The 70136-nt window shown below is 40.9% G+C and overlaps 6 protein-coding genes across 13 annotated transcripts in view; 2 read left to right on the top strand and 4 right to left on the bottom strand.

Annotated features, from left to right (window-relative positions):
- Window positions 1-1760: 1760 nt before the first annotated feature.
- Window positions 1761-4039, bottom strand: LOC121627675 (OX-2 membrane glycoprotein-like). The gene is made up of 7 exons (XM_041966702.1): window positions 4003-4039; window positions 3293-3631; window positions 2677-2985; window positions 2556-2597; window positions 2365-2458; window positions 2231-2281; window positions 1761-2040 (listed from the first exon to the last, which is right to left on the bottom strand). The coding sequence occupies exons 1-7, from the start codon at window positions 4037-4039 to the stop codon at window positions 1923-1925; spliced, it is 990 nt and encodes a 329-aa protein (XP_041822636.1). The 3' UTR covers window positions 1761-1922.
- Window positions 4040-4520: 481 nt separating this feature from the next.
- Window positions 4521-9227, bottom strand: LOC121627457 (OX-2 membrane glycoprotein-like). 2 transcript variants are annotated; one of them, XM_041966378.1, is made up of 7 exons: window positions 9054-9226; window positions 8470-8583; window positions 7941-8030; window positions 6904-7155; window positions 6408-6737; window positions 5571-5664; window positions 4521-5411 (listed from the first exon to the last, which is right to left on the bottom strand). In XM_041966378.1, exons 2-7 carry the CDS (start codon window positions 8540-8542, stop codon window positions 5378-5380), a joined length of 873 nt encoding a protein of 290 aa, XP_041822312.1. In that variant the 5' UTR covers window positions 8543-8583; window positions 9054-9226; the 3' UTR covers window positions 4521-5377. The 2 variants fall into 2 exon arrangements, with proteins under 2 accessions (XP_041822312.1, XP_041822313.1); XM_041966379.1 differs by having other exon boundaries at window positions 8470-9227.
- A 3568-nt stretch (window positions 9228-12795) lies between these two features.
- On the bottom strand, window positions 12796-18953 carry LOC121627436. 4 transcript variants are annotated; one of them, XM_041966347.1, is made up of 5 exons: window positions 18738-18946; window positions 14357-14665; window positions 13936-14056; window positions 13519-13555; window positions 12796-13441 (listed from the first exon to the last, which is right to left on the bottom strand). In XM_041966347.1, exons 1-5 carry the CDS (start codon window positions 18799-18801, stop codon window positions 13295-13297), a joined length of 678 nt encoding a protein of 225 aa, XP_041822281.1. In that variant the 5' UTR covers window positions 18802-18946; the 3' UTR covers window positions 12796-13294. The 4 variants fall into 4 exon arrangements, 3 of the variants coding, with proteins under 3 accessions (XP_041822281.1, XP_041822280.1, XP_041822279.1); XM_041966346.1 differs by lacking the exon at window positions 18738-18946 and adding an exon at window positions 14826-15146; XM_041966345.1 differs by lacking the exons at window positions 12796-13441; window positions 13519-13555; window positions 13936-14056; window positions 14357-14665 and adding exons at window positions 15528-16060; window positions 16392-16449; window positions 16589-16712; window positions 18269-18577 and having other exon boundaries at window positions 18738-18953.
- Window positions 18954-23410: 4457 nt separating this feature from the next.
- On the bottom strand, window positions 23411-24861 carry LOC121627539. Its single transcript, XM_041966488.1, has 5 exons — window positions 24709-24861; window positions 24280-24588; window positions 24045-24165; window positions 23887-23923; window positions 23411-23785 (listed from the first exon to the last, which is right to left on the bottom strand). The coding sequence occupies exons 1-5, from the start codon at window positions 24770-24772 to the stop codon at window positions 23702-23704; spliced, it is 615 nt and encodes a 204-aa protein (XP_041822422.1). The 5' UTR covers window positions 24773-24861; the 3' UTR covers window positions 23411-23701.
- Window positions 24862-32973: 8112 nt separating this feature from the next.
- gemin8 (gem (nuclear organelle) associated protein 8) lies at window positions 32974-35261 on the top strand. 3 transcript variants are annotated; one of them, XM_041966380.1, is made up of 4 exons: window positions 32974-33029; window positions 33276-33347; window positions 33539-33887; window positions 34102-35261. In XM_041966380.1, exons 2-4 carry the CDS (start codon window positions 33345-33347, stop codon window positions 34359-34361), a joined length of 612 nt encoding a protein of 203 aa, XP_041822314.1. In that variant the 5' UTR covers window positions 32974-33029; window positions 33276-33344; the 3' UTR covers window positions 34362-35261. The 3 variants fall into 3 exon arrangements, with proteins under 3 accessions (XP_041822314.1, XP_041822315.1, XP_041822316.1); XM_041966381.1 differs by having other exon boundaries at window positions 32976-33025; XM_041966382.1 differs by having other exon boundaries at window positions 33006-33025; window positions 33279-33347.
- A 1305-nt stretch (window positions 35262-36566) lies between these two features.
- The window catches only part of LOC121627226 (neuronal membrane glycoprotein M6-b-like), a 42938-nt gene continuing 9368 nt past the window's right edge, over window positions 36567-70136 (top strand). Inside the window, exon 1 of one of the 2 annotated variants that reach the window (XM_041966011.1) lies at window positions 36567-36677. In XM_041966011.1, coding sequence (XP_041821945.1) covers window positions 36674-36677 — 4 coding nt within the window. In that variant the 5' untranslated portion in view covers window positions 36567-36673. Of the gene's footprint in view, window positions 36678-51276; window positions 51404-70136 lie in introns of those variants that run through there. The other variant, XM_041966010.1, reaches the window with a different exon arrangement.

Genomic DNA, 70136 nt, shown 5'->3' on the forward strand with positions numbered 1-70136 from the left:
TGAGTTCGTGTTTTGTTTGGACCTCACGCTGCCAGCGATTGTTTCAGTTATTGCCTGTTGTTGCAAAATAAACTTTTGTTAACCTTCTCCGTTTCCGCTCCTGGGTCTCTCTCTGCACCCGCCGTCACAGTAGAGCTGCCAAAATTATTCAATTATGAAATTATATTATTCTCAGCTGTCTCCCCTTCAACCATTTAGGAGTGTAACAACACATCAGTATATTAATTCAATGATCAACAATCCAATATCAAAATATCGATCCATATCATCACCTAGATACACCTTTTTTTTTGTTTTTAATTGGCCTGAATACAAATATAATAGAACACTGAACCAACAAAACATTCTTGGTTCATCACAACAACAAAGTTCACTGATAATCCAGGAGGATAAATCAGGAGCGAAAATTATTTGAAAACAAGTGTTCAACAACACTGCTGTGTCTGCTTCCTCCACATGCAAACGTAGGCCACTTTTCAGCCGATGATACAGTCTTAGTCTCAGTCCACTGAGAAAACTGAAAGAGTCTTGAACATTTCAAAGCAAAAACGAAAAAAATTTCATTGCTACATTGTACAGATGAGGACAAATACCAGCTTCTATCACTCTTCTTCAAGCTTATTCACTCCAGAAGCTTGTTTTTTAGGAACTGTGCCTTTGACAACAACCTCTGTCCATCCAGATGCAGCAGAACCTTCTGCAGGACTTCAGAGGTGCATTTGAGCTGTGGTGGGTAGTTCAGGTTCAAACAGTATATCAGTCCAAATTACAGAGCACAAGCAATCGCCCAAACCACTGAGGACCTCCACACCTTCAATCAGGATGCCGATGTCCTGAGTCATCTGCGAGCTCTGCACCCTCAGACCTGCATTTCATCTGAAGAGCTCATTCACATCACGTTGTCCATGGTCACACAGTTTATTCTGCACTCGGTGTCCGTGTGCAGCTAACTGACGGCGGCCAAAGCCGACCATTATTGCTGAAAGAGCATCTGATGCAGCATCACAAAACACTGAATCAACGCGACAGCCAAATTGAATAGATACGAAGAAATCACTCGAGCAGTTTGTAAACATTTGAATACCCCAAGACGACTGCTGGTCTACTGCTAACACACACTTCTGCTGCTTCAGTAAGCAGAAACAGGTTAGGCTGTCAGCTGCAGACTCATTCCATTATCAAACCATTGACAACATGATCAAAAGGAGCTGCTTGGATAGAATTTCTTGTTTTCAGGACAGAGATACAAACGCGTGTCATTTGAGAGATTATTATTGTTGACACAGTATTTTGTCAGTGCATTTCAAAAACAAGCAAAACCACATTTTCCTGTTTTCACTGAAAGAAGAAATGAATCCTTGTTCCCTAAACATCACACAGGAACACAGCTTGGACTCTTCAGTCAGTGAAGTTATTTTCTTTTGATTTCATTTGAGTGTTTTAACAGAGCAATAATCTAAAATTCTGAATTTCAGTCTCCCTGTAATTGCTTCTTTGACATAATTTAGCTCATTACATCACATCACAAAAACTCTTTAAAATACTTCACAGTGTGGAGTCACATGAAAGCAAACAGGGTTGAAATCAACAATTTAGAGTCAGTGCATATAGTTGAAGTGCAGTATAATGTTGGGCTCACAATTAAAAAAATGCAAATATATAAAACATGAAAATGGTATAAAAAGGCTAGAAAACACACATATCTATTTATTTTCCATTACGTGTGGTGGAGTATCCCCTCCCCCTCCATTAGCCGGCTGATGTGCCCTTGAGCAAGGCACTTAACCCCCCAATATGCTCCCCGGCGCTTGATTGCAGCCCACTGCTCCTGTGTGTGGTTCACTGCATGTTGCATGTGTGTGTGTCACCTTTTATTTTTGCACACTGTTGGGATGTTTCACCTCCAAAGCATTGATGCAGTTCTATAGTCTCCTTGATGTTGAGGGTGATGGATTTGGGAGATCACTTGCTTGGATCTTCACAGGAGATGCCCGTAGTCTGATCGGATCGCGCTCCTGCTGAACTGAAGATGCTTCGGTCCTTGAGATAAAAACAAAACATTGCATTTTCATTCACAGTGTTTTGTTACTTCATTAATTATGGATGAAAAGGCAGACAATGAGCACACAGTGATCCAAAATCAAGAGGAAAGTGAGATGCATCAGAAATCTATACACAGCAAAGAGAAGACGGATCAAATACATCTGTGAGTGAAGAATGAGAGTCTTACTCATGAGCGCCTCTGACTGTAGTTTGTGGCATCTCATTCATCTCAACGTCCCTGTGTGACAGATTGGAGGAAAAAACACTTAAAACTGGACAACACATCAACTCTGATCCACAGACACTGGCTGAAAGAAGTACCTGTTTGGAGTTTTTGGTTGAAGTAGGAAAAAGGTGAACGCAGCAATAAGAGCACAGGCTCCGAACAGGGACAACATAATGATCCAAGTGTGAGCTTTAAGAAAAAGAGGAAAAATAGTTGATATGATGCACTCAGCAGTTCTACAATGCAACAGATCAAATGGGAGTTCAAAGACTGAGCATGAGCTTACAGCGATCACTGTCATCAGGCTCAGATTCCTCATCAAAACCGTCTGGAAAAAGAAACCTACGCATCAGAATCAAAAAGTGACCGTGAATGTATAAATCTGTGGCTTTGGAAGTGTCTCTCACCATCAGCAGACGACCGTTTGACCTCAGGCAACATCACAGACGTCTCTATCTGAGGACCAGAGAGCACTCGCACTGCACATCCAACCTGTGTGCTGCTGTCATTTGAGGCCGACAGCACAGCTGTAGTGGTGACAGTGACTGTACCGTTGCTGTTGGTGACGCTGACGGAGCTGTAGCCTGAGAGGTGGAGGTCTTTCTGCAGGACTCTTAATGTCACAGTGGGAGCAGGTCGACCTGTGGCCGAGCAGGACACAAGTGCCTCTTCACTAGAGTTTGACTGTCTCACATGTAGAATGGGTTCATGCAGCTCTGCCAGGAAGAAAGAATGAAAATATCACATTAACTAAATGATATTTTATTCTATATTAACTTGAACTGTAATGACATTTACACGTGGCCCATGGTGAGCAAATGTTGGTCACTTTGATGCATTTTGTGCCATAAAATGAAGAATAAACACAACATGCAATTTAACTCTGATCACACCAAGTGGACAAGTGAACATGTTTTGCATGAAGCTGCAGATGAATTATGTCAAACAGGTTCAAGATCAAGATCAGCTGGAATATTTCAAAGTATTCTGGAAAAGTCTCTCATCCTGCGCTCAGGTTCTTACCATAGAGGTGGAGGCAGGTTGTACCTTTGAGGGCACCTTCAGGGTAGCTGTTGAACAAGCAGTGATAGCAGCCTTCATCCAGCTCCGTCACCTTCCTGATCACTATGGAGCTGTTCTGCAGTCCAGCAGCTTCAAACTCCACTTTATCTCTAAAGTCAGGATTCACTTGCTGACCAAACTCTGTGGTGTAAGAACAAAGATTCTCCATCCCAGTGGGCGACTGTTTCTGCCATGAGACCTGAAGAACATCTTTAGATTGAGTCAGCCGACAGCTGAAATGAGCTTCTTCTCCTTCAGCTGCCATCACAGTCTGCTGTGTCTGGATCAGAGCTGTCAGACCTGCAGGACATGAGGACTCACATTGTGGATGATATTTCATAAACACACAAGTTCAACTCAGTGATGAGGTCTGACATGTTGAGGGATTTTTTTTTCCTTTTTGCAAAATATATTCATTTAAATGAACTATAATCAATGCAATTTTTTAAGCGCCAAAAACACAAGTGCAATAAACAAAGAGCACACAGGAGTCACACAGCTGTGCTTTCATTTCAAGACAAATAAATCACACAGGTTTATATAAACTTCATGCATCATCTGCGTCTCACCTTCATGAAAGAGTCCAAATGCACAAATTACCGATATCAATACACCGCGCGTCATCCTCGCTGCACTGGATAAACCGCCTAAATTCAAAAGTGAAAGCTTACCTGCACGTCGGTTGCGTGTAGTTAACTTCCAGGTCATCTGATCGCAGTGGGCGTCTTAAAAACACCTCTTCACCAACCAGTCATTCGAAAGAACATACGGACCTCATTATTAAGTCATTAAAAATACTTTTTAAAATATGCATATTCAGCTGTTTAAAATTAGATATAAACAGCGCGTGACGCCTACTGCTGCCCCCCATGCCACCGTCATGGTATATCCGACCAACCAGGGAGAAGCATCGTGTCTCTGTTCTTCTTCATTCAGCGCTTCAGATATGAATTCAACTCATTTTGTTTCTGTGTCTGTATCTCCAGATATTTTAAGGTTCCGACCCCTTGACTTCACCCTGAGCCTGTGTGTTTGAACTTTAGTGACCTTCTCTTGTTTTAATAATGTTTGTTCATCAGCCAGTTTTAACTGTCTTCTGCTGGGGGGAGCCTTAATTCTTCTATATTCTTCTTCTATAATCCAGAGCATCAAAAACACTGTACATGAGTGAAATCTTAACCATTAAAACGCCACGTTTTAATTCAGTAAACAAAATAAATAAATACATGAGAAAAGATCGGAGAATAAATTAATGAAAACATATCACCGAAAAGATTAGATCATTAGATCTTGTGGAGAAGGTCCAGGGACATTTAATGAACATACAGTAAATGTATATGTAAGGTAGAATGTACATTGAACAATAAATAACATGACATATAACACACATTCACTGAACATTAAAGTGCCAAACTGTAAGAAAAGTTACCACAAAAATACAATAATTTGTGTCATTTGAACTTTATCGACACACATGTTTGCCGGCATCCTCACTTTGGAATTAAATAATTATCTGATTCATACGCAGCATTATGGATGCCGAGATTGAACTTTCTTTTGCATTCCTTGACCACACACGCTGTACCACTTTTCTGTTGGTCCACTAGATGGCACTATAGTCCCCTGTAGGTGACATCACTGCCTATTTCCTGGTTTTCTAATCCCTTTTGTTGCCAGAACACATCAAGTTGTTCTGCTGGTTATCCGCCTGCGTTGCATTCACTGTTACTCTGAATAAGAGTGCAGTTAACTGTTTAAAGGTCCCACATGTGACCCATCCTGCCCTTGGTCAACTTTTACTCGTTTCACCTCACAGTTGTAAGCAACTCTTGCTTTAAGCTCCACTAAGAAAGTTAAAGTGCTGAGTTTTAAAGTTTCGGTTGAATGAAATTAGACAGGTAGCTCTCAAGACAGTGTGTCTGTGTTGTGAAGACGACCTGTGGAAGATGGATCACGGACAGAATCTTAGCTTAGCTTAATTCACTGATACATTGCTGAAGTTTTTTTTTGTAATGCTTGCATGCTTGAATATTCACAGGTTTCTCATTAAACATCTTCATGTCTTCTGATGCCCTTTAACCTGCCAGGACGAGACAAGAGCAGAGTTTTTTAAGCTGCGGGCAGACATTCACATCTCACACAGATATTGTGTCACAGAGCAGATATTTACACATAAGGAGAATTAAGCTCTGCATATTTACTGTTCAGAAAATGTCTCACATTGTGTCAAACATCTCACCTCTTACGCTTCATTGCAGCAGCGACAGCGATGAAGAGGATAAACACGACAGCACTGACGACCAGTGCGACGCCTGAAGCAGACAGTCTCTTCCCTGGAGAAAAACAGCACGGGGTCAGTCTGTACAGACATAAGGCAAATGACATTCATCTAAAAAGAGGAAGGTGGGGAATTACACTTGCAGTTTTAAATGCAGACACCTGACTTTCCTGATCTGACAGATGATCTGACACCGCCCCCCCAGAGAGGTCACCTTCATCAAAATAACTCATTGTTCTGTGACATAAGGGTTTTTCAGGGACAGGAAACCTACTGAGAAGTGAAACTGAAAGCATCAGAATATAGTGAGTCACTGCTCAGCTGGTTTACAGGCAGGGCTGACACACTCATCACTGCTGGCTGATTCACTGAGGATGATTAGCAAACACTGAGTTAGCATTGGAGTGCAAGACGGTGCTCCAAAATCAAATGTACCCATTCTGAACTTGTTTTGATCCCAGCATCACGCTGTTTAAAGGGTGTGGTGGGTGTGTGGAATCCCCTCCAGTCTGTGAGGTTATGGCTAGCAAGGATGCTAATTGTTAGGAATTAGTTTTGATTGACACTGGGACTTCCTGAAATGGTTGTCAGTTAAACAGGAGCTCCTGACTCACTCCTCTTGTTCACTTCCTGTCAGTACGCATAATCTGGGAAGGTTCTCATTGCTGGGAATTCTCTGGGAGTTTTCCAGTACTCTAGAATTATTCTGGCATAGGGACTTCCTGGGCCAGTGTGAGACACATCCTATACCTCTACAACTACATGACGACACACACTCTGATAGAAAATGATGCATACCCTCCTCTTCCTTCTCCTTGCCATGCCAAAAAAAAGGGATCCTCTCCCGCCTTTGTCCCGTCATTCCACTGTTCAGCACACAATCCACATGTCCGCTCCAGCCCGGAGGTATTTCCAGAGTGATGTTGCGGCTGCTGGTAAACGTGTGGTCGCTGTTGGATACTGTAGCAGTCTGCGGTTGGTTTAAGGGCAGGGCGCCAGGTGAGTAGACCCACTCAATGGTTGGAGCTGGTTTACCTGTCGCAGAGCAGCTAAACACGACCTCTTTGCCGTCCTCGTCCTCGTGTTCACTGCTGAGAGCCTCCACACCTGTTTTCACCTGGGATATTCCTTGATAGAGAATAAAACCTTGTCATTTTGAGGGCTGCAGCCATTATGCGAGCTGATCTGGCTCAGACTATTGAATGCTTTCTTTACAAAATGATCATATCTAAAAGGAAAACAACACAATTTTGGGCTTTAATAAGCTGGAAATACCAACTTAGCTGTGATTTACCCTGCACTGTGAGGCAAGTCTGCTTCCTTTTGGACCCGTCAGGATACACATTGAAAGAGCAAATGTAACAGCTGTCATCTTCCCACGTTATATTCTTCAGAGTGATGGATGTTGAGCTCAGAGATGCTTCTGTGAAGATCACTTTCCCCTGATACGGCTCATTAACTTGCTGCCCAAACCGCTTGCTATAGGTCGCCAAATTCTCAATGGATTCATCCTTGAAGAGCCTCTGCCATGTGACCTGGAGCACACCTGTTGGGAAACAATCAATATTCACAGTCAACACCAGAGGGAGCCAAATTACAAATTTGAGGTACTTGTACTTTGCTTTATCTTCTTTTCACGCCACTTTCTGGGCAATCCGAGGGAAATATTGTACGATTTACTTCACTACTTTCATCGGACAACTTTGGTGACTTTACAATGAAGCTTTTTGCACATAAAACATATGAAGAGCTTATAAAGTACAGTATTTTATTGTAATTTAAATGACCCGGCAGTTGACACAAGGAGCCAACAGAACAATTAGCCAATTAATCATTAATCGATTTGCACTTCTTGAAATTACTTTCTTGATTTTAATTTATTTTTTAGTCATTTTGAAGTTCGTGCTACAATGTGAAGGTGTCACTTCGGCTCATAATTAATCATTGTGACGGCATTTCTCACTGTTTTCAGGATTTTGACAAACCAAACTGAATTCAGTTGAATTGAATTGGACTCAATTGATTAATGGGGAAAGTAATCATAATCCAAAATGAAAATTATCATTAGTTGCAGTCCCACACAAAATAGGTAAAGATCAGACTGCAACACTAAAAAGCTGCTTTTACATGAATAATAATAATCTAGTGATATAAGATCCAGCAGTGTAACAGTCACAGGGGACATTTTTCTGCACTGAATACTTTGACTTAAGTATCATTTTCATCTCTTCTAAAAGTGTATTTGTACTGTGCAGTCTCAGCACATTTTATTAAGTAAATGATCTGAATACTTGCTCCACCAGCATTTGCAAAACAAAGCTATTCCCTCACCTGTCGGGTTGGCTAACGTGCACCTGTAGTGCGCGTCCCCGCCGTAGTCACCTGTCGAATTACCATAACCGGTGATCTGCGAGGACGAGGCTGAAAAACAAAACAGCTGAGTTTCAGTAAATGTACTTAAAGTAAAAACAGATTTGTTTTGCTGTTCAATAATGCGTGATGCAGAGCTACAACGATGGATACGCTTTGACTGTGAATAACATAAAGAGCATATTTATGGATTTTCTATGAAATACCATTTCCAATCAAGCCCTTTGAATGTAGCCTATTTTAAATAGCGCTATATAATAATGCAGCCTATAAATTACATATAGATTCAATCCTTTAAGTCTTTATTGATCCCCAGAGGAGTTATACAAGCAACAGTACAACAACAGAAAAGAAGAAGAGAAAATATATATGACAAGAGCAGTTACAGTCCAAACTACAAGACCTGAGTGACTATTATGGCTTCCTGCAATCAAAAAAAACATTCACAGTGAATATACAGGGATCGCCCTCTCCTGTCAGTGTCACTTACCTTTAAAGAGCAAACCAGTTAATATCAGGATGTGCAACATTTTCTTCCACTGCTGTCCAAGGAGCTCTTTCATTTTTTGCCTCTGAGCTGCCTTTTAAACAGGGCTAAATGAAACTGAAAGAAAGAGAAAGTAGAGGGATGACAGAGTGGGTGGTTTCTGGCAGCTGCTTGGGGATGCGTGCATTGCCACAGCAAATATGAAATGTGGGAATCTGAGAGAGAATCAATGCTTTTCAGCAAAAGAGGTCATTTGAGGAATCAACAAAGGAAACGTCTCCTGCACTTATATTTACAGGATATGGAAACAGATTGCAAGGTAAAATAAATTCTTACTGAATATTCATAACAGCACTAATACTGCAAATTTCTCTTTGGAGATGAATAAAGTATCTATCTATCTAATATTTCGTTACTGGAATCAGTTAGTGAGACCACGGGAGATAAGTGTACTCAATGGTTATCACACAAATCCTACAAATACAGAGAAGCAAAAGTTGGCAGTGACTCATACTGCTGTTCTCTAACTGTTAATCATACAACCACTGATGCTTCTTCTTCAAAGGTCCAGTAAATTGTCTACTTACTGTACAAGTGAACTGTTTTACATCAACTCCAGGAATCACATGCACTAAAAAATTCCCAAAAGCAGAAGTCAAAGGGACTCATAATACCTCTTAGTGTTATGAGGTTTGACTGCGACACCATTTCCCCGCAGACTGCATAACACTCTCTTGGTGGTGAGTTTGATAAGAAATGTGATACGCGACATTCGTTGCTCGAGGCAACTGAATGTGACGCCCGGAGGCATGCCGGGAAAGTCCACCAACCCGATGAGATGAGAGTGCAGCATGGATGGACTGATTATAAGACAAAAATTAGCAGAAACAAGCTTAACATGAGTCATGCAAATACCACACTGTGTGTAACCTTATTTCCTCATTTCCAAATTCACATCCCAGTCAGCTCTTGAAAGTTATTCTATCCCATAATGGGTATCTTACCATTTCCACTGCTAATCGGCCACTCTGCCTGTCCCTCAGCTACACCACACTGGTTTGAGAGTAGCTTCTGGTCAGTAATTGCAAATGTTCCACGTTAAAAATTAGGTTTTAAAAGCATATTTTAGTGTGTGGTAAACATCAAACTTGCTGCCTGATGTTAACCCTTTTGTTTCTTATCTTATCTTACCCCCTTTAGTTTCATGCTCAGGACTCCTCATGACTTACTGCACATGTCCGTCCACTCATATGTAAGGAATGTTTGTAACTAAATCAGGAAACTGAATCTTATCTGCAGGAACTGTATCAGTGAAACATCGTTGCTGTCATTGTTTGCAGTGACATTTTTTATTGGATGCATCACAGCACGGCACAGCAGGAAATGACGAGAGAGGGATCACATGCTAACCCGTGGTTTGTTGTACAACATACAATTACTCTCATATGATTAAGTCTGCGAAATTTTGTTTACAAAACAGCATGGAGGGGAAGTTGCTGTATAATTCCTCTTAACAATACAGGAAAGAACCTAACTGCTCTGTGGAACAACATAACATCTGCTCAACACACTGAGGCCGGTCTAATCCATGGAGGCACAGCCTGGGAAAGTGTTGACAGCAGCTTGAAGTGATTCATAACACTGCAGAAACGTTTAGAAGAAGTGGGAAAGGCTTGGTCAAAGGTTTAATTGCACATTATGAAGCACGCAGGTGTGTTAAAAATTGATTACCTTATTAACACATGACGTGGCAGCAATCAGCAGTCTGCAGCAATAGCAATCACACCTTGGAACCATTACAGATTTTTCAGGGAAGTACCTGCACTATCTAACACCTGACACGTGTAATTTAAAACTAAAACGCGACGCTAAAAGCATAGCTCACAGCTTGTAGTTTATTAATATTACCATGTACCAGCATTAAACCCACAGCCATATGTTCTAGAATAGACCAGAAACTAAATCTATTTCAGTCGTAAGGAGCACTTATCTGATTTCTCTGTGCACCAGCTGTAGATAGTCACAGCCTGGCAGTCAGTCGCTAAACAGCGACAGCTTCTTTTGCCGGATTAGAGAGTCCAGTTGTGTCTGGAGGACAGAACTGAGGGTTCAAATGACGTTCTCTTGGCACCGGCCACACACTAGTTCCTCTAGTCTTAGCAATAGCCACTAGTTCACAACCAAACTGCACTTACTTCTATCACATCAGCATGCTGCTGCGTTTAGCATGTTGCTACATCTGACAGCACGCAGCTCATTTGCAAGTAAAAGTTGAAGCTAAACATACGCTGTGCGATCCGAGCACTTTTCTGACCCGATTTATGAGCCCCATGACTTATTTTAGAGTCAGACTAAATTTCACCTCAGTTGGGCATTGTTTTCAGGTCCTGATCAAGCGCCCCCGCCCCGGCGGCCTTCTGGTTGGCTCTTGCACAGTTGCTACTTTCTATTTTACAGGTAGTGCGAGCTCTCAGATCGTGGCCTGACTGTACCGTGTAAGCACATATATATCATGAGCTTTGGTTTTACTGTTCCAACCAACCTAGATACCTCTTCGCTGAGTGTACAACAATGGCTATGAAGTTATCCTCAGGTTAATGATTATGAACAGAATATCAAACAATACAAATCAATGATTAGAACAATGAAACAAAAAACGCTCCGGAGGGAGGATCAGAAATAAACAAAAAAGGCTATAAAACTTTATAAACAAAAATCGCTCCCAAAGGAGGAAGAACACAAAAGGCTATGAAAAGGCAAACTCAACAAAGGAAAAAACCTCACTCGGAAATCTATCAAAACAAAATTCACTCCTAAAACATGGATGATTGCAATTACTAAACCTCAAAAGTTAACCAACAAGAAGAACGCTCTTAACAAGGATTACAAAACGGCTACGATAGAACACAAACAATAGAACAAAAACTGGACTAGGTCAGTGCAGCATTTTAATGATGCAGCTGTTCACAATTGTGCTAATTTTAACTTCCTTACATACTGTCTTTTTAAATACTCTAAAATCTGAATCCGAAAAGTAATCACCAGCTGTAACTGCCAGAAACGTTGTGGAGTAAAAAGTGCAATATTAACCCTGAAAGAAAGAAAGAAAGAAAGAAAGAAAGAAAGAAAACCTTTCTGTTATAATGTCAAGTATTTCCAACAACAAAAGAGTATTTAAAACTCCAGCAGTTGGTTTCTGCTCATTAGACGTGTTCAGTAAACTGAGAAGTGAATTAAAAATAAAGAAGCTTTTTGCTGAGTGAATGTTTGATGAAGAAATCAAGCTATGAATATGAGAACATGCTTCACTGAATCTAAGCTACATTAAAATGAGGCATTGTCGCTCCGTCTTCTTTCGTCGATAACAAACGAAACTAAAAACTAGTGTTATTGAGATATTTGGGTCAAATGTTTTATTATTTTCAAATTGGACAGAAATCAGAATGATTTACTCCTTTTTAAAGTCGTGCTCTTTGCATTGCTGTCAGTTGTGCAGTCACCTTGATCCAGTGAAAACATGCAATTGTGTTTTTAAATAAATGTAACCGAATGCAGACCCAGTCACATGCAGATGATGAATTTGCTGAGTCATTTCCCTTAAATATCCCGTAATGGTGCTGAGGAAATCTTTTCCCTTGACCCTTAATAATTTCTACTGCAAAGGGTCTGCCCCAAACGCTGACCTGTCATGCGTAATCAGAAACCCAAAAAACAAATACTCGTAAATGTGCTTTCAGAGAGTGAAAGAGAGGAGTACAGTGGTCACCAAAGAGATGTCTTTGAATTACTTAGTCGTACTTCCTCTGTAAATAAAAAGAAGTGTTTGTAGGGGAACGCCAGAGAGAAAAACAAAACAAGGATTTAAAGTCAGTCTCAGTGTTTTTAGACTGAAAATGAAAGAAAATCTTCGTCATTCTTTGCAACAAATGAAATCAACATCACACTCTGCACACTCTCACACAATTTATATGTACGCTTGATATAATCTCTTTAATTCATATAAATCAGCGTTAATTGGTTATTTACACAAATTTCTTACCTAGAATTATGTTTATTTTTATTAGGATAAATCCAAGGGCAAAACAACTGTTACATAATCAGACTGACTAATCTGGATAATATGAAAACCAAAGAACTCTGCAAAACATTTTGAAATAAAAGCATCACTCACCTGCTGCAATGATAACTATTGATGGTACTGATTACAATTTCCAAAGGCTTGACTTTTTCACTGGTGTCCAATTCGTATGTGTTCACATACTTGGCTAAAAAAGCTGACTGTGATAAAACCTGCATTAGAATTCGGGATCTCTCTTATTTTTATTTTAAAAAAAGGCCAAATCAGAGTTTTGAGCCAAAGCCTGAATATGCAAAGTGCTCTTTGTTCGCTATTCTAATTGGAATTTATGTTTATTTTACATTTAGAATCTGAGTTACAGAGATTTTAGGTCGATATTAAACAGAGGATGTTTGTTTTAGGTTAGATGAGAAAATCAGAAACCTTCAAAAAACACAAAGCAACAACTTTGAGTGTTTATTGTTTGTCAAATAATTAGTTGATTCTGATTGTCATTCTATGATCATTTAATAACAGTGCAATGCTCTTGCTATGCTTAACTTTAGACATTAAACTTACACAAAGGATACACAGCAATTTAAGTTTATTTAATTTAATTTCTAGAGTGAAATACACTGATGGGAAAAATCCTGAGAATACACAAGTCACGAGGCATAATAGTGCCACCTTGTGGACAACATGCCCTGTTTCACTTGTTATTGAACAGAAAAACATGCATCAGGTGGGGAGAGATACAGCATGACTGGAGCTCTACAAAACATGTCCTGTTCGTGTGTCCTCTTTGGTTATTATGTTTGCATTCTGAGGATTAGTATTCACGACATGCACTCTGGCGGTTGAGTAAAGTCCATTCTCTCTCTGTATGAATGTGCTGTACGGCTCAATGTCTTGTGGATCCTGAAGAAAAGATGCATTATTTTAAAAAAAAATGAACCACGTAAATGAAGAAGATGAAACATTTTTCTGTACTGTACCGAGTTTGGACGTCCCCTCTGTGGTTTCAGCTCTCTTCTGTTGGTACAGAGAACAGTGCATTAGCAATGAATGTCAGCCTGTATTCACTCTGCACTAGAGACAAGACAGGAAATGAAAGACAGTGGTGTCCATCGTTGCTTAATGTGAAACTTGAAGACCTGATAAACATAACTGCAGTTTTAAGTCATTTAAAAATCTGATAAAAGAGTCATAGGTGATGGACAACATTTGAGCAGTAAATTAGCTGAAAATGTATTTGTTTGAATATTGTTTAATGGAGAAAATGACAGCAGTTAATCAACCAGACCGACTCTCGGTGGTGAAGATGCTGCATGTTAATGAAGTCAAGGTAATATTTGTTCAGCACATAGGTGTGAGGTCCAGCATGACCTATGAATGTTACGGCAGTCTCTCACCTGTGATGTATTCTTCTGTAGATAAACCCAAGAATAACTCCAGTTATAATGATGACTATTGTCACACCAATCGCAGCATTTGAAAATGCATTTTTTTCAGGACTGGTGGTGTTGTCACCCTCTAAAACATTGAAAACAAAAAACGATTGTCTGAAAAACGATTGCTCTATTTGCAAACCCAAAGACGCGACTGCATCCTGTGTAATATGTAATATTGAATTATTGAAATCTGCAAATCGTAGCTAAAAAGAAAATAAAGCAAAGACACAAACCAACTTTTGTTGGTCTAATTACTGCATGTTTTGATTAACCTGTGAGCTAAAGACACAGGCATCATACGCTATGTTAACTGTACAATACAACGCTAGCACAGGGGAAAATAAAGCCAGAGTATGAAGAGAAATACATAAAATGTGTTTACCTTCCACAGTGATACTCAGAGACAGAAAATCTGTTCCATCAGGATGTGAACACTCACAGGTTAAGTTCCCACTGTCCTCTGGTGTTAAACTGCTCAGCTGAAGAAACACAGTCTGGTTGACTTTTGTAAGTGTGAACCTGGACTCACACTCATTCTTAAAGTCATCTCCATGACGATACATCAGACGACACTCTTCTCTGCTTCTCTCTGTGCTGACCTTACAAACTATAAGTGTGATGATAGCATCTGTTGAATTGGTGCACAGTGGAGTGACAGCTGATTTGCTCCCAGCTTTTTTCACAAGAGTCTCTGCAATCAAAAATCAATCAAATCACATTTTTAATTCCACTAGAATGAAAATAGAAAACAACAGAAAATGTTTATCTGCCCTCTTTAAACCAAAGACAGGAACATCAGAGAAAAATGACTTGTATACATTCTACATTATGAACAGTAGCTTCTGTCTTACCTTGTTTGCACAAACACACAGTTAGTGGCAGAAGCAGAACAAAGCACAATTTCCATTTTGCCATACTGGTCAAGAAGCAACTGCTGCTGACAGTGTTCAGTCTCCTGTACTGAAGAGAGGACAGAGAGACCCCGGTGCACTGTTCTCTGGCTACATAAACCTCAAACTCTCACAGAGGTTTGTTCGAGCTGGTGGGCTGGAGTTCTTCAACAAGGAAGTGCTGCTACATGAGCTTCCGCTTTCATATTTCAAGTCCCTCTAAAAGCTAAGACAGCAAGCAGATGAATGAACTGAAAGAAAACATTCAGGCTGGGGACAGTTTGATCATGACAACTGTCATGTTTGGAGGTAAGAAAGACTTCTCATGCTTGTGTCTCCACTAATGCATCAGAGCATCAAACATCAGGTCTACAGTTGTGTTTTCAGACGACAGTTTGCATTGGTCAAACCAACGTGAACTATTTCCTGCATCGGTGCTACAACTTGTGTGATTAGTGAGAGATGTGCATCACGTAACCTGCTAAAACTGACATGTTTGTTTTTGTGGTCATCACATACTGAGAGGTCTGAGCTCGAGCTGCAAATAGAAGGCATGCTTCCTACCTGATCTTTGCAACTCACTGCACTTTTTGTCCCTCACCTCCTTCACAAGGAAATCAGTAGCGTATTCACGCAGCACTGTTAAAATGTGACACATTTGAAAGTGACAAAATCAATTGCTTTAATTCACAGTTATACAGTTCCAGTGAAAGGATTTTATTTTGAAATCCAATAATTAACGACTTGACAGTGTTCAAAACATGGCCAAAAGATCAAAACTCTTCTGTTTAAATAGTTTTAAGGTAATTATCTTGAAATAATTGTGAGAGTCAGAAAGGCCTCAACTTTGGCGACACTTGTGGAGTCTGCGAGAGTGCTCTCTATGATTCTAGTATGGAAAATAATACATGATGAAGGCCGTCTGGGCTGATGATGGCGATGGAGGCAGAACTGAAGGAACATGAGTAGCCTACGATCTCAGTATCACAAACATCCACATGCCACACTGTTACATTGTATCCTGATTCTTAAATGTTTTCATACGCTGTGCAGCTTGCATCAGACTCTCCTTCACCTATTTCCAGATTATCCAAGCGGACAGTCACTTTCTTGCTGGCTGAATTTGTGACAGTTTGGTAGAGATCACTTTCTGGATGCTGAAGGCTTGTGTAGGGGTCATCTGGATCATCTTGGTCCTGTTGAAAAAATAACAACCTTTATGCATCACTCCTGAGTCCCTCTTCACTGTCTGCAGTTAAATCAAACCCACTGACACACTCCACAGATCCTCAAAATCTTCACTTCCTTCACACTGACCCTCATGCAAAGGAAGAACTCTGCATGTCTCCACACAGTGCAAAGCACGAGGATCACTGAGGCTGGACTGAACATGGAACTGGTACAGGAATGTATTTTAGAACATATAGGCCTATAATCAAAATGCATATTTATGAATGTATGATTACACACATTAAACTGGCTACCTTCCGCGTTTAAAGGTGTATCACACAGAAATACATTACTCACCAAAGAGCCAGGAGCTTCACAAACAGATAATCCAGATGTTGCTGACCTTGAACAACCTCTTTAAATAAGGAATATCACAGTTAGTAGTGAAGCTTCTCTTCATCTTCGAGAAAACTGTAATAATAATAACAATAATAAATAGTGTAATCAGGAATCTTCTAAAAAACATAGTTATTACAATTTGTATAGTTCCTCACCCATTACTTTTTGTCCTGTAGATTAGTCCCACAATAACTCCAATAATAATGATGGTGGTAGGTACAGCAATCAAAAACGTGGTCATTTTGTTGTTGTGATGTAACATTGCCCTACTGACATCGTCTGCAAATCAAAAACATGATTTATTCCAAACATAATTTTAAAAAATTGTGTAGTTTACAGCAGTGGTCCCCAACCTTTTCTGTACCATGGCCCAGTTTAATGTCTGACAATATTTTCACGGCCCAGTCTAAAGGTGTAGCAGATAAAAAAACAATATAAAATGATAAGATCGGCATTAAAAACTGTGGTATTTTCTCTTTAATAATAATAATAACAATAATAATGAACGTAAATCCACTTTTTGATCATGTCAAGAGGACCTGGCTGCAGACTGGCACTGTCAGGCACCATCTGTTTTTCAAATTATGTGAAAAAACAAAATAATGGAAATTATTTTTTCTTTCTGTGCGGCCCAGTACCAAATGACCCACGGCCCACTAGTGGGCTGCGGCCCACGGGTTGGGGATCGATGGTTTACAGCACCTGTCAAAGTTAGGACACACCCTCTCATTCAGTGATTGTTATTTTTTTCTACCTTGTACATTAATATTTAAGTCATCACAACTATGACATGGCGACCTTTGGCTTTGATGACAGCTTTGCACACTCTTAACATTCTCTCAACCAGTCCTCACATAGCCTGGAGGTGTGGTTTGGTCATCATCCTGCTGAAAAGCAAATGATGGTCCCACAAAGTGTTGTGTTTCTTGGTCCCAGCAGTTCTCTTTCTTTCTTTCTTCTTGGTCTCATTCAGTGGTGGTTTCTTTGCAGCAGTTCGACCACGAAGGCCTGATTCATGCAGTCTCCTTCCAACAGCTGATGTTGAGATGTGTCTGCTGCCTGAACTCTGAAGGATTTATGTGGGCTTTGGATTAATTGGTGATAAATGAGGCTGCTAACTGCAGTTCTACGAGAGCCAGTTTCATCTGAGTCTTTGATGGTTTTTTGGGACTGCACTTCAAGATACTTAGTTCTTGAAATCCTCCAGATTGACTGACCTTCATGTCTTAAAGCAGTCATGGAGTGTTTGTTTCTCCTTTCCTGGCTGAACAGTTCTTGCCATAATATGAATATGAATACAGTAGTCAAATAGAGCTAGTTACTGTATATCAAGACCGCATTGGCACAACACAACTAATGGTCTCAAGCACATTCAAGAAAGAAAGAAATTCCCCAAATTACATTTTGACAAGCTACCGTTTTAACCGAGAACCATGTAGGTGACCCTCATGAAGCTGGTTAAAATAATGCCACCAGTGTGCAAAGCTGCCATCAAAGCAAATGGTGGCTGTATTGAAGAATAAAAAATAAACAGATCTTGCTTTAACATGAAAAAGGTTAGAAAAACCATTCAACGAGAAGGTGAGTCCCATTATCTCATCTGACTTATGAGATATGTCTGTTACATCTACAGATATTAAGATATGAATGGATTTACATAAAAAACAGATCTGAATAGACTTAAAATACCCAAATAAACTTAAAAACATTACTACTCTGAACTATTCATTTTATAAGTGTAGACATCACACTGCTGCTGAAATTCTTCTCAGCTCAGTATGAGAGAAACATTGAAGTGTGAATCACAAAAGAAAGAGAATAATTAAAACACGTACCTTCCACAGTGATACTCAGAGACAGAATATCTGTTCCATCAGGATGTGAACACTCACAGGTGTAGTTCCCACTGTCCTCTGGTGTTAAACTGCTCAGCTGAAGAAACACAGTCTGGTTGACTTTTGTAAGTGTGAACCTGGACTCACACTCATTCTTAAAGTCATCTCCATGACGATACATCAGACGACACTCTTCTCTGCTTCTCTCCTTGCTGACCTTACAAACTATAAGTGTGATGATAGTATCTATTGAATTGGTGCACAGTGGAGTGACAGCTGATTTGCTCCCAGCTTTTTTCACAAGAGTCTCTGCAATCAAAAATCAATCAAATCACATTTTTAATTCCACTAGAATGAAAATAGAAAACAACAGAAAATGTTTATCTGCCCTCTTTAAACCAAAGACAGGAACATCAGAGAAAAATGACTTGTATACATTCTACATTATGAACAGTAGCTTCTGTCTTACCTTGTTTGCACAAACACACAGTTAGTGGCAGAAGCAGAACAAAGCACAATTTCCATTTTGCCATACTGGTCAAGAAGCAACTGCTGCTGACAGTGTTCAGTCTCCTGTACTGAAGAGAGGACAGAGAGACCCCGGTGCACTGTTCTCTGGCTACATAAACCTCAAACTCTCACAGAGGTTTGTTCGAGCTGGTGGGCTGGAGTTCTTCAACAAGGAAGTGCTGCTACATGAGCTTCCGCTTTCATATTTCAAGTCCCTCTAAAAGCTAAGACAGCAAGCAGATGAATGAACTGAAAGAAAACATTCAGGCTGGGGACAGTTTAATGACTTTGGATCAACTTGAGGTGTCTTGTATGATAAAATTCACATTGTCATATTTTGGAAGTAAGAAAAACTTGCCTGTGTTACAGGTCATCAAACATCAGGTCTACAGTTGTGTGCCACTACCTGGAGCATCTCTGGGTCAGTTGAACGTGGCGGTGCTGTTTGGATTGTGTAGGAGCAGTGTGAACTGGCACTAGGGGGGGGTGACTCTGGGACGCCGGAGTTCACCGCCTAACCTCCTGGAGGTGTCGTTGGACTAAGTAGGCGAAACACTGTTGAAAGGAGGTTTCCACCTGATGACCCCCAGAGACGTGTTAGGAATCACTGCTCTTTGGCAGGTATAGAGGCAGATTAGAGCTCCAAGGTTCTTCACTGAGAATGAATCCTCTTTTTGAGCACAAGTATCTTGTGTTTAAATTAACTCAGACGACAGTTTGCATTGGTCAAACCAACGTTAACTATGTCCTGCATTGGTGCTACAGTTTGTATGATTAGTGAGAGATGTGCGTCACATAACCTGCTAAAATTAGACGTTGGCTTTTGTGGTTATCACATACTGAGAGGCCTGAGCTCAAGCTGCTCTTTCATAAGGAAATCAGCAACATATTCACACAGTAGTGTTATAATGTGACACAACTGTAATAAAAATACATCTCACTTGATCTGTTGCTCAAATGAAGACACAAACTGTCGCCGGGTTCACTGTCTGAATGTGTCGAGCAACAGCAAGGAATGAATACTTTGCACAACGTAAGTATTTCATTAAAGCATCCATCAACAAACTCTCAGTCACGACTTAAAGGACAAATAAATCAAAATAATCACCAGGATGGTGATTTGGATCAGATTCAAACTTAGACATTCAGTAAAAAACAAACTACAAGAGAGCGCTGATGGTTAAGTGCTCTAGAAACTAAAAATAAAAGATATAGTTAGGACACTGTCACAGATTTTATGAGGCTTAGCCATAAATTCTGATGTAGAAATACGACATACACTGTCCATCTAATACTGATCTTGGCATTATGGAGGATGTACAAAAATAAGACGTACCCTTGCAAAGGTGTTTGATGCTTGGTTGCTGTTTTGAAGCAGGATCCCCAACAAAAGTCAAATACTTAACCATGACTTTCATGGTCTTATTTGTGTATGCTCAATAACTGAAAATCTGTGTGTTTCAGGGTAAAATGTAACATGAATAAACCATTTTATTTGATTAACTCCATCTCGGTATTTAAAGCACGCAGATCACAGAAGAGCTTGAATTACTTTAAATGACTTTTGGCGAGCCTATTGTGCATTAGACTGAGCAAATCAAAGCTACACCTAATTCCCTTTGTAGTTTGGTGCTGGTGAATTAACTTCTTCTTGAGTCCAGCAAGTGAAGGGCTAACAAGCATATAGCACATATCACATGCTATATCATAACACGTGGTGTTCCAAAGTGACTATATTTAGCAAAATTTTGAGCCAGACAGAGAGGAAAAAATATTTTGCATGAGTGCATTTCTGCAGAATGTGTTACAGAAAAATGATGCATTAACAGTGCAGTTTATGTTCCCAGTAATATAAGTATTACAGGCATTTGGATAGTTACTTGCACAATGACCGATCATAGAGTCAATTAATAGTTTATAGAAGCAATGATTCACAGCTCTGATTCTAGTATGACTGTGATGAGCGACATTTTGCCTCTGTTGAGATTTTGGAACTGGATTCTGTTGACGACTCGTGAAAAGGTAAAAAAATTAAAATTTAACTGAGCACCTTCTGAAAATCTTGTCTCTGCTGATCTCCAGTGGTTTTACCACACACAGTATCTGTGTCACAGGTGTGAATCTTTCAACCTCAGAGGGCAGCAAAAAACAGCTTTTCAGCCTGGTGCTCAGTCGCCCTTTAAGTTGACTGTAGAAAATGATTTCCACTAAAACATGCATCATTTTTAATCAGAGGAAATCACACTGTGGGATGCATCAGACAGCTACATAGAAAGTGGGGGCAAAAGGCCACGACACAAGATATGAAGACTTTGCACCACAGCTAAACAAGAAGTACAGTAATTCAAGACAAAAAGATCAATACTGATCAATAGATAATGAGAAGAGTCAACAACGAAACACAGGGAGCACATTTTGAGATTATTCTTTTCCATTACCAGCATTATTATCATGTATTTGTTTATCCACTTTCATTTGTATTAATGCATGTTCACCTTTCACTAATGGTGTATGTAATTCAGATTGTATCGTCATGTGACCTGCTGGTCGGGCAGGTCAAAGAAAAAACAGGTGAGAGACAGACCTGTGGTTAATCCTGTATGAACTTCAATATGTATATGGATGGTGTGTGTGATGGGGGTTCAGGAGTGAATGGTGGTGATGAATGTGTGTATTTTGTACGTTATCTTCTATCCTTTTTAATTGCAACACTTGCAAATCTTTTTTTTTGCACGAATGGTTTTCTTTTTCATCCTTTCTTTGTTATTTACCTCGGTTATATGTCACTATGGTGGCTCACATCTTTAAAAATAACAGGTAATTCTTACTTTTTTGTGCTGCATGATGGCGGTGACCTCCGCCAGTTATGGTCATCGCATCAATGGATGTTGAAGTCACAGCCATGTTGCCTCTTTTGCTCCTAAAAAAGTTCACAAACAGACCAGTTTCAACAGGCAGCACAATCTCAAAGTTTAGGGAAATCCTTTTTAATGCTAAAACTAGGTTATCCAAATAAGCCACCATCATATCATACAGTCATGTTATCCTTGTTTTTAATTCAAATGTTCCTCTTGGCATCATCTTAAGGAGATCTTCTGCTAGAAATCACTGGCTGGATGCTGAAGGATTTTGTTAATATCAGTCAGTCAGTCTATCTGTCAGTTGAAGGTGTGAGGTGTTGCCACTTGTTTTGACTTCACAAAAGGCTTTCTCTACTGTTGCAAAGCCCACCTGAGAGCCATTGTGGTGGCCCAGTGGCTAAGACATGTACCACGTTACACAGTCCTTTTTCCATCTCATCATTTCCTGTCTACATGTGACCTATTTTTTAAAATAAAATAAAACAGTCTCAGCTCAGTGCCTTTTTAAAGATAAAAATAATGCATGCCTCAGCAAAGAGCAGGAGGTTTCACGGATAGATAACCCAGATGTTCCTGATCTTCTATCATCCCTGAAAATAAGAAGATGCCAGAGTTAGATGTGGAACATGAAATACAGATAAACATTTAATGATTCTCTGTGAGCCTGCAGGAGCTGAGAGACCTTATGTTCATTACATTTAAATAAATAAATATCTGCATAGTTTGCATAGCAGGGAAAATCAGACCTGCCATACAAACCAACCTCAATTTGGTTTTATCTTAATTTAGCAGCTTTGTTGTCAGAACTGTCATTGTGGTTTAAATAAGTGTTACCAGAAGTTTTATTTAGTTATTTATATCGATTTTTGTTTTGTTTTATTGTTATTATTATTATTTATTTTATTTTTATTTATGTATATATATTTTTATTTATTCTGCCTCTTCAGAAAATCGTTAAAATTGTTTACAACACATTTTTTGCGTACACATGCATGGATGTACGTGTATTGGGTGTATGTATTATCAATATATTATTATTATTATTATCATTATTACTACTACATTATTATTAATAACTTGCTATAATTTATCTATTCTTTGTCTTCCGAGAATGTTGTTGTTAAGGGGGGGAGTCAGTAGTTGAAAATGTTTGTCTATTTGTCTGTTTGTTGTCTATATTGTATAAAAAATCAATAAAGTGTTGAAAAAAAAAAAGTGTTACCAGAAGTTTCTTTTGGTTTACCGTCAATTAGCTGACACAGACATTAAGAAATGTTGTCTCCTCCAGTAAATAATCCTCCAAACTGTTGCCTATAAACCTTATTCCTAACAGAGAGCAACTAAACGTTAAAAAGCTTTTGTGTGTGTCATGTAAACCAGTGATGGCAGTCACCAATAGGGCTTGATATAGTGGTTCAGCTGATGAAGCTGGATAAAGGGCATCTGCTGGGTAGTGCCTCTTCAAAGCCTGCTGTGTGCAGGACTGAGAAGGAGGTCGTGGGGCATCTGCAACATAATGGCAGCAGAAAAAGCCTCAGGGTAGATAGGACAGGAAGTTCACGCAGGAAGCTGAGATACAGTCAGTCAAGCTGACTGTACATTACCTGAATTCATACAGAACAGTGAAACCTTGACAGTAATTTGCCTAAAGGGCACAAACAGGGGATGTTTGTTTTCAATAAAAACTATATGTAAATCTTTAATTATTATGACTTCACAGGTATTTGACAAACTGAAAATGTGACATAAAAAACAGGAGTCAACATTGTTTTAACCATTAATTTATTAGATCATTTATTCTGGTCATTGTTGTCAGACAGTATAATGCACCCTTTCAAAATATTAAGCTTACAAAAGGAATAAAATCTACATAAAAAAATTAAGCTCGGATTCAAAATTAAATGCACTTAAAGGAGTGAAACAGTTGGCAAGGCAAAATAGTCAGCTTATGGACAGCAGGCTGTTTTACTTGCTGTTCAGTTGGAAAACATGCATCAGGTCAGATACTGTACCATTAAAACTGTACAAATTTGTGTCATCTCGGGCGGGCACATTTGAATTATTAGTATCGTTGGTACTTGGCAGTTGAATAAAGCACATTTTCCCTCTGTATAAAGGTGATGTATGGCTCAGGGTTTTGTGGTTCCTGCAAAAGGACAGAATATGTTTTTAAGTACAAAAAGTGGTGGGTTTGTTTTTCATTAAACAAACAACATCAAGAAGTGGGTACATGTTGGTCGACAGTACCATGTTTGGATGACTGGCCAGTGGTTTTAGTTGTCTTCTGTTCAGTAAATGGACAAATAAAATGATTAATTTCCTCTTACGTAATAACAAAAATTGTAGGTTTAAGCTATTATATTTTACTGAAGAATATTTCTTTCCTTGTCATGTTATTCTCTTACCCATGGTGAGTTTTTCTGTAGATAACTGCCAGAATCACTCCAGTTACAATGATGAATACAATCACACCAATTGCAACATCAGTGAAACACATTTCTGCTGAACTGCTGGCATCTTCATCCTCTTAAACAGTGAAAGAAAACAATCTTTGTCACTCTATGCAAAAGCAATAACTCTCTGATAGTGTCATGAAATATTGTATAACTGCCATGTTGGCAGAAGTGATAAATCATTTACCTTTCACTGTGATATTCAGGTGGAGAAGGTCTGTTCCATCAGATTGTGCACACTCACAGGTGTAGTTCCCACTGTCCTCTGGTGTTAAACTGCTCAGGTGGAGGAAAACAGTCTGATTCTCTGTCAGAAGTGTGAATCTGGAGTCACACTCATGCTTAAAGCCCTGTCCACGTCGATACAGGAGACGGCACTCCTCTCCCCTGCTTCTCTCTGTGCTGATCTTACACACTGTAAGCACGATGATACTCAATGTTTCATTGGTGCAAACTGGAGTGGCATCCGGTTTGCTTCCAATTGTTTTCACCATCTCTGCAATCGATTAATTACAATTAAAAACCCATACAGTGTGAAATAGCCGAGTTAGCTGTATTCATGCATGACCAGTAACAACACAATAGTAGAAGTACAATAATAGTTTCTGTACCATACCTCTGCTGTAGACATAAAAAGTTAGCGTCAGAAGCAGAGCAAACCGTAGTTTCCATCTACCCATACTGGCCAAGACATCTAAGCAACAATGCACTGCTGGCGGTGTCCAGTATACTGCACTGAAGGGAGGAGGACTCTCTCTGCACTGTTCTTCATCTGCCTAAACCTCAGATTCTCAGTTCTCACAGGGGTACGAGCTGGTGTGAAGCCGCTCAAAGAGGAAGTTATGCTACAGCAGCTTCTACATTCATGTTAAGACAGTCTCGATGAAACAGGCAGCAAACAACACAATTACAGCCCTTTACTCTGATGCAAGATGTCAAGTGAAGCAAAGAGAAGATAATCAAAGGATGATGAAGCGACTATGATCAAGCCTTTGCTATGTCATTAATGCACTCCAGCTCCAAGTCAAAGACCATCAGAGCAGGTACAAGGGTTGTAGTGGCACTCTGTGTCTTCAAAGTTCGTGTGTCACCTTTGCAGCTTGTCTACAACCAGTATTTGAATCACTCGACTGAAACCAAGTCTTCCTTTTATGCTTTTTACTTAAAGAACGTATATACACATTTACAGAATAAAAGGGGTTACAAATCGTTTCTGTAGTTTCAGTACGGTAAAAAAACTGTGTTGCTTCCTTCGCGTCCAGCTGCAATCTGCCTTGACAATCATGCAAGCAAAATTAAAAAGACGTATGACGCATTACGTAATGAAAGCCAAAATTACATTTCACAGTAAAAGTTTCCTTTTAAATTAACTAAGTTATGTATTCCTATGAAATATAATACACATCATGAATTTCTTAAAATTAAATTAAGCATATTTAAACATTTTTTAACTAAATTATTATACTCTATAAATTCCCCATTAATTGGCTCTTACAAGGGTGTTTAAACTTGATCCTACACGAAAAAAACTGATTACTGCAAATAATTATCTCCCAGCTAAAGCACAGTGAGCTGTGATTAATGTTCACGTTCACATCAAATAGGATAAATGGAAATGTGATGGTTGTATGATTACAGAGTAGGTTGAGTGAAGGTTAAAAATACTGTGCATTAACACTGTATCTATCAAAAAGGGGATTAATCACCAGGAGCCACATGGCTTGGCTGACATGAGGTGTCCTATTGGCTTGATTTTCAGGCATTTCTGTGTTATGAAGTGGTGAAAAGTGACATCTAACATAACTTAAAATGTATGAAACTTATAGAAGTTCTAGCAATGACTGAAAGAGAGACCTGAAGTCCAGCTCACTATTCCGATCCTTTACTTTGGTAAAAGTACTAATACTACACTGAAGAAATACCCTGGTAGTAAAAGTAAAAAAAAAAATAAAATAAAATAAAGTCCTGCACTGAAACTGTTGAGTAATAAAAGTATGGAAGTGTAATCAGGAAATGTTTTGTATTGAAAGTATTAATGCAGAAAAATGACCCCTGTGACTGTTATACTGTAACTATTATATATGATATCATCACATTATTATTACTCACACATTCATATAAAAGCAACATTTTGTGGTTGTTGTTCGTTGAGGTTTTGCATAAAACTCCAACTTATGACCATTTTCATTATGGATGAATCTGCTGATTGTTTTTATTATATATTATTTTTGCTGACATTCTTTCTCACGCTGACGCATCATTAGGAGTTTCTCATGTAAATGAAACGCACCGCTACCTTGAATAAAATTACATATTTCTCTGAATTTGAGAATTGTTTTAACACGTTAAAACAGCGTGAACATTGTTGTCACACCATTCTGTGTTGAGGTGATTGATGATGATGAGACCACCAAAGAACAAAGCAAAAACAACAAGAGGTCTGAAGAGGGGACAGTGGGACTTGAAGTCCTACCTGGTATCAGGTGTAATGAGCTGCCACTGAGTCTATTCTCTTCCCCGAGCAGATCAAAAATCACTTGAATGGTCACAGGAATTCAGCTAAATGCCTGAAACATGAATATCTATAGTGTTACATAAATAAATAAGATTCTTACTGTGCTGAAAGATATAAAACAAAAGAATACATCACTCACCAAAGGGCAGGAGGTTTCACATACAGATAATCCGGATGATCCTGACCTTGTAATTTACATCACGGACATGAGTGACTGCACCAGAACGAGCACCATGTATAACAGGACTTGTAATTCAATTCAACTTGTAATTTCATCAAACTGCTACACTGACTGCATGAATTATAGCCACACACACAAAACTTCTTTCACTGCATCGATGTCAGCTAAAACATCATCCCTAAAGAAAAAAACTGTTTAGAGTGTACATATATATATATATATATATATATATATATATATATATATATATATAGGAAGCCAAACTTACCCAAGCAGAGGTTTCGGATTCTTTGTTTTTCTCTTGAAGATGGCGCCTTCAAAAATTGGATGTTAAATCTAAGCAATTCACCAACTTTCAAGAACTTGTTTGAGGACGCGAAACCGTTTAAAACTGGTTAAGTTTTGACGGGATAGATAGATAACATATACAAGATTTTTTTTGAAGAAATTAAAGTAAAATCCTTTCTTGAACAAAACAATTTTGTTTGCATTGTCCATGCCTTTAGAGTTGCATCTAATGCAGTATATAAGAGAGACATCCACATGAAATATCCAAGTTAGTATGAAATAGATGTGTGCAAATATATAACATCCAGGAGTCCAGAATTTGCTTGTTGTTGAAAAAATATGCAAGGGTCTAATCTAATATTCACCTCACACAAACCCAATCAACCGTCAGGCTACTTTAATTTGAGATGATCAATATTGTGAGTGACAGTGCCTCAGTTTTTAGCTGGGGTCCAGCTGAAATAGCCAGCTGAATAGTGGATGTAGAGAGTGAAGCCCCACAAAGCTGTCAAGCCCATTACCCGGACAATGAAAACCTTCTGGGTCCAAAGGCAGTAATCCAACTCCTGCTCCAGTCGAGTGCTGCTGGACATCACCTGCAGCAGCTGCGAGCAGCAGACAGGATGTGGATTTAAATGAACAACAACAGAAATTTTAAGGATACAGTCTATTTAAAAACGTGTTCAAAACAGAGGAGAAGCATAACCTGAGTTGCTATATATACCCATAAGAACAAAGCTGGAACCTCACACAAACCTCACTGTTGCGCGAATGTTTTGGAGATCGTCACCAGTCGCTTGGGTGTCATATTTGCTGGTCCTCAGTCTGAGGACAGACTTCACATCCTGCAGGACGAGACTCTTCAGCCTGTACAAGAACAAAAAACAAAAATGTATGTTTTTCTCTCTTTGTGTTTTTAGTTTGTTGTTATCTTCCTTTAAAACATGTCAACTTATGATCTTTATTGGCATATTCAAGACTTTGTATTTGGGATATCTTCGTTAGCAGGACGAAACACACATTCTGACTCCATTAAGTTTTCCAAAATAAAAGAAAGAATGTAAAAAGTTTAACGTTTACCATCAGACTGATCTTTGCATCATCATTTTGGACTGGGGGATCTCCTCCCAGAACTGGGTCAGATCGAGGTTGCTATCAGGAGTACTGGGCTCCATTTCAGCAGCAACGATTAAGAGACCCCAGCAGAGCCTTTCTCAGCACTCACTGCCACATTTTCATATCAATCAGATCAGCAACAAGAAGTTAACCTGAACATTGATGAATTTAACACGGTGCAATGTTGTGGTGTTTTCCACAGATGTCTCAGCTGCACGGCTGCTGTTGCAGTTTTCACCTTGTCTGACATGGAAGCCGAGGTTCTCATCTGAGACCACACACGCAAAATACTATAAGTAGAGTCTGACAACAAACACAGGTACTGGTCAAAGAGACTTTGTAGCTGGTGTACAGTTGAATCAGATAAGTCTGCCTCCTATATGGATTGTGTTGAATAATCTAATCAAGCGGTACTCCATCCATTACCCACACATACCACAGCGAATGGTTTAAGAAGTGTTACAGTTCCTTAGCTGAGTAAAACACTGTTTTAAACACTATTATTTGTCAATACATGTCTTCACAACTTTGACTCTCCAGGGTTGGGTTAAGTTGGTTGGGTAAATAGAAACATATGCATTTGGCAAAAAATTACATTAAACAGGCAGATCCTGAATGTGTTAGAGCATTGATCCCACTAGTGGGCCTTGGGTCATTTGGTACTGGGCCGCACAGAAAGAAAAAGTAATTTCCATTGTTTTGTTGTGGAGGTGCTTGACAGTGCCAGTCTGCAGCCAGGTCCTCTTGACATGATTAAAAAGTGGATTTACGTTCACTATTATTGTTGTTATTATTATTAAAGAGAAAATACCACAGTTTTTTAATGCCGATCTTATCATTTTATTTTGTTTTTATCTGCTACACCTTTAGACTGGGCCGTGAAAATATTGTCAGACATTAAACTGGGCCATGGTACAGAAAAGGTTGGGGACCACTGTGTTAGAGGACAAACAAACAAATGCTTCCACACAGAGAACATTTAAATGGCATGAAATAACATTTCTTTAAATGTAGAGTTGCTAAAAGCATTTGCTTCATGTTAAATCCTATTTAATCTGTACTTGCTTACTCACTGGAAGATGATCACAGTGCCAGCAAAACACCTGAAGTGTAAAAATGTCATTTGAGTGGGTTTGCAGAGGTGGCTTTAGGGGACGCATCATGGGGGGGGTGAGATGGAACCTTTTCTTTGTCCTTCTCAGGCCAACGCTTTGTTCCTCAGCTGGACAGGAAACGGACAAACACAAACAGAAACCACAGCTCAGAAAGGCAGGCAGACAGATTTAAATAGTCACAGTTTACCGGTTATGGAACCAGGTAGAACGGGTTATAAAAAATGAAGACCAGCACTAAGCTCACTTAAGGAAATCGTGGTCACAGCTGTAAGTTTCAGGACTTTGGTTTCAATGCTGCAATACATTCAAGTAACTGAACAAAGAATGTGGGTCAAGTGTTGCTACCCCAGTCTTGTGACAAGCAGGGACATAATAGTCAGCTACCAGTGATCAATGTAAGCCTTTACAAGGTTAGATTTAGTTACTTACATAGTCAATAGAAAGTATGCAAGAAGAAGAAGACGCTGTCCACCACCAGGACATTGTTAAGGAGTCACATTTTCCACATCATCCACACACCTGGCACACATAAATGAATGGTGCTCAGTGTAATTTGACCTGGGTTAACAGTCAACTCCTCTGACAATAAAGGGAGGAAGTACACCACAGAAACAGCTTCAGTAACAGCTCTTATTTTTATCTCTGGTGTGGCTGCTGTGGCTTTCACTCTTGTTTGCTAACAATGCAGGAGATAAGTGTCAGATAATGGGTTATACTTGTTGAGCCTATAAAAAACAGCGAAGAGTCAAATCTAATATGATACGGATGTGTGACAGACCACACCATGTAGGTATTAAATGTTGTGGCTCGAAAGACTCTGGAATAACAGGATCATTTATAAGGCCTGCCACTAGAGGGAGAAGTAGACAGAAATGAACATAATTCTACTGTTTGACTTCTGTATATTTCATAGTGGGCTGCACGGTGGCTCTGTGTGGAGTTTGCATGTTCTCCCTGTGCAGCGTGGGTTTTCACCGGGTTCTCCGGCTTCCTCCCACAGTCCAAAAACATGCTGAGGTTAATTGATAACTCTAAATTGTCCGTAGGTGTGAATGAGCGGTGTGCGTGGTTGTTTGTCTGTATGTCTGTATATGTAGCCCTGTGGTAGACTGGCGACCTGCCCAGGGTGTCCCCTGCCTTCGCCCGAGAGACGGCTGGGATAGGCTCCAGCCCCTCTGTGACCCTGCAAAGGATTCAGCGGTGTATAGATAATGGATGGATGGATGGATGGATGGATATTTCATAGTATCCAGGTTGTTCCACTGAGATTGAAAATCTCTTTGTGTTGTGACACTCCTGGTAGCATGACTGATCGCTGGGCCCAACGGTTGAAACAACATTTAGTTAAAATATTTAAAGTCTTCTCTTATTTGTGTTTCTGCAGGAAATTGTGATATATGTTTCCAGATTAATATTGGTTTAGTTGTTAAATTGCACAGCAGCAGAATGCACTGTGCTTTGTTGTATTGTGTAAAATCATGACATAGGCATGAGGAGCAAACTGAAGTAGTAAATGTGAAACCAACCATCATGCAACAGCAGGTTGCTTCACGTGCTGAAATCAAGTTGTGCACTTTGATCTGGACAAACAACAAAAGATAACTCTCAAGATTCATAAAGTCATCAATGAAGGAAGAAAGGACAACCATAGTCATGTTACATAAGGTCACCTGAAACTACAAAATACATAAAGCAATAAAGCATTATCCATAATGGGCAACAGTTATTTGAGTAACGTATACAAGGAAAGCACTTACACAGCAACTTGGGGTAGAAAACAAGGCAGCAGAAAATGAGATACTTCAGAAAATCCAAGTTCTGAAAAAGACAAAATGCTCATTTTATTTTTAGATTTATTCAGTTGTGTTAACAAATCCATTCAAACAACACACTGTAGGAGGAAATGTGTTTTGAAAAGGCACATCTGTCTTTTTGCATTTCCTCTGAAAGCTTTGAAGCCTCAAGCCAAAGCATGACCCAGATATACAGTCAAACATGTCTCACAGCACTCAAACTACTACTAACTATTCCTCCTTCAAATATCACAATCCAATCCCAGCTCACATAATGTTAGATTTTGGCATTTTGACTAGTCTGTAATCAAAAACTAAATAAGACATATAAATATCTGACGGACAAAACATTTTTGCAAATTTTAAGCTACAGAATCATGTCTAACCTTCTGGAATTTTGGACAAGACACTGAAAATGATAATCACCTTTAATTTTACTCTGAAAACAGTAGTGCATTGTCCTGCCAAATTACATTGAAATTTTTCATATATTGATTATTGCACTTCACCTTTGAACGTCCAAACACATTGCACGGTTCCTCCCTTAACATCCTGTGTAGGCGATGTGAATTAACTATAATGTGAAGCGACACAGAGGAAGTGTACTGAAGAGGGATGAGTGAGAACTATTATTTCTGCCTGTAGATCAGATCGGCCTCAGAGAAACTTCTGCATCCCACACCTGTGAGTGATTGATTACAGATGATTAATTGGCTTTTCTCTCTATGCACATGTAGAAACCCTTTTGTTAAACTCATGGCTGCATCTGCCTCGACAGCTGCTTTCACATCAAGTTGCATAAAAGCATTTAAAGTATTTCATGTGCATACACAAAGATTTTTGCTGTTCTTTTATGAATCACGTCTTATATGAAAACACCAGAGCATTAAAATTTAAAACACAGGCTGACAGAGGAATGTAGAGATAAACAGATTACATATCCTAACAAAATTAGGTCAAAGTCAGACACGTCAAGGACAGTGAGTTTCTGTTTCCCTCATGATGAAAAACGCCAATCAAAGGTCCCACATATTTCTTTTTCTCCTGCAGCAGCCCCACATCCTGAGTGGCTTCACCCTGAACCAGACAAAAGACACACAGACTGACGCAGTTAAATCTTAATGGTTTTTGTAAGCTAACTTAACTATACACTTGCCAGTTTCCAATCTAACTATAAAAATTTAAGAGAGTTAGCTTTGACAGAAAAAAACTAGCTTAGTTAGCTTACTGATTTTACGCTAGCTACCTTGTATGATAACTGTTATATTTTCAGAGTCGAAACTATGCCGTATTTCCTCTGTTTTCTTTGAATAGATAATGAACTCAGCACTATCTCTACATTATGCTAATAAAAAAGACACCAAGCAGGCAAAATTCTAAAAAATACAGGGTTAATTTTCTTCGGGTAATTAAATACGCACGTAATAGGTTTGGTTGCTTCAAAATAAAACAATGGTGGACTTTCACCTGGCATAGAGAAGAGATGGTATATCAATACATTGTAACTGTAAATAAACAATAAATAAACAAAAATTAAAATTTTGACAAGATGTATCACAATTATAAAAGTGGATAATACATTTAAATTGAAATTATTTAACTGTAATAATAATGAATAACAACAAATCATGTACAATTCATGTCATTAAAAAAGATAAGAACTGAAAACTACACTTTTAAATTGTTTTAACTTACAACAAATGGCGGTTTCATTCTTTCATGCTCTTTCACAGGTGTAGCTTTTTGCTGGTCAATATGTATGTGAACGTGAGTTTACAGGCGTCTCGTGCTTGGAATATTTTGCATGCTTGCACACTTTCCACTAGGTGGCGCCACGTAGTCAGCATTTATTTGCTGAGACTCAAAGGATGCTGGGAAATTTTATGTCAGGAAGTATCATGAGGTGCCGCAGAAGTTGACATCACGTAGGTAAATGTTTGTTAATTTGAGACGTTCAGCACGTAAATACACATTTTACGTTTCATACTGTACGTTTGTGTTGTTGTTGGTGGTGTTTGGTGTAAAGTCGGACATCGAGTTTCGCATGTGTTTTGATTGAAGGACGTCAGCATCTTCATTGTTGTTGTTATAGCGTGATATTTTACCTTAACAGAAGCACATATTGGTGAACGTGCATTTGCTATGTTTTCTCATGAGTCATTGTGTATCTTTCAGAAGTAGCACATTTGCGGATGATTAGCGAAGTTAGCAGGGAGATTCATTGAACTGCAGGCATTTCCCATCATGGTAAGCCTCATGTCTTCAGCTTGACTTTTACTAATGCTAAATTAACTGTGCACTGGGCATGATGTTCTAGGCATGCACCCCTGTTAGTATACTGTTAAATGAATCTTAAACCAGCAGACTTTTAATGCAAAACAGTTGTGAGACTGTGAATAATATGACTCCAAAAATGTACCAATCGTTCTCTTTGGCAGGAGGACATAAGCACTGTGATGTCCTGGTTTTCCAGCCCCGTGTACAGCCGCTACTGGCAGCACTACCAGCAGGCTATGGCCTGGCACCAGAGACACAGGCGTGCCTACAGAAAGGCCTTGGAGGCTGCCTATGGCCCCGGTTACTGCCAGGAGCAGCACCCCAGCAGCCACCAGCGCTATGCAGACTGGCACGCTGGAGAGAGGGATGACAAAGAAGAAGAGAATGAGGACAAGGATGAGGAGGAGAGCAGCTCGGACAGCGAGATTGAGTGCGACGTCAGCAACATGGAGATCAGCGAAGAGCTTCGGGAGTACTTTGCCCAGACAGAAAAGCACAGAGAGGAGCTGAGTGAGAAAACATTTGTGACATTATTATCTTATAATCATCAGTTTGAGAACTAGAGCCACCAAACTTTTCCCATCGCCATCACTCAGTATTAGTTTGCTTTGCCTAGTGATGTATAATTCTAATCACTGATCAAAGGTTTAGTTCAGTGAATACGATGAGGTGAAGAGATGGCTTGCTGTGTGCATAAAAATAATCTGTTTTCCTGTCCTTGCAGAGAAGCAGCAGCAGATGGAGGCTGAGCAGCAGGACAGCTACGTGCCGGCCGACCAGGACCTGCACGCCGTCTCCTGGCGAAGCAGCGCGGCTCCTCCCTCCGATCGGCCTGGCGAGAGACGCGGCGCTGAGATGAAGAAGCTGTTTGGCGATGATGCGCCCAAGATCATGGCCATGGAGGCGGCAATGCAGCTCACCTTCGACAGAAACTGTGACCTCAAACAGCCTAAGTACTGGCCTGTTATCCCGCTGAAACTGTAACGGCGGTGGGCAGAGCTGTTGATTTGGAGGAAATCCCTGCTCGGATGTGGATGAGACGGCAGCTTTGTCATGTAATGGATGGTGGCTGCCGACGCTGCTGATGTAGAACTAATGGCTTGGGTCAGCTGAGGGTTGGAAGTTATTTGAAGCACAAAAAAAGTTGCATAAATTAGCTGAGCTTCTGCTCAGCCAGACATGAAAGTCATTGACCTGTCAGCTGCTGCTCCACATGAAAACTTGGGATTTTGATGGACCACATAATGTTGAATTTATTTACTTTTCCAGATTTTTAACTCAGGATAAAACTTAGAGCATCGCAGAGACTTCATGGTTCCATGTGGTCCTTCCACCTTTGTTTAGTCTCTTGATTTCAGCCCGAAGAGTAAAAATGAGCGTCAGCTGCGGGTCAGAGGCACAGTAAAACTGCTGCTGTAGGTGATGTAAATATATTCAAACAACATGTGGCTGCGTGTTTCCACCTAATCTGTTTTTGTTTACCCTCGAGCTTGGGGATGTTACATGCTGCAGTAGCTCCTCTTCTGCCTGTCAACTTAGTTCAACCACAAAAACACTCTCATCCCCCTCCTCTGCTCAGAGTTAGAAGCGTTCCCGCGTGGCTGCTTCTGATATTCCACTTTTCAACACACATGAAGAGTGATTTGTTGCTTTTGCTTCTAAACTGTGCCTCTGTTTCTGACATTTCATCGGGATCAAAGCCGTCCGTGTGGTTTCTCAGGATGGACTATTCTCTTTTATCTGGTGCTCCCACCACCCGGCACCCTTTTTTTAGACTGAGTGATGTGTATTTTAATATAAATTCTGTTTATAATAAAGTGTTTGTTTAAGTCTGGATAAAGCCTGCTTAGTCTGTCGTTATGTCTTAATCATCTCTCTGCATAATTGGAGTGTAGCTCTTGATTACATAACTGCTATTAAGCTTGTGGACAGTACATTTCTACATCCAACTCACTGTATTTTAATTAAATATTTTTACACTTGATTACTAGATTCAGTTGCCTTTGATCCCACAAAGACATTTCCCTGCAGGGAATTAATGTGTCTCTACTACTCCCACCAATCCATTTATATTATATATATTATATTTTCTGGCATCCATATAGCAATCATGTCAGCAGTAATGGAACAAGTATTCGGATGCACCACTACAGCAATGTAAATACTCGATTACAATAATTCATAGAACAACAGACTTAAAATGTTTTAGAAGTACACATTCCACAGAACTGGCATGTATAGTACATGGTATATATTACATTATTAGATTGTTAGTGCTGCTGCATCAGTGTGTAAGCAGCTTTTTACTGTTGTAGCTGCACAAGGTGGATTTAGTTTGAACTGCTTTATCTGCTTTGGTTTAGTGCAGTGGTTCCCTACCTCTGGGTCAGACCCCTCAAAAGGTCACTAAGATAAATTTGAGGGGTCGTGAGATGAGTGATGGGACACAAATGCACAAATTTCTATTTATTTTTCAGACTTTTCTTTAATCTTTGCTTATTTTTGTGAAACATTGGATCATTTTACCTCTTTAAACCTTTACTGCAGTTGTTTAAATGAAACCATGTGTGCGTTTTGAATTTAACTGGGAAATGTCTATGGGGTAGAACTGCTGACGACTCACAGGCATCTGAAACATGATAAGGAACCCCTTTTCACTTTTTGTGAAAGGTCACAAGCCAAAAAGGTTGGTTTAGTATTAAACTCATCACCCGTTCCAATCTGAAATGTAACCTGTACGGCTGCCAATTAATGTGCAAAAAGAACAATATTTCCCTCTGAATCTGCTGGAGATGGAAGAGAAAATGGAAACACTGTAGTACAAGTGCCTCTAAACTGTATTTAAGTACTAGAGTAAATGTTATTTTCAGTGCACGTGAGGTACTTTTATTGTAGTATTGTAAAGTTTACTTAATGAAAACAACAGTTCATACTCATGAGTGGAAACATTACACCCAGTGTATGACCATGAGGGTAAGTGTGCGTGCAGTGTGTTGCCAAAGCACAAACATCAGGACTCTAACACCGTCTCAGTGAAGAGTGGCACGTGTCAAGGTGCATTTGAACCCTTTCTTCTTGTTTGTTCCGACGCTTGGAGAACCAATAAGGACTCTTGGAGCTTGTTCGGATTAATGAGTCTGATCCATTTCTAGCTGCGGCCGTGACGTCACCCCCCGCCCACCCCGAGTCCCAAACGGGATGTCCAGTTGTTCGCGTGCAGCCCCCCTCCAAACAACCTGTGGACACCATCCACTCACTTTGCTGTCGCGGGGCCAGTTTCCACGGGAGCTCACACGATGGGTAGGTGAATGTTTGCTGTCAGCACTTTGTTGAAGAAATCGGGTCACTTTCACGTTCTGTCTGTGCGTCTTGGTGTTTGGATGCTGTCCTCCTGCAGCTGCTGTGTGATGCGCTGTTTGTTGCCTCTGGTATCTGCGCCTGTTCATCAGTTTGAAAGTGCGAGCTCCGTTTCACCGCTAATCTCTGAATTTCTGCACCTTTTCGTCAGTTAATCCAAACATCATCCTAACAATGCTTTTCGACGTCATGGCTCAGTTTTACATGTGCGCCACTCAAATTGAGCGTGCCAGCGCGCTCGTGCACGGTCATGCGTAGCCTAGCTGAGACTGTGTGTGTGTGTGTGTGTGTGTTTGCGTGTGAATGTGTGTGAACCTCTTTGTGTCGTTGGCTTCCTCTAATGCTGATTAAAGTCAAACTGTGCCAGCAGCAGAGACATCCTTTTGTTTGTGTGCATGGAAAAGAAAAGGCACGTGTCCCTGTACTGTGTGTGCGTGTCGGTGCGCGTGTGTATACTTCTCAGAGGCAAGTATTGTACTTTTGACTACACTACATTTGTCTGACAGCTTTTGTCACTTTCCAGTTATTCATGACCTTCCTGTCCAGTGACAATTCCAGATTTGGTTATTCTGAATTTGGTAAACTGAGGGATGAAGTGTTCCTCTATGGATGGAGAAAATTCTTCTTTTGAGCTAAATAAACTCTTTAAAAAGCCTCTTGGATTAGCTGGAAAATGCACCGTTACAAAGCTGAAAACATGTTGTTTTTCTGAGCTCATGAAGCTTTTTAGAGAAAACATGTTCTCACAGGACAGTGACACAACACAAGAGACGATCTCACAGTATAAGATGCACTGTCGTAGATTAAACTCGCCAACAGCATATGAAGGAGTTCAAATGAGCTCAACCAAAACATTAGGAGTTAAATTCAACACACACCTGAATGCTGCATTAATCTGTATTATGTGAATACTAAAATTTAGTCCTACAGTGACACTTTGGTCATTTGGGACATTTTCAGGCAAACGTCTTCTGTTACAAGGTAAAATATGAGCTTGCCTGACTGTGAACACTCGCCTCCTCCTCCCCACGTCAACTCCTCATGTGAGAGTTGATGCTGATTGGATTAAGACAGAGTGATCCGCTCCCTCACCGCGGATTAAGCGCGATAGACAAGGTTGGAACATGGGAGACAATTGCTGTTGTGTGTGTTATGTGGATGCATGTTGCAGGACGTGCAGGGTTTTTGCCCATTTTTAACTATTTTTTTATAAGACGTACTCAAGCAGGTGATCTCAATGAAATCAAAACTTTTTGCAAGGCAGAAAAGAGAGTGCAGCAGGAGAAATAACACAGAGAAAGCACAGCCAGCCCTTTGTAATTCATTCCATTTGTAAGCTGCGTGGTACTGGAAGTCTTCGGGGCACAATAGTAAACTTAGTAAGCTACATCAAGGTTTTTAAGGTGGAATGAGTAGGATGTGAGTACAGGATATCTCCAAAATCCATAAAGTCAAGGTTTTGTTGCACTCAAATACACCTATTTTAGAAGCAAAGTAACGACAATGCTGCCTCTTAATTCAAACAATTTAAAGCCGAATTTGCCAGTTTGACTTACTTATCTCAAAAAGGTTGTAAAACACAGTATGTTCAGTATATTTGAAGTGTTTATACCTTTAATGTGGCTTAAGAGAAATGCCATTTGAACCCTGGTGGCACCGGACAAACATCTGGGAACACTTCGCTTTGGTTCTCTTCCAAAAATGTTGTTTAAGTAAAAACATCATTCAGACCAGGAGAGGAAACGACATAAAGGTTATTCTCAGACATTTATGTGTTATTAATACATAGATGATGACACTGATAACACCAGTTCCTCACGCATGAAAAGCCAAGCAGGACAAACCAAGCTGAGGACAGACCACAGTCTGGACTGCAAATGGCACCAAATATCCAACTTTTCTAGTAGCTGAGATAATAGAAAACAGACTGTAGATGTGATCGCCACTGGTTTCCACTTTGTTTGGGAGGATTAATCAGAACTGAACGTGTTGGCAAAAATTCAGCATTGTCTCTGCTGCTGTTTCACCGGAGGCTGATCTGACACCAGTAGCATTTCGACTGATCTCATGAGGATCCAAAGCCACCTTTTTCAAGCATTTATCTCCTTTACTTTTCTCCCAACCCTCCTCCTCTACATCACTCTCTCCGTCGCTGCCTCTCTCTCCCATTCATAACATCTGTTTCCAATAAGGCAGCAGGGCTGTTTATCGCCTTCAGGCCGGTGAGAAGTTGAGAACAGACAGGATGTAGCCAAGTGACATGATTTACTGCGATGGGGAACCGGAGTAGTTTTTCTCCAGGAAGCCATCGTAAACTTCTCTTCTTTCAGCTCCCCTCGTTTTCCCCCCAAACTGCCACTTTAGTCTCATCATCGTCAGCATCATCATCCCCTCTTTCATCTGCCTTTCTCATCATCTCCCCGCTCATTGTCTTCATCATTATCCTTTCCATCCACCCCCCCGCCCCCCTCTTTCTCTTCCTCCCTCCCCCCGTTCATCCTCCTTCGTGAATTCGCTCTTTGTGCTCTCTTTTTTGCTGCAGTTCATCTCTGCTCGGCTGAATGTGGAAACTCATATCCCCATGCATCCTCTCCTGTGGATTTGCTATGCGCTGATCTGCAGAGTGGATACTGAATGTAGCAGCCGTCAAGTAGGCAGACTTCAAAGGCTGCAGATTTTAAAGGATTGTTTTATTCTGAAAGAATAAATGATCACTCACAAAAAAGGAGAAAGTGGAGCGATCCACTGACCTGATTAGAATAGCAACATACAAGACTTAAACTGCAGCAGTAGTGCTGTAATAGTCTGGGGATAGGCGAACACAAGCCATAATTACTGTTCTGTTTTAAAATCTGTTGAGTTTGCAAGTAGCTGGAAGCTGATAGTTTTGGACTGGAGCTGCCGATATCCAAATTTTGCACAAACAGCACTTCATTAAATCTTATATTTAGCTCCTAATGGTTAGAAAACTGTTCAAATAAAACACTCAAACATATTTGGGATGGGCTTTGTTCTGTGATGCTGTATATTTATTATGAAATACATGAAAATAGCACACTAGATTGTCAAAAGCCTGAGAAAACTTTCAGCTCAGGACTGCACAGCACAGTCTGCAGCATTAAAAAGTGTTTCCAAATTTAATTATTAAAAGTTGACAAGTGTTGATATGACAGTTGTTTTTTGGCTCATGACTCTGACCAGCTGGCTAAAACAATCTAAAAGTGTAAATTAAGTGATATTTGTGGACTATTTGTGGATCAGTACTGGCTAACGCCTAATGCTAATGCTAACGCCTAAGAAAGACACAGAAAGAAGTGCTGCTAAATTTGTTAAAGGGCAGATAAGGATAAGTAATACAGGTAGAGGACTCAAATGTACATTGGCTAAATAGAGTTTCAATAACAGGCAAAATAAGACAGGAAGAAAGGCAGAAACAAGAAGGCTAAAGTAGTTTTTGGTAAACCAATGTATGCTAGCTCTTGAGCTAACTAGCTGGGAGCATGCTGTTGCTAGTCAGGCACATTGTTCTAGTCGTTAGCATCCTATTTTCTATGTATTATGCCCCTTACTCTGTTGTAGTCTTTGGTTCTCAGAACTGCACACAACAATAACAACAACAAAAGGATAAAGCTCACAAAGCTAGCAAGCCATCTGGGAGCTAGGTTGCTAATAGGACAATAAGTTCAAACTGTTCTTTTAAAAAAACATTTGTATCATCATATCCCGTCTCTAACTGCAAACCATGTAGTTACACTCTGACAGGGGAGAGTTAAACAAAACTTGATAAATTGTACAATAAAACTGGATGTAAGCTACAGTAGCTGCCACCATTTTGGAGTCTCCGCTTCACCAAAAATTAGTACTGTCATATTAAACACTGACATGCTCAGACCTTTAAGCTGAGCTGTCCAAAACACAGTGAGGCTCAGTGAAGAAAGGGGCAGGTATATACGGAGGTGCTGATGAGGCGACTGGGAGCAGGTGCGGCGCCCAGGTGAGGATGAGGGCCGAGGACAATGGCAAGACGGGGAGGGTACAGCAGGATGTGGATCTACATGCAAGTTAGTGGCTGGCAGACATAAGCATAAGCCCCAGAATAACAACAGATGAAGTGTTCCCATGACAGATAAGAGCAGTTGATTGATTCACCAGTCTGTTCTTGCTGGCCTCTAAACTGTTGTTCAGCCTTGGCTTTCACAGTTAAAGAATATTTCCAATGTCAGCCATCTTAGCAATCCAGTGAATGCCATCCTTGCTTTTACGTAGTTTCACTGCTAAATGCATTGATCTTTACTCTCCAGCATCTGTTCCAGATTTCGTGTTCGTGTCAGAATTAATTTTATAGTTTTCACCATCACTCAACTATGTCACAGAAACCTGTAAACAAAAGGTCGAAGATTATTTTGTTTTCATTCAAACCCACCTCCCAACCCTCATATTTGCTTTCATATTCAGGCTACGGCCTGCTCGTCTTTTCCTTTTCCTGCATGTGAGCATTTTAAGATCAGCCCTTACGGCTGCTCTGATGTGTCAGAATCAGTTGTCGTCGAGAGGAGAGAGTTGCCATGGCGACACAGCGATGCACAAAGCTCCGAGGTGGGCGTCATCTCAAATACGAACAGTCACACAAATGATCACACAAGCCCACGCGGACAAAAAATAGCCAGAACATAAATATATATATACACACACATGACCCACAGACAGTACGGGATTGCCATTCTCCCACACCTCCCCCTGCTGCTCTCCCACCCCTGGAGTGATGATGATGATGATGAAGATGATGAGCCCACCCTGCTTTGCATTTCCTCCACACAGTGACTCATGGTGTGCCTGAATACTGTAGATGGGAGAGCTCTTATCCCACATTGCTGCTGGCATGTGCTGCAGTTCAGTACAGTAGGTCACAGGTGCAACAGCTCCTGAGTCACATGACTCTTGAAGAGGTCACATGATGCAGGCAGGCAGGCAGGCAGGCAGGCAGGCAGGCAGACGTGGAGGGGATGTATGTGTGTGTGTGTTTGGGATTGGAGTGGGGCATGTGCGCAGTTGTTGGGATGACGATGGCAACATAACATCATGTGGAGCAGACTGTGGACCAAATCTGGGCCAGCGGGATTAGCATCTCGTCGGATAAATTGCTGGATAGAGGGGGCGATGGGGGGATGGGTGTGTAGGCGTGTGTGTGGTTGGAGGTGTGTGTAGGTTAAACCATCCGTACTGACAGGAGTCAGATCTTGTAAATAAGGTGAGATATATCAGAGGTGCTCTCTCCCTTTGATTTTATTTCTGTGCACAGTTCCAGTGGAGGGTGGGCGTTCAGGCCGGTGGTGGGATTTTGTGTGTGTGTGAGAGAGAGAGAGAGAGAGAGAATAGAGGCCAAAACGGAAAGTTCCCCTCATTGACATTAATTGTTGGCCAAAAACATGACACATTAAAGTGAAACTTCAGTGCACAAAGAAGTCTCAGTGTTTTCGGCAGTGTGCAGATGATGACGAAGCATGATGGGCTTAGTTTGCATGAATTTGCATTAAAGTTGTCCCTGTGCCTGCTTTCTGTTTCGGCTGCCGGTTGGAGATAGAAAGAGTGAAAACATGAGAATGCTATGCTAACAGACAAATCATTCCGCATTTGTTTGGAACGTTCCTTTAAAACTTCTCTCATCTCAATAAAACTGACCTGAATGAATACGTTGTCACCTAAAGTGTCTTTATTCATTGTGATAGCTTTACACTGAATGTGTTTTGACTAACCTTTGTCAGCATCCGACGGTTCTGTTCAGGATGAGAGGGAAGCGTCTCCTTGGCGACCGGCGACTGAGGGCGGGGTGGGAGGAGGTGGGGGGAACTGGGTCATCATCACAACCACAGATTAAGGGCCCGGATCTCAACACAGACATATACCCCAAAGAACATAGACGCACAATAGCACAGCACACTTATATGGGGACACTATCCCGGCAGAGAAATTAGATGAACTTCCCAGATGAGAGACAAGACAAGGTGCAGTGCTTCAGTCACATTCTCTGCCAGAGGTTTCCCTTTTAGAGGAAGCCAGAAGCCCATTAAAATGGCAAGGATTAGACTAAAGCAACAGCGGGAGGCTGATAAAGCCGTCGCTGAGACACTCTGCTTGTTTCTGTGTGTGTGTGTGTGAGTGTACCGGAGTCTTTGTGTATTCATGTTTGCTCAAGTGATGGCCTGTTTGCAGCATTACTGATAAAACACTTCTATTTGACTAATGGAGGCAGATAAATCAATAGCTAAACATATGGAAACATGCGGGGTGAGACAAGCAGGTTGTGGAACACTGTGATCAGAGAGATGCCTCGGCTGTTGCATGCAGGAGTCGTTTCATGACTCCACTAAGGAAAATGTACAAGATGGACACTTGGCTACATTATGAAAGCATTTTCTGCTTTTGTATTTCAAGGCTACATATTTTTCTTGCTTGTGGTTGCATGGCTGACAAACCTTTGTGGACATCATGCTGAAGACACAGTGTGTCAGATGGTTCAGAGGCTGCTTCTTTTTTATGTAGGAACTGAAACATTAGGTGTTTCCATCCACCTGTTTTCATGTGCATGGTTTAATGACACTATTGAAGAATTAGTGCCACCAGCTATTTATCTTGATGAACCAACTGCTAATAATTGCTCAGGGTTACAATAATTTCGATTTTCTTCTACAGATTTTTTCAAAATTCCATCAAATTTGCATAAATTTGGATGGAAACCTAGCTATGAAATTGATGTGTTCTGCAGCTAATGTTGAGCTACATTCAGCTTCGACTTTCTTTGTAGGTCCAGAAAAACTAAATTCACAAGTTTTGCAGTCCTTTTGCAGTCAAACAATCGACCACAATGCTCAACCTTGTTTCCAACAATGGGCATAGCAACTTTAACGAGGCACAGCAAGCCTTGGTTTGAATTTAGCCGCACGTTGGAATGATGTGCATGGGGCTCTAATTGGAGAGATACTCAATACAAAGAGTTTGGGAGGTGCTATCATGCTATCTATGCTAACAACATAAGAGCCAAAGTTGTTTAACCCTGTAATGAAGTGCTCTAATGTAAGCAGCAAATGCTAGCATTCCCAGCTAAGTAGCAGCACAGCATTATTTCCAAAGATCAGGGACAGGTCTTTAGCTATCATTACAGGATATGTTCCACTGTGTGAAAGCTAAGATGCTAACATATCAGCGTTTAGAGAGGCAGTAGTGCTGTCCTGTTCTTTATTTGGTTTTAACTGCAGTCAGACTTGTGTTAGATAACATTGCATTTAATTACAATATGAATTTGAGCTGTTTTAAAAGGAAAAGCAGCTGGAGATGGCACAGTTTCAGCATAAGCTTATGGTAGCAAGCTACAGCTGACAAAATAATTTCAGACAGCAAAATTCACTATAGTTGTTAGCTAGAAATAAGAACCCTGCTTTTGGCTACCTCTGTCTGAAATGGACCGTTGTTTCAAACATTTCTGCAAATTTCTATTCAAAATAAAATGCATATGCGTGGTAGTCAAATGGAAAGCTTGCCAGGCACAGCAACAGAAACTGGTAAATAAGTAGAACTACAGAAAACACACAGCATGACGGCAACTTCAGTTCTCCAAGCCCCATGATTTTGAAGTGTCATCTCATTCTCAATGACCTAGAACCTTGTATTAGACAAAGACAGACACAAATAGCTCTCGGCGGACAGCAGTGATTTCCCAAAGCTTGGGACAACACACTGTAGGTCATGGTGAGGTCAACCTCTGGGATCAGGGCTCAAAGCCTGATAGTGTCAGTGCTCGACACGAGAGACACATGATGGTCTTGAGCAGCGTGTCAGGGAGACGGTTAAAAGGTCAATGTGATGCCTGCAGTGAGGCTGAGCATCACACAGGAGACAAAGGAGAAGACAGAGGACACAATAAGCAGAATATAAATAACACTCTTGCTCTTTGATACTGCATATCCTTCCTGTACTTTATGAGCTGCCACCTTTCCAAAAACTGGTCCATCTTTGTGTGATTGGAGGAATATTTTTTGCCACATCTTAATGTCATGATTAATTTTAAACCAAATGCAATCTGAGACACCACTCGGTAAAACTGAGAGACATTCATTGCATACATGCTAGCAGAATGCTAGAACACCAGAATGCTAACATGCTTACTGAGCACTGACAATGCTAACACACTGATGTTAAGCAGCTATAATGGGTATCATGTTCACCATGTTAGTTTTGCTCATTAGCATGCAAATACTACTTGCTAAAAAGCGCTGCAAAGCTGAGTGTTGAAAATAGTTGTTGAGAAATTTCACTCAAAACAACAGACCTCATGGTGACACTACAGGAAAAGTCAAAGGATCAGCAAAGTCAGCAGGGCTCATCCTCTGGGGACCATGAATGTCTAATAAAAAGCTCACAGCAATCCATCCACTAGTTGTTGAAATATTTCAGTCCGAACCAAAGCTGTGGACCAGCCAACCAAATAATGGTTAAAAATAACGCTGCTCAGCCTGATGGGGCTAAACGGGGTCGTACTGCTGCACCACCAGACTCACCAACTCAGAAGACATGATGCATCTTGTTGCTGATTGCTCCTATTCACAGGGGGCAGCTTCCTTACTTATTCACACCCCATTTTAACTGTCCACAAGATGATTCTCGTTCTGATGCTTTCAAGCAGCAGCACAGAAAGCTTTAAACACATTGGCTGCATGTCAACGACTCCAGCCTTTAGCTGAGCTGATCGTAGGAGTAGAAATCTTTGTACTGATGCTCCACTGATACAGTTTCTTTCAGTTTTTCAGTCCCTCTTCATGGCTATCTTTTAAATTTGGTCTTGGTTTCTGGCTCTTGGTGGATTCAAGCTGTTACGAGACCATATGAAAAGTTTTCTAGGAACTGATTGCATCGCTAGAAGATCTGAATCAGTGCAGTCATACCGGCAGTGTTACAGGTCTCCATGGCAACAGCAGAGCCAGTATCACTCTGATGTTAACGATGTGACCATGAGAGTCTCAGCTTATCGTGGAACTCTTTCTAAACTGAAGTTTGAAATCAATTTGAAGCCAGTTATGACTGTCATTAGAGGTGTCCAGAGACTGCTGCGTCCTCCTTCTCTTCCTCCTCTTCTTCCTCTCTCGCATTAACTCCACATCTGATGACATGAAGGAGCTGCGACGTCCTCATTACTTCGCGACGACCCCATTTGGGCTCCACTTTTCTCTTCTCTGTCTCACTGTAATGAGGGAAGACAGGCACTCATGGCTTCCCCTTTAATGGGCGCCAAGAGTTGTGGAGGCAGATAAGAAAGTTGCTCGCTGCACTCTTTCTGAAGCCCAGCAGTCAGTCAAAATGATCTGAAGATGATACATGATTCAGCGAAGTCAGACGGTGCTTGTGTAACGGAGTAGATCAGCGCTGAAGATAATGTGACAGCATTTAAAATAACATCACTGATATTTAGACACAGGCTGACACAAAACAGAGACACTGCACAGGCTGTATACATGGATTTATCTTTGGTCTTTGGATTTACGCGTCCTTTGTCTGCTACTTTATTGTTTCTCATTTGTCAATATGGTCATATGGCTGTGGGGGATTATATGTGAATCCTGACCCCCATCCCCAAACACACACACACACACACACACAGAGGACATGCCTTTGGTATGAAGAGCTGCACAAATCATTTTCTCAGTTGCAAAGCTCTCTATCCATACATTCAACAGGAAACAATGCAGATGTGTTTGGCCACGCCAGCGATGTGGGTCATCTCCAGTGTGGCTCGATCTGATTGTCACCAAAATTTGTTCAGACATTCGTGGTTCGACAGGCAACTTTGGTGACTCACTGATTGCCCCTCTAGCACCACCATGAGGTTGACAGTTGCAGTTTTGAGTGAACGAGTCTCGACGACTATTGGATGGATCGCCATTTCCAACAACTTTGGCGATCCCCTGACTTTTAATCCAGCACCATCACACTTGTATTTGTCCAGTAAAGCTAATGACATCAGCCTCAGCTGTACTTTGTGTTTAGCAGCATGCTAACATGCTAAGCTAAGGTGGTAAATGGTAAACACTGTACCTACTAACATTTTCATTCTGAGCAATAGTTGCTTTGTGAGAGCAGCTAGCATGTTTGTAGATTCTTAGTTCTGCTGGGCGACCAAGCAGGGGATGGGGTACAAATAAATGAGACAGACAAGTAGATTTGGCCGTTTTACATACAGTAAAATGTTGGTACAGTACAGGTGTCTTTTCTCCTGAACTCTGCTGCACAGCATTTCCCAGAGATAATTTGTTAGTCAAACAGTCAGGCGGCCGCTGTGATATCTTTTCTCACACAGATAATGTCAGTTTAGCCGTGATGTGACGGGAACCGAATCCTCAGAAAAAAGGGTTGAAATCCTACTTGGAATTCCAACTCGAAGAGACGTTTTTGCTTTTTTCCGAGTAGGAACGATGAGATTTCCGAATTTGTGACGTTTCTGGAACGCAACATTAGTTGAAGGTTTGGGCCAGAGTCCAAGCACTGCCCTTTTTTTTGTATGTGTGTGTGTGTCTGTGTGTGTGTGTGTGTGTGTGTGTGTGTGTGTGTGTGTGAGACAGGGTGATGGTGAAGAGTGCCAGCGAGCACTGTATCTCATCTTCTGGACAAGTCTTTAATCTGTGTGACCCAGCAAGGGATTATGGGGGTTCTGGGAGAAAAATGTGACTTGAAACTCACCCTTCAAGCCTAATAACTGACAGGTTAGACTGTTTGTGTGTGTGTGTGTGTGTGTGTGTGTGTGTGTGATTAATTCTTACTACAAAGCAAGGCTCTTTCTTCCAGCACATCGTATTAACTGTAAGAGGGAATTATGTCATTTCCACTTGCCTTATTCTTGTTTATACACAAGGAACAAATCTCATTGTGTGGACTTCCGTTAGTAGCAGCACCATAAACCACTATGGGGCTATACTGGAAATGTGCATTAAATGGCAATTGATAAGGCTCTGTACCAAATTAAGCAATGATACTAAAAAAAAAACACTCACAAATCAGACTGTATTTCTTCATTGAAATTGGTAAAATCTTTTACTACATGTTACTGTTTATGAACACATTTCCTGTTTTTGTTTTGGGATTTTGAGATTTGTCTGGTGTATGAATCTTAATATGAAACAGGAAATTATTTGCTCTGACGGTGAATTATGCAACCAAATAACATCAGCAATCCTGCAATACAAGTTATACACACAGATGCATGGATTCATGGGTAAAATGCAAATTTCAGTCGACACCAACACCCAATTAATCAATTAGTCAGAAAAATAATTAACGATTTTGGTAAATGATTAATTTAGGCAATTATTTAAGCTAAATAATTAAATTGCAGTTGCAATATTAGTTGCAGCTCGAATGCTAATGCTAATGATAGCTTGATAAACACTAGTGTCTTGTATGGTAGCAGCTACTGCTAATGCCAGGGCTCCAGTTTTCAGCAATATTTCAAAGACAGACTTTAAACCTGGTCATTGGATCAAGTTTCCTCGCGGCTCAGTATCAGAGAGCCATTCAAACGACAGGAAGTCAGTGTGACGGGTGACGCTCTTTGATTCTCCAGCATATGGTGCAGAGTGGGTGTTAATTTCAGCCCTTGGGGTAAATGGATTCACTAAATGTCATTTATGTCACGTTAGCTGTTCTGGTGTCTGGAGGAAAACATCACCTCTGTCTGCAGTGTGTGTGTGTGTGTGTGTGTGCGTGTGTGTGTGTGTGGTGGCGGGGGTTCCTGGACTGCTGTGTGGGTTGAGCTTTGTCTGAAACGGGGCCACGTGGGCCCGAATTAAAACCTTATTTAAGAGGATTCAGGACAGATGGCGTCCCATTGTTTCAGGATGTGTTTATTATTAGAAAAATGGGGTGAAGGATGGAAACAGCACCCCCACCCACACGCTTCTTCTCTGAATAAACACACCACACCCACTTTTATTTGAACTAGTTCTAAGGGAATCAACCACTCACCTTTCTTGATTTCTCATTGGATTGTGAGATATTGCCCTCAGCCAATCGGCATCCTTGGAGGCAAACAAAGAGTCCCCCAGCCAGGCACATGGCTGGGGGACTCTTTTTAAAAAGCACTGATTGGTCAAACGTGAGCCAATAGAATGAAGTGAAGCTGTTTGTCCAGATTAAAGCAAAGAAAGCATAATGACATGGCTACATGTGGAATAACAACAAATAAAACACACTGCTGGAGGAAACTGCTCCTGTGTGTGTGCGTGTGTTTGTGTGTGTGTGTGTGTGTGTGCTTTCTTTATTCCAATGGGAATAATATCTTGGCAGCATGGAGTCTTTGATCTTGTTGCAACATGGTCGTTGGCGTGTTGTGTCTTAAACATCATCATACCCGATCACATGTGTCCGCTGAGTGCTGATTGGATGCTTAAACAGATCTAAATTAACTGTGGCGGGTGTTGAATTTTCATTCTCAGATTTTAATTTACTCAAAACTAAAATAGGCCCTTTCCCCAACTTTTATTTTACACACTTACACTACGTCTTCTTTTTCATTTTATTTCCATCCCTTCTCTCTTCTCCCTCCCTCCCTCCTGCACTCTCAACTCACCAGATGGAGAGGGGGCGGTGAGTGTGTGGTTGTATGCATGTGCATGCGTGCGTGCGTGCCTGTGTGTGTGTTTGTGGGTAATCATGCATGCATGGTTAGGCATGAGTTTGCATATTTACATCTCCTGCACATTTTGTCCTTATATCTTCCTCTGCCTGACTGAGGCAAAGAATAAAGAAAGAAGGTCACTTGCAGACCAGAGACAGAGGAAACCACTGATGTAACAACATGAGTGAGGAAAGTGTGAGGAAATAAAGTGAGTGAGGGAAGAATAAACCCCATAAAGACAAATGTGTATCACCAGGAGAGATATTTAACAAGTATATTATGCCATTAGCATCATTTTCTCTACATGTAAGAGTGGTTTTAGGGGCCAAAAAGCATTTTCTGACATCATATGGCGGCACATAAATCCAATCTGACAGCACCTTTGCATCTTGTGACTGGATTGTTCATATACATGGATAATGCTAATTTATTTTGAACAAAAAATAAAACAGATAAAAACAAAACAAGAATGAAATGAAATGAACAGTAAACCTATAAAACAAACTCTCAACAGATATTTAATGAAACATGTTTGAAAAGGAGTAGGAGTGCCCCTCCTCCACTACTCATCAATTAACCTGTGCTCTTTATTTTATATGCTTTCACATATACATGCATATACAAACGTTTCTAAACAATTATCCAGCTTTGATGTACAACGCAAATATCACATGGTGTCAATAAAATAAAGACACAGTTCTTGCTTCATGCATTATTTGTGCTGTGCTGAATTCGACAGGATCCATGACCTTCAAGGGGTTTGACTTTAAAAACAGTGTGTTCACAAAATCCATGACTAGCTATCGTTATGGTCCTTTTCTGCAGTATGCATAAAGGATGTAGGGTGCTTCTGCTCCACATGGTCATTTAGACGTAACAGTGCAAGTGAACATTAAAGGATGTACAAGGCTGTGTGATCCAGAATGTGCCTTGTTCTTCCTGGGACTGCGGTGCTTCTTTCCAGCTTAGCTCGCACATAGTTTGTACATAGACGGTGTAAAACATGGATGTCAACTCCATGATATCACCCATAGGTTTCTGAAGAGCCGTTGTGAGTCAACCAAACTCCCAAATTAAGCCAAAAATGGGCAAATAGGTGGTGCGTGGGTGGAGCTGAGGCGGGCCAAATGAAGCTTGGTTGCTGAAACTGTGACCACACCCTTATTCATGCATAAATTAAAACCTTATTATAATTTAAATGAGTGAGCTGTATGAAAATTCACCCCCCTACAGTTGCCATGAACAAGGGAAATTAGCTATAGAGACCAGAACCATGAATATGTTTATTTCAAGTGTAAAGTTGGGCATTTTAATATGGGGCTCTATGGGGATTTACTGGCTTTTGAAACCAGCCTCAAGTGGTCATTCGAGGAACTGCAGTTTTTGCCACTGCCATGTTAGCTTCATTTTTTAGCTCCTGAAGTTGCTGCTAGGTTTTATGAGTTATTTCAGTTAGTTTTGTTTAAATATTTTGGTAATTTTAAAAACATTTTTGCGATTATTATGCCATTTCCTCCAAAAGCTGCTGCAACTTCTCACCAGAACAAAAACTATTGGTGCCATCGTCAAGTAAAACAAATTTTGATATTTTTGATACTCTGCATGTATAATTTCTGAACACAATGAACAATTTCAGTCCTAATACTGACCCCTGAGGGACTCCGCAAATAATATCCGAACATCTGGTGATTCATGCTTCACAAACTGTTGCCTGTTTCCTTAATATCTTCTCAACCGACTCAACACAGCCTACCTTTCCAATTCATCAAGTAATATATAAGCTTCAACAGGGAGGTGGAGAGAGGGGGAGGGTGTGTACGAGGCGAGAGAGAGAGAGAGAGAGAGAGAGAGAGAGAGAGCATCAAGTCACCAGGACAGGCTCCACCATCCACAGACTGTAAGGTACAAGTGCCACAAGGAGACTATATTCCGCTAAAAATAATGGATGGAACAAAGCCGGCCATGGAGTCCAACGCAGAGGAGACTCAAGACGAGGGACAGGAGAGCAAAGGTACGCTCGATCAGCCGCTGACATTTGCGCGTTTTTGTGTGTATTTCCCTTGGAGACATACGCGTATGCGCCAGCCTGAGCGGTTTAACCTACTTGCAATGGCTTCTCGCTTGTGCGCGACACAATAGCGGTGCTTTTTTTTCTCTATTGGCCCCTCACCTATTTGAGGGCGATTTGGAGAAAAGGCTGTAACGGTCTCTTCGCAGCGGGTGACCGAGATTATCGCACCAATCCCGAGCGCAGTTTGACGATTCTCTGTGTTATTTTGCGCCTTCAGATTTGGGGATTTGGAGGCGGATGGAGGAGAATAAGAGGATGGGCGGGTTGTGGAACGTGCACGGTCTGGTTTTATGGTGCATACCTTAATGCCAATTTGCCTTTTGCGTTGCTGCACCATCATGATTTTATGTCTGCCTAATGAGCGGCTGATAAAGAGGTGGAGGAGGCTGCGCTCCGTGCACGGCTGCATTGTTCAGGTTCAGGTGTGGAGCAGCCGCCTCATGATCCTCCCCGCCGCAGCCGCTTCGACTGTTATCTGCGGTTCCGGTTGCTCGGTCTCTGATCTGTCAGGAGCGCGATTAGTCGACGGCGCCGCAACATATGAAACCTGTGTTTTGCATGGATGCAGCGGTCGGCTCCAGTGGCCGAGAGGGAGGCTGCAGAAGACGCGAGCGGCGGTGCGCTTGGCGCAGATGGATGCTTGTGTTCATCAATTACAACCTCACCGCTCAGACATGTTAATGGAGCCTCTGTAGGGCGCACACATTCAAGTCTGGCTTTACAAAAGATGCTCTGTGTCAGATAGCAAGATCACTCTGCAGTAAGCAAGCTTTTGAAATCACACAGCATCACTCGAAAAATGAACCCACTATCAATGTGCATGCAACAGAAATCCAGATACAAATCATAAGAAATAGTGTTTGTTATGCAAACCAAAGACCAGCCTTAAATGAGTCGGTTTTATCCAATCAAACTGTTGCTGTTTCTTTACTGAAGCTGTGTGTAGGAATAGTGTCGGTGTGTCGATGGAGGACTCAACGCCCATACCAAGTGGACGTGTCTGATTTGTTTTCACTGTGGCTCCGTAGTAAAATCACATCCTTCAGTTTGGAGGCAGCTGTGCAGCCAGTGAAGGAATTCTGGCTAAACAGGCTGCTTATGGCCACTTTATCTGTCGACCCACTTGAATATGATTGTACGGGTTGTGTCACTCATGATGATGTGGAATTGGATGCAAAACACAATCAGTGTACAGTCAGCGGCAGTATTGCAGCCTTTTAGCCTTGTTGACCATTAGAGAGCATAACATGTAAGACGGCATGGGCCTGGAGGGGCTTTATACACTCACCTCAAAGTGTTTCCCCTGCATTATTCTTTCTCTCTGCAGATGTGTGCATGTGTTCAAATGAAGAGGTTCTGTTTGAAAAGACATTTTGGGACTGATTTTTTGCTTCATTAAAGAGTATGTAAGTCTTTTGGAAGCTAATATTCAGATTTTTAGCTTCAGCTTTGCAAAATGGTGTGAAATATTGCACATTTCGGATCTAGTATTTAGATTTTTAGCTTTAGTATTGCAAAATGTTACTATTTTGAGATCAAATATTCAAAATCCTAGCTTCAACTTTACAAAATGGCAGGAAATGTTACTATTCTGCAAGCAAATATTCACATTTTTAGCTTCAGCATCACAAAACTTATTGATTTAAAGTTCTCAATATTATATTTTTTTTGCCTGATTTTGCGACTCCAACACACTTTCTCTTTAAAATTCTGACATTATTTATAGTTCTTGCTGCACTTGGTGGGCGCTGCCACACTGTTATATTGCCGGGTCACAGTGGGTCTATGACGTAAGGGGCAGAAGAGTGGGGTGTCCCTCAACAGTGATGTTTTAAAAAGACATTACATCATCCTCTCCTGAGGTACGCTGCTACGCACAGGCCGGTGTCCAATGAGAGCCTTTACCGTGCAACTTCAACTGACAGAGTAGGCGAGTCTGTTTGAAGACCCGCAGGATAGTGAGCAGGAGGGCGGCCATATTTATAGTTAGCAATTAACCCTCTGAATTCCTTAATCACCATTTTATGTTGAAACAGTGAAATTACCTTGGTACATTCGCCCATTTCCACCTCTGCAGCCTGGACTGTTGTGCTCCAGGTGTGATGTTGCACAACCGATTCCACCCACACCAGCGTACCAAAATAGACTGGATTGGAGGATGGCCTATTTGTTGGTGTAATCATGTGTGTGTGCCTTTGACATCTGGAATGTGAACATAAGCTTATAGCATCCGTTAAGAAGTTGAAGATTTACAGTGGGGGCAAGAAGGCGAGAGCTGTCATGTAAGGAGCTTGTGTTGGTGTCTGCCAGCGCTGCACCTTCTGCATCAGGACAACACGTTTCTGATTCAGAAAGCAGGAGGAGGAAGTTTTGGAATAAATACGTACATTTTACAAAGCCGTAACTCCCAGATGCACGATGTGACGATCAAACGCTTTGTGTAACATGATCCGACAGAGGATCATCTTGTATTTCCTGGAGCATCTGAACCTTTTATCTGACATGTCCAGGGACAGACAGGGGCTGAGAAAACAAAGTCAAGCCAGATGTTTTAGGTTCGTATCCAACAAAGCATAACACCATGTTCATTTCAGGTGATATTTGTAATAAACACCTCTAGTGTGGATAACTCAAACCATTTCTCTACACTATAGATCTCAATCGGTATGCTAAGGATTGTATTTTAGAGCCAGACTGATGAATTATCCATCTCCATGTCAGCCACTATTATTAGCAAATCACATAAATCTCTGCATCAGCAAATGTGAAGGCCTCACCATCGCCAAATAATGTGGGAAATAGTTTTTGGTTCTTGCAGAGAGTTAGACGAGAAGATCGATATCACACTCATACCTGTCTGTTCAATATGAAGCTAGAACCAGGAGTTTATTTTATTTTAGCATAATCTGTCTTGCGTATTATAAAGAAATGAGAACTGAGCCCTTGACATTGTGCATTAGCATCGTGTGCTACGTTCACAGTTTTTCTGTAAAGAGCATGCTGATTCGCTGTGACTTCATTAGCCACCTTAATTATGGTAAACAGTCCATGTTCTTGATTGCAGCACTATTGTGTCACTTTGCAGCGTCTGTGCTTGACATTGAGCTGAGAGTAATTACAAACTGGAAAATGAACACAGAACACAGGCAGGGTTTATAATCTGAGTGATGGGTGGTAGTGGTGGAGATAGTGGTGGACATGGGTATGGATTGATCTTTTTGCTTGATTGCATCCTATAATCTCTAATCTGTATGTCTGTGGAGGTGCGCTTTGGACTCAGGACTCGGATAACGAGACATCAGATCCGCTCTCTGAGGTACAATTATATCTGATTTCATTACTATGGAAGTTTGATTAGAGAAGCAGGCACCTCCCACGTGACATTTTTGTTTTAACTTTAATGTGGCTCCTCAAAGTGGCCCTGAGTGCATTTCAGGCTCCTCTCACTGCGTCTGTCTGTCCTCCCCTTTGTTGTAAATGATCGGCCTGTTCACACACACCTTCCTTCCTTCCCTGCGTCTGTGTGTGTGTATGTGTCCGCTCTTACATAACGCGTCGCTGGCTCGCCGCCTTTGGTTATGATGTTCAGATCAGAACCGTAAGAGATTACATCATCGTCTGGAGGGGTGCAGGTTTTGTTGAATTTTCTGCATGGAAGGGCAGAGCTTGCTGCAGCCTCTGAAGCACAAAGAGAGCTCCTCCTAATCTGTCTTTCAACTTCTTTTTTTTTTTCCAGTAAAATCTGTAATATTTGACCTGAGCAAAGCAGGATGGGAAGAGTCTCTGAGTTAATACAAGATGTTTTCAGATGAGACACTGACAGATTTAAAGGAGAAGGAGAGGTGATCAATGTTTAAATGCTGTTTTGGTGAGTTCACTTATTTGCTTTCGTGCCAGGAATTAGATGAAACAATCTGGACCAGTTGCCAGGCAACCAGCAGGTACTGGTCCCGGTCAAGTGATAACGAATTCTTGTTATTACACTTCAGTTTTACTACAGACAAGATATAAGACGTTAACTAGCAAGCTTTAAAGGTGTGGGTTAGCTCGTAGGCTAGCTGTTTCCCCCCATTTCCAGTCTTTATGCTGAGAAAAGATAGCTGGCTGCTTGAAGCAGCTTCACTTTTAGATTAGATTAGACTTTATTGATCTCACAATGGAGAAATTCACTTTTTTTTTTTAGAATATGAGAGTGGAATCAGTCTTCTAACTGTAAGCAATTACATGACCACTTATCACCTACTATGTCACATCTTTAACCAGTTTATGACTTTAAGATAGCATAAACCCACTGGATTGAATTGCTTTATAACACATTTACATGTTTGCAGTGATTGGTAGATTGGTTGGACTGTTCAGCGATGTCATCACTAAAAGTAAGTGGCTGGTTTCTTTTGGTCACTTTCTTGTTTTTGCTTTTTACATCTTAAAAGAAAATAATAAGAATCTGTGGTCTGGTTGGATCACTCTGGTCAGATGTCTTTTAGTTATTTGATTGATTTTATTGCTATAACTCACATGGAGCTGAAACAGTTAGTTGATTAATGGATTGGTCCAGTGCTGCTCAACCTCCAAGTCTAAGGAGCCACAAGATGATTAAATGCATGAGTAATAAAATAAAACATATTTCTGTCACACAGAATTACACACATTTTTCTGTGTTTGTTTACTTTTACTTCTTTAGGCCTGTGAAAAAACATCAGGTAATATAATCTGCAACAGAAAAATCACTCTTTGGACTTTTGATCTGCTCTCAGCCTGTGCCCACATTATGGCATAACCTGTTACGAGAAAAGGCTGGGAACCACTGAATCAGTCAATGGACAGGAAATAAATCAGTAATGAGCAAAAGTGCTAAAAATGTGCAGCTCCAGCTCCTCAGGTGAGAATATGTGATGGTTTTCTGTGATTGTAAATTGAATATCTTAAAGGTTTTGGACTGATGTTGGACAAAATAAAGAAACAAGATGTCAGCTTGTATTCACTATCGCCACTTGAGGTGCAAAGTGGTATTACAAGACAAGGCAGGCTGAGGCTAGCTGGTTAGCATGCTAACTTCAGTAGATATCTCTGCAACACATAACAAAGACTTCTTTCACAAAATGTAAAAACTGTTATTTCTTCATTCTGTTTTGGACAACAGAACAACCAAAGGACTGGGAAGAAAAGCCTAGCAACACAGTCCAGCTGAGACCGGGTTGAGGCCCTGAATCTAAAGGCCAACCCCTGTTTGATGAGCAGGCACCAGGAGAGGAGCTGGACTGTTATCCCTGCTGGTGCTGACATTTAGTTTCTGTTTCTGATAAACACAGGTTCCATTCCCTGCCTTCGTGACCTTAAAGTAGATCAAGCCTAACTTGTTTTACTTTACACAAAACATTTTAATTCTTTGTGGATCACTGTTGCTGTACTGTAAATATTAGAAGGTGGCTGGTGGTGACTTCTGCTCCTTTTTTGAATGAACTTGTTGCCAGTGTCAGTGTTATTATGCCTTTTAATCCAAGCAAATCACTGCTGCCACACACATAAATCCCAAGAAGCTTCTTCTCCACACTCATAAAGGAGCGAGAGTGTCTCATTATTCAGCTCTGGTATGTCTGAATAACTTTAGGGCAAAAAACGTCCAAAAATCATCAGTTAGGCTACATGCATTTATCTACTGTAGCTTTGCTAACGGCAGAATTGCATAATATCCAAATTCTTCCTCTCTTCCCTCCATGCAAATACAAAAATAGATGAACCGTTTGGTTGGATGATGCAGATGAGCACCCGAGGTGATATGACACGCAGTAAAAGTTGATATATCGACATGCATATTTCTATTTGCTAACAAGCATCATTTGCTTTATATTTGACAACTTAGTGTCTTAAAATGCTCACCTAACTGAAGTATCATACTTTGTGAAGGCAAATGGAAGACCTAGCATGTCAATCCAGGACAGTACATTTTCCTGACTACAACAGTAGCTGATTTGGACATTTTCTCTCACACACACCCACATCCACTCTAATGCGTAGACTTGCTGCTGTTGGCATGCATCTCCTACTTGACTTTGTTACACATAACCACCTCTCACTTCGCCTGAAACTCTCTCTCCAGTTTCATCTCTTTATGGCAGTTTTTCAATGACAATATCAAGAAACAAGTAAGGCTCCCACACACTGGATGATGCTCCCAAAAAAAATGACGTATTAACAAAATTATTGAGGGAAACAAAAGAACAAATTGGAGCCACAATCGAGTAATGTCGATTTTAAGCACAGAGAGGAAATAAATTTGTCGCCACAAAATTCAGCTTTGGTGCACACTCGCTTTCTGTTTCCTGCAGCTTGTTTCCTCTTTAAACATTGATTACACTCATGAGTCTGTCTGAAAACGTACAAATCACATACAAATCTGTCCCTGCATATCTCAGACTTTCTGATTGAATGAGCTGCCACGATCCTCCTGCTTTCCTTTCTTCTCTTTTCCAGCCCTCGTCTTCCTCCTTTCTCCTCACTGTCTTGTCCTGATTCTCCTGCTTATCTTCCCCACACACACACTCATGCACACACGCCCTTCGCCTCCTCTCCTCTCGCCCCGGAGGTGTGTGAGGTTGTGGGAGCATGTGAAAGCCGTCACACAGGGAGAGGCTCATGTGTTCCTCATTTGAAGCCATTTGCCCAAAGCATGCTGTCAGCCTCCATCTGGATATGTGTGTGTGTGCGTCGTGCGTCAGGGTCGGCGTGTGCGCTTGTATTTGTTTACGTGTCAGTGACCAGGAGTGGTTCAGGGGAACGTCTGTGTCGGCGCTTTGCTTGCACCGAAGGAAAAGCTCTATTTTTGCAAGTGTGGGCGAGACTTCGTGGTACGCCATTGTGTTCATATTCAGCCCTCAGTCCCCACACTGTGGTCACAAATGTGCTCTCTCTGCTTGAATGTTTACAGAACAAGCAGTATTGTGTACGGATGTGCCTTGTTGCCATTTCTTTTCTGCATGCTTGCCAGTAGAGCTGGGGAAAATCCCTTAAAAATAGCTTAATTGTTTCTTACCTAAAACAGCAACTTCCTATGAAGGCTATGCTACAACTATTTTAATTGTCCACTTCAAAAACACTGTGGCTAAGTGTGTGGCCGTATGAGATGATGGTGACATTGAAGGTATTTCTGCGAACAAAAAAAATAATAACACGTGAGAGGAAAATAATTCAAAACATTTGAATTTTAAAATTAAATAATTTGAGCTGAAACAGTTAGTCTGCTGGTCAACAGCAAGGTGCAACAGTTATCGTAATTGATTAGCTGTTAGTCGCTTTAGGCAAGTCTGCCTTACTTTTGCTGGATTCTGATTTCTGGGGCCACAAGTCACAATTGCAGAAAAATGACAAATACTAAAATACTGTGTAACAATTACTCAGAGATGAATCATAAAGTCACCAAACTGGTTCATTAATGGAAGGAACGTATCAGTAACTAGTTCATATAGCTAACATTAGCCACCATATCTTGCTAACATTAGCCACCATATCTTGCTAACATTAGCTAACATTGTCCACCATGTAAAGTTTGCTAACGCGACTGAACATTAGCCATCATATATACATTTTTCTATATTAATTAACATTAGCCATCATATCTAAATTTTGCTAACATTAGTAAACACTAGCCGCCATATTTAAAGTTTGCTCACATTAGCAAAAGATAAGATTTAAATAAAACTTTATTTATCCCCAGCTGGGGAATTTGGGCATTACAGCAGCATGTGATCCATCATATGTTTGCCTACATTAGCTAACATTAGCCACCATGTATAAAGTCTGCTGACAATAACTAAAAGCCACCATATCAAGTTTGCTAACATTAGCCACTGTGAGCCACTGGTCATACTCGATCAAGGAGGGCCGCAGCAGCAAAACCCCTTAGTGTAGTGAACTGAGTAGCCTCAGGGGTTGAAGGCTATTGCTGATGTTTTCAACTTTTCATCTGTAACAGGATGGATATGTTAATTCCTCTTTCATTAATTACATATAGTTTCACGTTTATTGAATCTATAATCAAAAAATGTCAAAGCAATTGCTGATTTCAGCTCCTGTGACGATGAGCTACTCTTCTCTGTTTTTGTCACTGTTAATTTAATGACTTTTGGTTTTGGACTGTTGGTATGACAGAAGACGTCATTTGAAGACGTCGCCGTGGCATTTTTCACTATTATGTGATGTTTTACCGACTAAAAGATGCATTGATTCATTAAGAAAACAATGAAGCGATGAATTGATAATGGAAAATCAGTCCTAGAAAGAAGCAACAGATTACAAGGACTTAGAAGGAAACACACAAGCTACCACAGAACAGTAATCCCAATACACCACCCTCCAACACTGCATCTACTTTGAACCCCAGTCTGCAGTGGGGATATGAATAGCAGCAAGTGGCAGGTTGGCGCAGCATGCCTTGTTCCTGAGTGATGCCAACCTCCTCTGGCCTTCCTCCATCACCCACTGATGCTCAATCTGCTCCTCTCATCCATAGCCCATAAAACGCCTGATGCCGATTAGCACTCGGCGTCATTAGCCATGGCTGATATTGATAAATGACGGGGCCTGTATGATGAGTGGGTCATTTTGTGCCTCCGTTTCAGGCTGGGTTCTGGTTTCGTGGTTCCTGGTTCCTGGTTTAAGACTGCTGAAGATGATATAAGTTGTGTTTGTTGGTTTGTGGTGGCTGCCCCTTTGTTCTTGAATGTCAAATCAACAGTGCGAGAAAAGTGTTGGAATTACATTCAACAACCAAACTCTCGAAGAAACTGGTCTCTTTTGTCCTATTCGCTATTTCCTGATTACGTTTGATGAACAATCAATAAAACTATGTGGAGTCAGCCTACTGCGCTACAGTAAAGGTGTTGCAGTAACTCATATTTCAGAGTACGTGCTCTTTGTGCCAACCACACACACACACACACACACACAGAAACACACTCACACACAGTGAGTGTTTGCTGAGGCCCCCGAGGCTACTGGAAAGTGAATCTCCATAATCACATCAGGGGGAGGAGGGTGGAGTGGAGGCGAAGGGGCCAGGGGAGGGCCACCGACTTCGTTGACATCTCTGGGAAAGTGACATTAGCCAAGTTGGTTGCGTAACTGCTGAGCCATTCAGTTCGATGGCACGACACGTCTGGCCAGAGGGGCCATTTTATATTTTGGTGGAGAAAGACCCAAACTAACGGCGTTCACTTTGCTCTGCTGAGCCGGCATATGGCAGCTCGTTAGAGGTGATCGTGCCTGTTTCACACCGTGTAGGTGATCCGTGGACTATCTATCATCTCTGTTTAGGTCTACTCACTGCACCCTATAGCCAGGCACTTTTAAATTTACTCTTCTAATAATTACAAATAAACTGTTGTACTAGTCGACTGTTAATTGCATCATTACATCATTATACAAAATAGCCCTAAAGGGCAGAGCTACAGCTTTCTTGCATCATATTGTGCAGAAATACACTTTTTTAAAAAAAGATAAACAAAGCCTCCCTAACTTTCTCAATAACTTGAGCCTCTCGTTTCATATGTGGAAACTAATTCCGAGCAAAAAAGGCAAATACATGAATGAAATAAATAAAAATAGCTTTCTCATCTCTTAGTATCTAAAAAAATGAAATTATGACTTTTCATTCTATTACTTTAATCAAAATTTAAACTAATTTTAATGACTTTTGACTGAGTATGTCAAAGAAATTTGAGCTATTACAACAAGATTATGAGAAAGCTCTGAAAATTGAAGTCAAAATTTTGACTTTGCAAGAGCATTTTAATTATCATGACTACGTTCTTCCTTTTTTGTCCTGGCAGAAATGGGCTCCCCTATTTCATATCTTACTGAACACTGCAGGGTTTTAAAAACAGTTAAAGAAATCCTTAAAAAATGCTAGCTACTAAAACTACTAAACCAATACTTTTGCTCAGAAAGACATCTCCCTTTACCAGTCTTACCTCTTCCACCGGGCGCATAACGTCCGCGTTCCGCCTGCAACACGCGTCCGACTAAACAATTCTAGACAGTGTGTGCAAGTGACAGCGATGTTCCCGTCTCCGTTTCAGAAGCGTCTCTCTGCTCAGAATTTATTTCTGACAAAGACACATCAAGTCAGACAGCGGAATGGTGGAGTGGAGCCGTGCGTACGAGCCATACATTAACAATAAACACAATTAAAACAGACAGAAATAAGCCATTTAGCTACGAAGCCTCGTTAACCACGGCAGAAGCACAAACATCAAGGAAAAATGACCAAATCAGCAAAATCTGAGCAAGGCAACACAATCAGGCGGAAAAACGTTATGCATTCGCGACAACATGCCCTGGATAGTTACTTGGATTATACGTTTAAAAAATAACTTTACTGTATGTAGAAGGGCCTGCACTTCCATGGGGGAAACAAAAATCTTTGTTTCATCTAAACTCAACATTGCCTCTTGCCTCCTCCTGTTGTTGAGCCTGGTGGATCATGACAGGAAACATCAGCTCAATAGGTGCAGTATGTTACGCTGTACTTTTCCTCCCAGGCACTCCAGCTGCAACTCAGTTCACAAACCAAGAGACAAAAAAGAAGTGCGTTGCTTGTAATTTTTGTTTTTGGCATGCACAGGTTGGAAGTGTCAGTGCTAAACAGATGCAAACATGCAAACAAACTGCACCAGATGAACAGTTTGTGTGTGTTTCTCTGCAGATGCGTGTACCCCATCTGTGTACGGATTTCTCTGTTTTTTTGTGTATTCACAAAGGTGGGTGTGTTTGGTGTGTGTCTTGGGATTTGAGTCCCTCGTCCAGCTGTCAGACTTTGGCCCAGATTGGCCACAGAAAGCGAGAGATGGAAGGAACCACCATCCAGCAGCTCAGCAGGATAAAAGTATTGATCACGCAGCAGAGCGCAGAGAACGGGATTTGAGATTCGTGCGGTCCATCATGCTCAATTACGCCCAAGCAGATGCTGACCTTGTGGCATTCATAATGCTGCATAACCAGCCAAGGTTTTCTCACAAACAGAAGATTAGGGTCAGCTATGCACCGTGGGAAAAAAAAAAAAGGTTTCTGGTGGGGAATGGTGATGGTGGCTGGCGTCATCCTCTTACCTGGCGCAGAGCATATTGTGTCCTCTTGATCAACGGTGCAAACAAGCCGATTACCGAAAACCTTTGCTTTGATAATGTGTTGCAGATGAACGTGTGTCGAGATGAGGAAGGAGGTATTAAAGAGATGATTTTTTTTAAACAGGAAATGAAACTAAGTGCATATCCTGAAATATTTTCCTTGTATGAATACAACTATGATTCCAATTATCCAATCATGTGTTCACAAAGTGGTGAACCTCGCTCCATCCTCGCTTGTGAACCATTGAGCCCTTCCAGGATGCTCCTTTCATACCCAATCATAATACTGTCACCTGTTACCAATCAACCTGTTTACCTGTGGAATGTTCCAAACAGGTGTTTTTGGAGCGTTCCACATCTTTCCCAGTTTTTTGTTGCTCCTGTCCCAACTTGTTTGAAATGTGTTGCTGCATCAGATTCAGAATAATCCGACATTTACAAAAATCAATGAAGCTGATGAGGTCAAGCATTTAATATATTGTCTTTATGCTGTTTTCAGTTCAGTTTATGTCAAAAAGAATCAGCATGTTATCACATTCAACAACTGCTTTGGTTTGGAATCTTGTTTCTGCTGACAGCTGGACTGCAAACGTCACGCCAGCGTCATGATCGCGTTCACATCTCACTGAAGCGCCTGTCTGATGTGGATGTGCCGTGTGCAGTTTTCCTTGAGTGTTCCTGATCTATTTATCCAGCAAGTCTGATGCATATAATTGATGATGCCGAAGTCGGCTGTTAGCTTCAGCTTTCAGCGAACTAGGTGCAAAAGAGTGTGCATGTGCATGTGTGTGCGTGGGGGGGTAGTTTTCTCTGAGCTCAGCGCTGTCGGCCTTAATTACTTTGACCGCTGCATGATGATCTCACACTAAATGTTTCCTCCTCATAATCCTGCAGGCCCTGATGAAGTTTGAGTGGGAGAGAAGACAAGAGGAGTTATAAGAAATCAAGAGGGCTCCCGTCTGATTACACAAAAGTGAAGAGTGTAGATTATGTCTGTTATTGGCTGTAATCAAACAGTTGCTAACAGGCTGAATGTCTGTACAGACCAGAGTACAGTGTGCTGCCCTCTAGGTTGCAGCATGTATATAATTATATTTATTCAGTGTCTTTTTCTGGGGCATAAACCTTGTGTTTTTTTCCCCCTAAAAATAGACCTGAAGTGGAAATAAATGCTTTAGGTTGTGGTTACGCCTGTGAAACACAGCTGAGACCTGAGCCAACAGCTACGTGATTACATTTGATTCCCATTCACGTTAGCAGAGAGCTAAACTGGAAGTTAGCGGGCTCGGCTATGGGCCCTGTGCTCTGAGTGCCTCCTGCATGCATTTGTCCAGGTAATTTCTTTACAACAGGAAGTGGCTTTTTTGGCTTCATGCACCACTGAGCAATGTTCATAGGAATGAACAAAGCCTCACCTCCAACGCTGTATGCAGCTCTAATTAAACATCGATGGAGTAACTGCAGGGATTGTGTATGGTCTCCAAACACTTCCAAAGCGTGTACGACCTTCACCCAGTGCTGTGCCTGAACGCATCACGTGTAGCCACTGAAGGAGTGCTGAAGCTGTTGCTCTACTCCATGTGCTGCTTTCACTGCACCTCCTGCATAGACAAGATGTTAGTTTGACAAAATAAGCAATTGAAGACTATGGGAATTTCTAATAGGCCTGCCATTATTCAAAGACAAAACCGTTCATTAAATCAATTGAGGAAGTAACGGGCAGGTTAGTTGTTTTGTCAACTTTGTGCAATGAGGGATTTGTGCCAACATTTGATTCCATTCAGTGTACGTTTAGATAATCAGAGTAGACTGTGGAACTGATCATCTTTGAACTGCTCGTGTTTCTTTCCCTGTTGGACATTGTTGTGGCGATGTTGCTGTGTTGCCAGATTTTAACAATTACATTAGTGTCACAACTGATAGAAACAATGAGAACAACAAAAACAAGTTGTAATAAACAGGAATTATCCTTTAAGGAAATACAGCTTTGTTTTTCACTTCATGACAATGCGGTTTTGATGTTCTCTCATGATTTTTAAAAGGGTTTCATAAAAGCTCAGAGGAGCATTTGATCCTTCAACTCGAGTGGAAAGACGGAAATCTCCCAAGCTGAAGTTATGAGGTTACGAGTTTGTGTGAGTGTTGTTGTGGCTGAAGTCTGCTGCCATCAAACAGATGGGGCTTCTTTTTCATGTCAACCAGCGGAGACGCAGCCCTTCACCCCCCTCCCATCTCTTTCTCCTTCACTTTCCCACACCCTTCCTCTCTTTTGCTCCTTCTCTGAGGTCCTCCTCACCTCTTGTGGGAATCTACCCATAATGCAATGTGAGGAAATTGCCCCATAATGAATACTGCACTTCTAAATTGGAATACAGCCGCAGGCAGGGACCAGACCGGCCGCTGAAATATTCACAAAGCTTTATTAACGCTCTTATTCCTGGCAGATGCACTGTGTATTCAAACAGTTGGCGATGATCATGCTGTGCCACTGGGTTGTACAGTTTATGGCAAATTATTAATCATCAGGACAGTCGATGTAATCTTTCTCCTCTGCTCTGTTTATATGTAAATATAAGGAAATCAAAGTTCTTGCTGATCAAAAGATGACAGATGAAAGCTGCTGCTTAAAGAGAATACAGACAGTTTAAAGTGTCCACTTTTTATTTACCACAAATCATTCTGCAGTGCATGTTATACTTAGATTCTTAAAATTGTTTATAAAATGCAATCGCAACAAGTTCAAAGGTAGTGACAATGTGACAAAGACGTTCGCAAGGCAACATGTATTATAGGGATTATTTCATGGCGAACACTCTTCATTTCATGTTGTGGGCGTCAGGTGATTGACAGGATGCGGAGCATAATCACAAAGGATGTCAGCAGTGGGTGACAAGTTCTGTCTCCAGCTATGTCAACTCTGTGCCACACCCCGTTCACCCAATCAAAAAGCCTGAAGCGTCCTCTTGTCTAATTAGAAGACTGGGAATATGAATGTGACAAGGAAAAAAGGGTAAAACCAAATGGAGATTTTGTATTGACTGTGTGGATTATTGTGCTTCTTTGTACACAAAACCAGTTAAGTGATGAATAAACATATCTACATCCTGTATAGTTTCTCTTGGAGAATGACTTTATCTTTCTTCATATTTTGTGCAGCTCACAGCTGACAAATCATGAACTGCCTGCAGTTGTGTAATGTTGCATAATGCCTCTGCTAGTCCTTAATCACTCTGTCAAGTAGAGTAGAAACATTCATTGTCTTGGTGATCAAAACCTGAACTTAAAGCTGCTATAATCAGTATTTTTTTATTAATAGAGGATGAAATTAATTATTGTGGCACTCTGCAGATCTCCACAGCTTTACTGAGCCGTTTAGTGTCTTTCAGTTCACTCTCAAGTTCACCATATCAGCTTTTGAGGTGATAACATGTCAGAGTTTTAGCTCGTTTTCTGCATCATTTCCTGTTGAATTATCATTCTTTAAGTCCACCGATCGCCGATCTATCTCACTTTCATGTCAAACAATACAGTATCTGTTTGACCCACTTCCCAAATCCTGACCAGCAGTTTATAGTTAGAGATATTTTGCATCTCCCTCCTTTCCATGTTTCTCGTCCTGCACTTCAGTTGCTTTCATATCCATTCATTTCAAATTCCAGACTGTTGTCACCATTTAGCAGCAATCTCCAGGTTTTGATTCAGGTTACATCACTCTGCATCTGTGTGTGTATGTGTGTGTGTGAGGCGGCTGCGAAGGACTACGCTACCGCTGAACTGGGTCGTGGGTAACGCGTTGCTATGGCAACTGCTATTTGCCGGCCCTGGGGCTAAGAACTGCTTTTCGCGTACACTTTCTCTCGCTCTGTTCTTTTCTCTGTTCTTCCTCGCTCGCTCTGCCTCTTTCTTCACCTTCTCCTCTCTTTTTCCTCTTCTCTTTGTTTCACCGCCTGCTCTCTATCGATCTCTCGCTCGGCCTTCCTCTCCATTCACCTAGCTGCTTTCCGTTCTCTCTCTCTCGTGTGCTCCACGCTAATACCTCTGTTCCCTCTCAGTTTTTCTTTGTCTTTGTCTGTGGAAAAAAAATAAGAGACTCAATCTATTATCACTATCTTGCTTAACTGTCACCCTCAGCTGCAAATTGAAATCCTAATTTAAGCAGGGGAACATTTTCCAGTTTTGTCCTGCAGGCCGCTACAGCGATCTGGAAGGAGAACAAGCTTTCTAAACAGCAGGGGATGTTAATCCTTAATTGCAGCTCTTGTCTGTCAAATTATTTGCCGTTCTGTCGCTTGACAAAATTAACAGAAGTCCCCAAATCTTTCGTTCTTTCATACTGGTGCGCTGGTGTTCAGGCGCCTTCACAGCCTGTAAAACGTTCCCACATCCTGATGCATTGCACTTGGTCTGAGATTGTTGAGATGATATATGATACAACATCATAAGAGGAGCGTAGCATATTGTCTAAGCGATTAACTCCAGCTGGCTCACTGTAAGTGCAGCGTGGGCATGCAGTCATATTTCAAACAGAGAGCAGAGAAGAAGACAAGCAGGGCACAGATAAGAGGTGGCGAGATGCAGCGAGGTATAAAACGAGAGCGATGGGCCGGCCTCGGTGTGTCACCTAAATTCTACTCTAATGAATAGCCCATTGATTTCCATTAGGCCTGGCTGGAGCTGACCACTCCGGCCTGTCTGTTTCCCATTAGCGCACTTTAAAAACTGAGGCTGACAAACAGTCGTAGCCAGAGGCGGGCCAGATGAGGGGCCCCTGCGGTGTTTAAAAGAAACCTGTGCATGGGGCGAGAAGAAATGTCAGGAGCCTTAAATACCAGTCGTGCAATCCTGACCTTTTAGCTTCGATTTCATTTTTTTCTTAGAACAAATTAACAAAATCTGCAAATATGCACCTTTCTCCACCTTCAAAGGATCATTAAAGTCCATGAATGTCAAGATAACGTCATTGTCAACTGAGAAAGCAGGATTACCACGTCTCCCTGGCAGCTTTTATTCTCTTCTCTAAATAAAAAAGACAGGAAGACTAACATACTAAATTACCTGTTAAGATTGACCTTTTATTGAGGATGGAGTGTCATTGCAGAGCAGCTTTTAAACAGCCTCCTGGTCGTCATTGTATCGACCAGTGAATCCATTGCATTCCCGAACCCCGGAGGCCTGGCCTGTTTCTCGGCTCAGGAATTTAGAGCCATCCAGCCTTATCAGCTCCACCTCTCCATCAGCCCGCTTCCTTCATTAACATTAATAGGATTTGGATCTATTATGCAACAAGCCTCCGCTCGGTTACGCAACGCAGAGTCTTCAGCAGCAGTAGCACACTTTGGAGGGGAGCAGTTGCATCTTAGATTCCTGGCTTGGTTTTTCATTCACAGACGTGGACAGGAGGGGTTTTCAATATCTGCCAGCATATGACCCCACACCGAGGTCAGAGACTAGAAATGAGCCTCAGGGAATGGAGACACCACAAGTGAACAGTTCTTTCTGTATTAAGACTGATGTGTTAGTACGATATGGAAACTTGACTACATGCAGATAAGCTTTACAAATATTTTGTAAAGCTTATGTAAATTACCAGCTGTTTATTTAATTCTTATCACAAGTTCAACAAGTTTCTAGACTTATCTAATTTTGTGGAAACAAATTCTCCAATTCCAAGACTTTCTGAATAAATTTGAGCCATATCTTTGATCTTGTTTGGTATATTTTATGAAATTGTGCAAGATTTCCTTTGTTGCACATACGGTCAAATAAGACGCTACAGCTGAGCTACCAGCTCTGTGAGACTATACTTCGGTGCTTTGAGCGAAATGCTAATGTCAGAATGCTAAAATGGTCACAGTCCTAACATGCTGATGTTTCGCATGTTAGCATACTAACATTTGCTAATTATCGCTAAACACAAAGAGCAGCTGAGGCTGACTGGGGCCATCATTAGTTAGGCAGGAATTTGGTTATTAACCAAGTGAAATGGACTTGATGGCTCCTTGAAAAGATAATGGGTGCAAAGTTATTGCTTTTCATTCTGTGGAGAACATGAATGTGTGAACCAAATTTCATGGAAATCCATCCAATAGTTGTTTAGATATTTAACAATTTACAACCACAAACATCATAGTGGCCCTAAATGAAAAGAGCCTGGAAACCATGCAAGTCTCTACCAATATTCATGACAATCCATTGAAGAGTTGTTGAAAAATTTCATTCTGGACCAAAGCAATGAGCTAACAGACTTCTCCCAGGAGAGATGCTATCGATGATTCTCTTTTTAAACCATCAATAACAACTGTCCACAAGCTTGGAGCATTTGACAGACAGAGTATGTAATACAATTACAATAATGTGTACAAGGCTTTACAAATGAAAATGTTTAGATTCAGCAAACTTCTGTACATGAAATAATGATGCTTCAGAGTTGCCAATTGGAGCATGTTGTCATGGAAACAGCAAAGTGGCACACACAAGCCAGTTCATTTTGTCCTTTTTTTTCCGAGAGTAACTTCCTGCTTTGCTGGAGGAGCTATTTTTAACGGGTGTTATATAAGATGCGACTTTTGTGCTCAATACAATGTGTTATTTTCCCTCCTTTTCATTCCTCTTTATCCTCTTGACTGTGATGGGAGCAGAATGCGCTGCATCAGCCATACCTGTATCCCACGTAGCTCATGTCTCATTCTGGAAGCTTCATGCGCCGCCACAGTTAATGGCAAACAAATTTACTAATTCTTCATCACAAGGGATTGTTCTTGATCATTCATCTTCATTCTGGAGTTGTGAATATATGCAATGTGTGCAGGCCGATTTTAGCCTCTTGTGACAACCGACATTTGCACAGGATTTTTAACTGCCCTGAAACCAAGAATAAATTAAGCTTATTCAGTTCACTTATTCTCACTTTCATCTGTGAGGAACAATGTCTAACAGCCAAGACGTCTTCAGTTTTTTTAGAGGAATGACTCGAAACAAGCAACACTTAAATGTCACTTCTCTGATGCCCTAGAAAATAAATGGCAAGTCATTTATTTTGAAATAATTTAGTTAGGTTATGAGTTATTCATTCAATCTAGTCATAGTACTAGAAAAAAGGCTTTTGAAATGTTTCTTTAAAGACAAAAGCGAGATAGAGTAGTTATTTGGAGCAGGCAGTGAGCAAGTAGCGCAGTTTGCATGTAATATTCAGCACTCCCAGCTGAGCTCAAGTGAACGTGCACTAGCTGTGAAAGATGCTATGATTAGCTGCATGACATGCCTGAGAGGGAGAAGTGTTGTTCTCCTCTTGTACACTTAGGGAGACAAGCATGACAGTACGAACATCCATGCAGGTTTCTGCACACGAGTAACAAACAGCAGTGGAGAAAAGGCCATCATGTGTTGCAGTGAGTGTCGATCGAGCTACCTTACTAGGTCTCATGTTGCAGCACTCTGCTCTGTTCACAGTGTGAAGCGTGCATTTGATCTGCAGTCGGGCTTTTTGACCATTTGTGCGCTTTCAAATCTGACATGAATTGTTTGTTGCTGTGTCCTCCTTAAAGCATTTT

The sequence above is a fragment of the Chelmon rostratus genome, chromosome 24 (genome assembly GCF_017976325.1).
Source record: "Chelmon rostratus isolate fCheRos1 chromosome 24, fCheRos1.pri, whole genome shotgun sequence".
Lineage (NCBI taxonomy): Eukaryota > Metazoa > Chordata > Actinopteri > Chaetodontiformes > Chaetodontidae > Chelmon > Chelmon rostratus.

What these genes read in the sequence shown, in the direction of transcription:
- LOC121627675 (XM_041966702.1), bottom strand. Translation starts at nt 4,039, where the DNA reads ATGACCTGGAAGTTAACTACACGCAACCGACGTGCAG. An exon ending in TACACGCAACCGACGTGCAG is followed by an intron (nt 3,632 to 4,002) that starts GTAAGCTTTCAC and finishes CATGTCCTGCAG; the next exon opens with GTCTGACAGCTCTGATCCAG. An exon ending in GCCTGATGACAGTGATCGCT is followed by an intron (nt 2,459 to 2,555) that starts GTAAGCTCATGC and finishes TTTTTCTTAAAG; the next exon opens with CTCACACTTGGATCATTATG.
- gemin8 (XM_041966380.1), top strand. An exon ending in AAAGCACAGAGAGGAGCTGA is followed by an intron (nt 33,888 to 34,101) that starts GTGAGAAAACAT and finishes CTGTCCTTGCAG; the next exon opens with AGAAGCAGCAGCAGATGGAG.
- LOC121627457 (XM_041966379.1), bottom strand. Translation starts at nt 8,542, where the DNA reads ATGAAAGAGCTCCTTGGACAGCAGTGGAAGAAAATGTTGCACATCCTG. An exon ending in AACTGGTTTGCTCTTTAAAG is followed by an intron (nt 8,031 to 8,469) that starts GTAAGTGACACT and finishes TTTGTTTTTCAG; the next exon opens with CCTCGTCCTCGCAGATCACC. An exon ending in CACGTTAGCCAACCCGACAG is followed by an intron (nt 7,156 to 7,940) that starts GTGAGGGAATAG and finishes GTTTCCCAACAG; the next exon opens with GTGTGCTCCAGGTCACATGG.
- LOC121627436 (XM_041966345.1), bottom strand. Translation starts at nt 18,801, where the DNA reads ATGGCAAAATGGAAATTGTGCTTTGTTCTGCTTCTGCCACTAACTGTG. An exon ending in TCTGAGTATCACTGTGGAAG is followed by an intron (nt 16,713 to 18,268) that starts GTACGTGTTTTA and finishes TTTGATTTGCAG; the next exon opens with ACGATGTCAGTAGGGCAATG. An exon ending in GTGAAGCTCCTGGCTCTTTG is followed by an intron (nt 16,061 to 16,391) that starts GTGAGTAATGTA and finishes TTTTTTCAACAG; the next exon opens with GACCAAGATGATCCAGATGA.
- LOC121627539 (XM_041966488.1), bottom strand. Translation starts at nt 24,772, where the DNA reads ATGGGTAGATGGAAACTACGGTTTGCTCTGCTTCTGACGCTAACTTTT. An exon ending in TACAGAAAAACTCACCATGG is followed by an intron (nt 23,924 to 24,044) that starts GTAAGAGAATAA and finishes TTTACTGAACAG; the next exon opens with AAGACAACTAAAACCACTGG. An exon ending in TGGCCAGTCATCCAAACATG is followed by an intron (nt 23,786 to 23,886) that starts GTACTGTCGACC and finishes GTCCTTTTGCAG; the next exon opens with GAACCACAAAACCCTGAGCC.